Source organism: Pseudonaja textilis, chromosome 5, assembly GCF_049901715.1.
Source record: "Pseudonaja textilis isolate UNSWEBS1 chromosome 5, rPseTex1.2, whole genome shotgun sequence".
NCBI classification, from domain to species: domain Eukaryota; kingdom Metazoa; phylum Chordata; class Lepidosauria; order Squamata; family Elapidae; genus Pseudonaja; species Pseudonaja textilis.
In genome coordinates this window covers 46,757,352-46,829,440 of record NC_141994.1, presented here as the reverse complement: position 1 = coordinate 46,829,440, position 72,089 = coordinate 46,757,352, and the positions used below count along the sequence as shown (strand labels likewise).

The 72,089-nt window shown below is 39.2% G+C and overlaps 2 protein-coding genes across 5 annotated transcripts in view; both read left to right on the top strand.

The window, feature by feature from the left end:
- The window catches only part of GRAP2 (GRB2 related adaptor protein 2), a 67,363-nt gene extending 47,574 nt beyond the window's left edge, over positions 1 to 19,789 (top strand). For all 4 annotated transcript variants that reach the window (XM_026696651.2, XM_087934778.1, XM_026696624.2 and 1 more), the window contains exons 5-8: positions 2,448 to 2,634; positions 13,366 to 13,488; positions 16,752 to 16,868; positions 18,793 to 19,789. In XM_026696651.2, coding sequence (XP_026552436.1) covers positions 2,448 to 2,634; positions 13,366 to 13,488; positions 16,752 to 16,868; positions 18,793 to 18,969 — 604 coding nt within the window. In that variant the 3' untranslated portion in view covers positions 18,970 to 19,789. The remainder of the gene's footprint in view (positions 1 to 2,447; positions 2,635 to 13,365; positions 13,489 to 16,751; positions 16,869 to 18,792) is intronic.
- A 23,056-nt stretch (positions 19,790 to 42,845) lies between these two features.
- Positions 42,846 to 65,748, top strand: SACK1F (scaffolding CK1 anchoring protein F). The gene is made up of 5 exons (XM_026696611.2): positions 42,846 to 43,547; positions 49,218 to 49,385; positions 57,050 to 57,171; positions 59,784 to 60,472; positions 65,214 to 65,748. The coding sequence occupies exons 1-5, from the start codon at positions 43,092 to 43,094 to the stop codon at positions 65,276 to 65,278; spliced, it is 1,500 nt and encodes a 499-aa protein (XP_026552396.1). The 5' UTR covers positions 42,846 to 43,091; the 3' UTR covers positions 65,279 to 65,748.
- Positions 65,749 to 72,089: the final 6,341 nt, after the last annotated feature.

Below are 72,089 nucleotides of genomic sequence, written 5' to 3'. Positions count from 1 at the left end.
TTTCATGGCTGAGGCAGGTCTTAAACTCACTGTCTCCCACTTTCTGGCCTGGTGCCTTAACCACTAGACCGGCTGGCGCTCTGCTATGTTATGCATGTGTCAATCAAAAAAATGCATACAGAAACAACAAAAAGGAAGAAACTATCATCATGGGTTCATAAACATATGAGATGGAATTTCCTGGATTTCAGGAATAACATTTTTTAATGAACTAAGTTTTAAAGTCTTTCAAATGTTCCCAAACATGATCAATAATACTATGAAGCAATTCTTTTTCCTTTCATAAAGGGCTTTTCTTGTATAAAGATAAAATACACAGAAACAAGGGCATGCTTCCAAGTGTAAAAAGATAATGTGCATTCTACAATGTAATTTATTTCTACTTAATATGATGTTTGAACCTACCCATTCAACCTTAGACCTGTATGAAGCTCAAGCTACTATAACTTTTTAAAATCATAGTTAAAAAAACAAAAGCCTCTTAGCATTATTACAAAGTCAAATAATGTAATTAAATACTTATGTGGAAGCAGAGGGTTACTGTAACCCAGCTGCAAAAAGTCAAGTTTACCACAAAATGGCAACAGAGAAATTATCATTTTTTTTCATACTCTAATTCTTTTCTGCCATCTAGTGGACATCTAGATTTCTGTTGTTCAAATCTTACCCAAATAATTTGCTAAAGATTTGTACAAGATTTAATTAAGAAAATGGAATGAATGATCAAATTATATATTCACTGCAGTTATTTTAGGCATCATTTTTGGAAGTGATTTATCATGGCTGCTTCCTAGGGCTGAGAGTGTAACCTGAGGCCACTCAGCTGCCTTTGTACCTAAGGCACAGTCAAATTCAGATCGCCCCAGTCCTAGTGCAGACTCTTACTACAGCAAAATAAGGAATGATGATGGAAGGGACCTGGAAGATGGGAATCTGATTTGATCAGATGGAACAGATGAATATGGGAAGATGTAGTGCAACAGATAACAGTCCACAGCCATTTAGAGACGTAAAGATGATAACTGATGAATCATGCTTAGAAGCCAACCAGCAACCAGTGCAGCTCTTAAAATACTGGGATTACCCAACTACTTTGGGATATACCCATTACTGCCAAGACAGCTACATTTTGTACTAACTGTAGCTTATGAAGGCTTTTCAGAGGCAGCCCTATGTAAAGATCATTACAGTATCAGAAGTGGGAAGGTACTAAGGCATGAGTAAGAACCTAAATACTGGCCACAATTAAAATAGCTGTTCAAAAGTTATGTTAGCCACAACTGCTACCTGCTCATCAAACAGGACCTATAAATCCAGGAGAACATCTGAACTGTCAGTCTGAGGGAGGTGGGTGATTAAGAAGTGTGAAATACAAATAAATAAATAAAAATCACCTGAGTGGGGAACACAACTTCATTCAAAGTCAAAAAATAGTATTTCCTTGGAATTGTTAGGTCTATAAATCCAAAGTTACTCCTTCTTGGAAAGATTCAGTCAAAATCTGTTCCACTCTATCCCAACCGTGAGAGCAATTCAATGCACCTTGCATGTAGGCAAGATGTATAGCTGGGTATCGTCACTCTGATATCAGACCTCATGCTAATAGCAATAGCACTTAGACTTACATACCGCTTCACAGTGCTTTACAGCACTCTCTAGGTGGCTTAATCTGGCTCCTCATTTTGCCCATCTCGGAAGAATGGAAGACTGAGTCAACCATGACCTGGTGAGATTCGAACTGCCAAACTGCTGGTAGCTGGCAAACAGGAGAAGTAGCCTGCAGTACTGCATTCTGACCACTGCGTCACCATGGCTCTAATGGATGATTTCTCCAAGTGGTTTCATATAGATGGTAAAGAAGAATGGAGAGAGGCATGAGGTGCTGAACAAAATAGAGCCTTCTGAGCAGATCTTTCCTCCCTACTCCACACCAACCAAGAGGCTGACTACCCTCCTTAAGATCCCAAAGAGCTTAGGCCTCAGTTATGTCTTTTTCTGTAAATATTCTCATCGTACATTAATCCATCTCCAGGATCAGAACCGCCAGCTTCTCTAGTGACTTGAGATTGGATCTCCCAGTCATCATCCTTAAATTGTGGAAATTTCTGTGTGTAGATATCAGGCATCTGCAGACCTTTCCTTTCCACTAGACTTTCAATAATTTAATCATCTAAAATGTAAACTATTTAATATGTTTTAATGTGAATGGCATTTTTTAATATGTTTAGTGCATTTAAAACTTTAAAACATAAACCACCTGGAACCATTTATGAAGAATGATATAGAATAATAATTATAGGTATTATTATTTTCACAAATAATTCAAATAATGTTTTTCAGCTAAAGCATGCCAGTTTGTAAACGTTAATACAGAGTACAAATAGAATAATGCAACTTTAAAATTAGATTGGATTGCCAAATGTTTTGTATTCTCCCTTGGTATCCAGGCATGAAGAGGATGTCCAGCATTTTAAAGTGATGAAGGACACAAACAGCAATTATTTTCTATGGAGTGAAAAGTTTCAGTCACTAAACAAACTTGTGGAGTATTACAAGAATGTTTCCATCTCCAAAAACAAACAGATTTTTCTGAGAGAAGAAAACAAGAAAGGATCACAAGTAAACCTTAGAGAGGTCAGTTTTTATGATAGAGTAGAAGAAAAAAATGTAATCCAGTAAGGTTTGTAAAACTTGTAAGCCAATAAAGTGACTTTTGCCATGAAATTAGCCACCCCATCAACTTTTTCCTTAGTTGTTTCTAGTTGGCTCTTCCTCCTTTCATCAGTTTTTTTTATAGAAGCCTTAACACAGGGCTCCCCAGCAGCATTAAATTAAATGACACTTGGACTATGGCATTCAGTTTTGGACACAAAAAATATGTTGAGACTCTAGAACAGTGGTTCCCAACCTTTTTTTCGCCCCGCACCCCTAAAGAAATTTCACTCGAACCTCGCACCCCCTGAAATTTAGACTTTAGGAAACTACTGAACGCGTTAAATATATGTTAGGATTGAATCTTTTCAGCTATGTATGTGATGGCCACTAAATAACGATACTTAACTCTAAAATGAAAACAAAGTTAATCCATTGCATAATAAATAAACATAAAAATAAATAAAAATTACCTGGACTTTTCTCACACCCCCTGGAATATCATCTCGCACCCCCAGGGGTTGGGAACCCCTGATCTAGAAAGAATTCAGAGAAGAGCAACAAAGATGTTTACTGGAGTGAACTGGAGGCCAAAACATATATATATATAATGAGCAGTTCTGTCTACTCTAACAAAGAGAAAAATTAGGCCAGATATGATAGCAGTCTTCCAGTACTTGTGGAACTGTCACAGAGAACAGGGGATCAACCTATTCTCCAAAGCACCTTTGGGTAGGACAAGAAATAACAAATGGAAGCTTAAAAAGAGAAATCCAATCTAGAACTAAGGAGAAATTCAATTATTCAGTGGAACAGCTTGCTTCCAGAAGTTGTGGGTGTCCATCATTGGAGGTTTTTCAGAAGAGATTGCACAGTTATTTGTCCAGAACAGTATATATGGTCTCCTATTCAAGCAGGAGATTGGACTAGAAGATCTCCAAGATCCCTTCCAACTTCCCTTTCCTCCTTCTATATTCATATGTTATGGCTCGGAGGTTTGAACCTGCTTTGTCAGAGGTCAAGGACTTGGTAAATGAGGAAGGGGAGGATTTGGCTCTGAGGTTTGAGCCTCCTTTGTTAGAGGATTTGGAATTGCCTTCCTCCCCAGGACTTTCCTCCTCGGCAGGATCTTCCCCCCGATTGTGCCTCAGGTGTCGGCAGATAATCAGGAGAACGTATCAAAGCCTCTGACTGAGGATCAAGCCGAGGAATGCTGGCTTGATGCGGGGCAACGGCGCAGGCAAAGGTGTAAGTTGCAATGTAAAAGGAAAGGACGAATTAGAGACTGAGATGAGGGACTGACATGCCCCACAGAGAATAAAAGTGGGTGTGTTAGCTCTGGATTCTTGTTCGGGACAATGTGTTAATTTGTGAGAGCAGCTCTGACGGATTCTGTGTGTGTGGCGATAGCCGTGATTTATGTTCTTGCTTTATTATCAGACTTGGCAGACAACTTGCGTGAGACTGCCAAGGACTTGCCTGGCCAAAGGAATTTAACCCTGTCATTACTGGTCTTGTCTGCTTGTGTATATTCCTTTGGAAACTTGGACTTCTCACTTTGTTGGCACAGGTGAGACATAACATTCATAAGTGAAGCGATATGTTGTAGGAAGTTCTAAAAATGATGTATAGTAAAGTGAGAAATTGATACCAATTACAGGAACCATGTGGTTACAGCTATTTCAAAAAAAAAAAAAAGGCAAATGATACATCAGATTATTTTGTTAATCATATGAGTGAAACAAAGACAAAATCAGACTCCCTTTAGCAGTAGAATCCAGAAACATTCAGTGGCAATTAATATGCAAAAAAAAAAATCACAAAATCCAAAAGGGAAAATGCTGTTTCATAGACCTATGGGTTGTTATGACCTTTTTGGTCATCCAACATTGATTGGGACTTGTGATAAGCTAGAAAGAGAGATCTAAAGAAAACCCACACAGAGAGACCAATACCTGCTATGACTCCCACCAACCATATCAGGACACTACCTCACAGGGAAGAAAACATCCCCACTCCATAGAGGCCCAAAAGAAGGAAAACAGGCACCTAAAGACAGCTCTTAAGTCCTGTAGGTATCCAAATTGGCTCTTTATTAAATCAGTGTCTGGATTCAACATAAAGTGGCAGACAGAGCTGGTATTCAGAGTCAAAAGAATAACCTGGTCATTCTTTACAAAGCTGGTATATCAGCGATGCTAAAACAGATATTTGGAAAATATCACATACCTGTGTTTTTCAAGCCCACCAACACATTGAGACAGAGGCTTATCCACCTTAAAGAGTGGACACCAAAACATGATAGAATAGAATAGAATAGAATTCTCTATTGGCCGAGTGTGATTGGACACACAAGGAATTTGTCTTGGTGCAAAAGCTTTCAGTCTACATAAAAGAAAAGATACATTCGTCAAGAGCCAAGAATCATAAGGTACAACACTTAATGATAGTCAGGGTACAATAAGCAATCAAATCATACTAGGAAACAGTCAATATAAATCATAAGGATACAAGCGACATAGTTAGTCATATAGTCACAAGTGGGAGGAGATGGGTGATAAGGAGTGATGAAAAGATTAACAGTAATAGTAGTGCAGACTTTGTAAATAGTTGAACAGTGCTGAGGGAATTATTTGTTTAGCAGAGTGGTGGCTTTTGGGAAAAAACTGTTCTTGTATCTAGTTGTTCCGGTGTACAGTGCTCTATAGCATCATTTTGAGGGAAGGAGTTGAAACAGTTTATGTCCAGGATGTGAGGGGTCTGTAAATATTTTCACAGCCCCCTTTTTGACTCATGAAGTATACAGGTCCTCAATTGAAGGCAGGTGGGTAGTAATTGTTTTTTCTGCAGTCCTAATTATCCTATGAAGTCTGTGTCTGTCCTGTTGGGTTGCAGAACCAAACCAGACAGTTATAGAGGTGCAGGTGATAGACTCAATAATTCCTCTGTAGAACTGTATCAGCAGCTCCTTGGGAAGTTTGAGCTTTCTGAGTTGGCGCAGAAAGAACATTCTTTGTTGTGCTTTTTTGATGACGTTTTTGATGTTAGGTGTCCATTTTAGGTCATGTGATATAATAAGAAGAGTAATGATGTGTATGCAGTCCAGTGCAGCAAAGAATGTTCAGAGCTCTACACTGGAGAAACCAAGCAGCCTTTACACAAGAGGATAGCCCAGAACAGGAGAAGCAACATCACAGGATCACAGAACACCTTCATTTAGAAGAAAAAGGACACTCTTTTGAGGACAATAATGTTCACATTTTGGAGAGGGAAGATAGGTTTTTTGAGAGGACTAGAGAAATCTACTTATGCCAAAATGGAAAATCTTTCCCTCAACAGAGGTGGAAGCCTCAGACACAACTTGTCCCCCATTTTTTATGCTAATCTTTCATCAGTTCCAGGAAGATTAACACATCTTCATAGGCTCACTAGGTTTGCCACATTTAATGACCCACCTAGGGTAAAGGACTTAGGAATTGGAACATTTACATCCCAATGACTCTTTGCCTATTCACCTAATGAGCCTATCCATATTAGATGAAAAAAAAAATCTCCCTGGAGGACATATATAGGTCCCCCCAACCAACTTGCTCAGGCTGAAGAAGCTATAAATTGTTTTGAACCAATAAGAAAAAAAGTCCAGTTTTTATGACTCAACTTCCAGATTCTCTACCCGCTATTCTTTCTCTGTAAGAAAAGGGCCTTGACCATCCAAATTGCATTGCTGGCAATAAAGGAGAAAAATGAAACAATCCTGTAATGCAAACTCCTTGTCTTGTAGTGTAAAGGCATGTGCCTAGAGGTTTTAAGCCTTCCTTTCCCATTTTGGGAGACAGATCACTTGATAAGAGATTAACTAAACCCAAACTGCATTATTTATAAACAATAAGGATCCTTTTTAATTTTAAAAATAAAAAATGCAAACTTTCATTGTTTAACAAGTTGGATGAAGTTAGTGAAATCAACTGTCAGTGTAATGTGCAATGATGATCACAAGATATCATTCTTCTGCTTTTTTTTCTTTTTTAATGATGATGATTAATCTCAGAGTCAGACAGATGTTTGATTGGATTTGGCATTTTTTGTAGGACCTGGGTTAGGCATTTGATTGTGTTAAAGCTATTGTCACAAGATATACGCTGTTCCAAATAAGGCTGCCTTTTGCAATTGATTGATGATGATTTTGTCAATGCCAACAGTGTTCAAGTGATGTCTAGATGTTTTGGGATTTTACTATTGACATTAACTTTGCTTTATTTTGCCACAGTTGTTTTAAATCCATTTGCAAGTCTTTATATTTTGTGATTTTCTCCAGTTCTTTGTCTTCTATTCTGCTGTCTCCAAGTATTGCCATGTCCACTATGTAGACTTTTTGTCTTTCTTATCAACAATTGTTAAAACTGTGGTGTTATTGTCTGTTCAAAGTCTAAAGTCCCAGACCTCTTAGCTTCTTCATTTTATATTACTTTGTCTATTTTGTAGTCCCATTAGTTCTTGCTTTCAAGCAAATGTTATTTGACACAAGTTGGGAGGCAAATAAATTTAATAATAGCACTTAACACTAGCAATAGCACTTAGACTTACATATCAGCAGTGCTTTAAAGTCCTCTCTAAGTAACTTACAGAGTCAACATATTGCCCCCAACAATGTGGGTTCACATTTTACTGACCTCAGAAGGATGGAAGGCTCAGTCAACCTTGAGCCAGTGAGAACTGAATTGTCCAACTGCTGGCATCTGGCAGTCAGTAGAAGTATCCTGCAGTAATGTATTCTAACCACTGCACCACCATGACTCTATAATTAATAAATCATAAACAAATATTTCTTGAAAATATTCCAATACACAATTGTTGTTATTTCGTTATGCCATTGTTTGTAGTCACTCTGTGTGATCTTGCAGCAGTGGACTAGGCTTCTTCAGCTTCTTTGAAGATGCGGTATTTGCTGTCTTTTGCTATCTACTCAATTCTGGCTTTGTATGCATTTGGTCTTGTGCAGCCAAAATTAGCCCCACCCCTGGCTTTTCTTCAACTTTCCTGCTCTTAGCCATTGCCAGGACTTGTTGCTATCTGCTTTGCATGTGAGTTTGACTTGTGTATTCCCCCTGTAATATTTTGCCTTTATTATTTGTTCACAACAATGTGAAGTCACAGCTGCCAATTCTTTAGCTGGTTTTGGCCCTCCTCTGCATTGAGTCTTTTCCAAGAACTTAGAATGTCATAATAATGTATCACTGTTGTATATGTGCAGATCCAAGCAGTGTAACCTTCTGCAACTGACAGATGAAAATTTTGAAAATGCAGAGATATTATAAGTGTCACCCAAGATTTTTTGGTGTGCAAGTATGTCAGTAACTGCTAGAATTGTCACACCTAGTTTATACCATAATACTTCAGCTTCATTTTTCAGATCTTGAAAATATATTTTGTAATCTTCTCCAATTATTTATTTTCCATTCTACTGTCTCATGGAATTGCTACATCAATTATCCATATTTTCATCTTTCCACCAGTTAACTCCAGTGTTAAAGACATCCCAATATTTTAATCTACTCAATGTGAATTGCTTTTTCCACTCTGTGTTCCCATCAACAATTCATTACTGGGGCACATGATAATTTTTACAGATATTCCAGTGAAACATTCTGTCAACTGTGTTATGTAGCTGTTTATTATTGTACACAAGCTGAGTTTATGATCTGTTTCTTCTGCTTCTTTGCACACTCTGCACACTCTACACGTTGAATAATTTTCCATTCTGACCTTGTTTGCATTGGTACAATGAGCAGCCAAAATCAAGATTTCAAGTTCAGACCATCCATATAAAAGAAAAGTGAGATTTTATTGGCATTTTTTGGTAGCCAAGGTTTGTTTGTTTTTTTTCAAAATCAATATAAATGGGATCTTACCAATGACAAAAAAGGGTAATAATGAATCATACTGGAAGATGCCTCTCCTAGTGTTGATAACTCTAATTCTGTCTTCCGCTGCTTCATTATTTTTCCATAAACATTCTAATGTTTGTACAGATGCCAGTTTCCAAACATTTGATGATCCAACTGATGAATCAAATGTCAATTTATAGTCAATACAGAGCAAAAGCTAGTTAAAGAGGGGGGATGTGCCTTTTATAATAGTCCAATATCATTTTATTAATCAGAAGTTGATCATTTGTACCTCTGCTTTTTCTTTTATTCTTTTTATGTTCTGCCTGAAGTATATTATTTGTCCTAAATAATATTGGATGTTCTCTCTTATTATCCCTATGAGTAATTTAAACACTGTAGGCAAGCATGTTATTGACCTATCATCTCCTGTTATGTCCCTTTTGCTGGGTCTTTTTGAATCAGATAAATTTTGCCAGATTAGTTATGAACTACTTTTTCAGTGCCGTTGTAACCAGGGGTGGGATTCTATCAGTTCAAACCAGTTCAAGGGAACCAGCAGTTCTGGCGATCATTTGGCCCCACCCACCCATCCCTGCCCTAGTCTGTCTTTTATCTCTGTGTTTTGCAGCTCAGCTGATTCGTGCGGCACAGCGGATTGCCGCGCCTCAGCTGTTTTACTCACTGGGGCTGCAGTAGAAGGTAAGTATTAGAGCTGGAAATGGGCAGTTTTTAAACACTGCATGTGCATGCAAAGTGCACATTTGGCATGTGCTCAAAGCAAGCATGCGCAGACAAAGTGCACATTCACCAAAGTGGTTGTTACACTGGTTGAATCCCACCACTGGTTGTAACTTTGAATGGTCACTAAACAAACTGTTGTAAGTTAAGGACTACTTGTAAATGGAAAGTCTCAGGATGCATATTTATTCAGACTTAGATAATCTCTTGCATTTAGACTGGCAGGGCGGCTGCAATATTATAATGCAGGCTGGCTATTTAGGCCATGATTGGGGCAGAAAAAGTATGTTATCAGAGCTTGTAATCAAATAGCATCAAATTCAAGTCCATGAAATATTCTTTGAATTTATGTTCAACTACTGTTAGAAATGTTTGTCAGAAATATAAACCAACTACTTGTCAACAATTTGAAAGAGAGCCTGGGGCTGGTTGTAGGACAGATGCAGGGGTATAATGTAAGCTTTCAAGATTATTGGTATGTATTCTTTCCAGACAACAGAATGTCTTAAAATAGCTACAGAACTAAGATGTAAGATGCAAATTAACTGCTCTAGCAGGCCTGTCAAACTGACAGCCCATGGGCCATATATATCACGTGCAGACCACACCCACCCCAGCTCTGCAAAGGCAAAAAAATGTCATGATACATCACAATACATCACGATCTGGCCCATGACATGCTGATAATTACTGGTCCAATCCTTGGCACCTCTAGTTTAAAAAAACTCAAGTAGTTGATGATGGGAAACATGTATGTCTGAGTACTGGAAAACCATTGTCACAGTAAACAATAATAGGCAGATATACAGCTTGACTACGTATTAGAGAAGGCACCTTTCTCTGTTCCTGGGCAGTTGCTTTGGCACTCCATTCCACTAGTAAGTAGTTGAAGATCTCAAGTCATCCTCAAGAAAAAGTTTCAGGGACTATACAGAATGACAACACACAACTCTGGGTGGAACAAAACTGGATGTTTTTTTTTAAAAATCTAAGTTAGTGTTAGTTCCTTTAATTAGCCTGCTTCAAAGGAAAGGTGGGATAGAAATCAGATAAAATGAATAAATTTGCAATTATTTATTTGTGTTGAATATGAAAGACTAAAAAAAGATAAGTAAACCAACGTGATGTAGCAGGATTACACAACATGGGAACTTTCAGCAAAATAAAAGGGAAGGAAGTCACATATACTATATGACAGAAGAGAATAGAGGAACACAGTGATTCATAAATTAAAAGAATAGTGGAATGCTGCAATTGACCTCTAGAAAAAAGGGTTTCTGCTCTTTAACTTAACATACAAACTGTTTATTTTGGAGAGATTCCAGACTATTACTTCAGCTCATGCTAGAAAAACTGGTTCCAGTCATTCAATGAAGCAAATAGGTTTACCCAGGACAAAGCTGTATTTAAAAAAAAAATTCCTAGGAGAGAATTCAGTTTAATTAGAATGCATAATCTGAATTCTGCTTTAATGTTTTGTTGTCTTTCTTAGTACTTTTTATTACAAAGAAAATAAATTTTCAGAGTTTTAGACATAAAATCTCTGCGGTTTTGAATTATTTACCAGCATTATAAAAATCCCTTTTTTACTAATTAGCAATGAACTTATGTTTGTATAAATGGGTGCCAACAGGTTTAAGCACCAAAGTGAAATCATGCATAAAACATGACTGAAAGACTTATAAAACTGAATAAATCCAAATCAAAAGAAGTTGGGATCTTCAATTCCATTATTTGCAGAATGGCATAAAATGTAGGAATTTGTAGAGCCACTCTCTCAAAAAGTTCACTTTGTAAGATTGATAGAGATGTTTAAACATAAAGTGCATGAGTTTAGAAAAAAAAAACAGCTTATGGGATTTTGCTGGAAAAAGCATGATCTAAAACAAAATAATACAACCATTACTCAGTATGTTTTGAGACATGTTTCCCTTTCATATGGACATTGCAGCAAGTTGCTACATGAAATAATAAGTAGTTCCTTTTTAATTGAAAAAGCAGTTCATAAATATATGTGCTGTGAATACACTAAAAACAAATATTTGATTTTAAAGATAAAATAGTTATGCTAGTCTGTAAGGAGGTACTTTTTTGTAATATATGCAGTTCAGCTGGAACTGAAGATTTTTACTGCTACTTTGGTAAACCTCACTGCTTGCAGTCAATTTCAGTTGATAGTAATGTAGGGTTGCCATATTTGAGTAGCAAAACTCCAGATGCCCTCCAGATGCCCTCCAGATGGAAACAAAGATAAACCACCTTTCTGTTGCCAAAACTAATGGTCATTTCAATTCTCACAACCCCGATAAGGAAGTTTTAACAAATGGATTCACAGGATTTCACAATACAGCTGTCAAGCATGGGAAATCAGGAGTCCAGGCAGTTCAAATACATTTATTGCAAGCTTAACCTCTCTACAAGAATCTACTAACAGTCAAAGCAAATTGGGGGTAGATAAGAGTCAACAGAATTTAAGGTGGGCTGCACTTAGATCTCTTGTGGGCACGAAGGGATTCAAGACTGATGACACATTTGACCCCTCCTTCTTCCATGGGTTCAGCCTGGTCATTTCCTAAAACAGCTTTCCAAATTATTTGTATGGCAGGTTTCAAATGATTTGCGTATATTCTGTGATTGTTATATGTAGTGTGAATAACGATTCTAGCCAATTAATATTTAAGTAACTTTTCATCCTTATGTAAAGCAGGGGTTTAAAAAATGATTCATGTGTGCTTCTGTGCTCCATGCAAATGAAAATATTATATATAAATATTATATAAATATGTTTACTATGTTTATTAAAAAGGGCACAAGCTGATAATTTGAGCACAAAGAAGAATCCAGGAAGGTTTTGGTTTTTTAGCAAAGTATAAACAACAGTGTTCTTAAATGAAACAAGAAAGCTACCAATAGTTAAAGAACAACTCATCAAATAATAATGTAGGACAGGGAAATGGGATAGAATAATAACGTAAAGAAAGGAGGGGGAAAGATCAGCTGGTAAAGTAGTAGAAGGGATATTCTATGATTTGTCAAATGCTATCCTCCAAGACAGGGATAAATTCAATTGCAAGTACTGCCATCCAATATTTGCTATAAATATTGAATTTTCTTCAGAGAATCTTATTCATCTTCATCTTTCCTTCATACTCTGAAGCCAAATTTTCCCATGATTTCCAGATGCTATTTTATTTCCAGCCTTAGCATTCTATAGTTGCCAGGAATTAGTGTGATTATTTAAGTGCTTGTGGACAAGGTTCACATAACATCACAGAATTAATTTCTATTCCCTTAGCATGTGGAACACTGTTTATTCTGATTTTTTTGCCTTTGACTCAGACTGAGATCTTGCTATCATTTTTTTAATAACCTAAACAAATATCAATAATAATGACAGCTACTCCAGTCCCACTCTCATTTTTCTTCTTTGCAGTGGATATATTGTTCTTCTGATGAGAAGTGACCCATTCTAGTCCATTTCAATTGACTGATTCCCAGAAACTCAATGTTCAATCTTGACATTTTTACTTGGACATCATCACGTTGCCTTGATTCAGGGTTCTGACATTCCATATAAAAAATATGTAAGGGTGTATGTATTTTGGCAGCCCTGAATTTTTCCTTTGGGAAAGTAACATGCTGCAAAGGAGAATTCCGCTCTCAAATATAATCTTTTATTTCCAAGAATGTTTCTGGACCACAAAGTCCCATAGATGTCTTAGAAAATAAAAAGTATTGAAGAATGGAATCTCAGATTTTTTTTGGGAAGGGGAAACACAGAAAATCTCTTGAAATGCTAGAAATAGCGTGGCTGTCTCAATGGTTTGCTTACTGATAAATGGGACTAGTCACATTAATACAGCTTTCTTAAAAGTTTTTCTAGTCCACAAAAATTTACACTGTAGTAAACCAGTTTCTAAACATGACCTTACTCTTTGTTGCTTTTTGTGGAATCCTAGATTCATGTGTTAGTGACTCTGAGAAAACATACAAAAAATCTAATTTGAAAAACAAGGGACATAATTTATGGGAAGGACAACCTATGAATAAGTATGCAGTGTAACAGGGAAAACTTGTTTCTTTCCAGGAAGCATGTGATAAGAGCCAATATAAAAAGGAACAGGAAGCACTCCGTCCTTCAATAAAAGATGTAAGACCATCAGAGCACAATAAATATGAGGATCCTTTTGCATCTTGGCATCATAAGCAGGTAATACAATTATTAATGGTAGACAGAAAACAGATCAAGATCAATGTGATATATCAAGGATTTGTTCCTCAGAATTTTTAATGATGACAGTAAAAAATGATTACCTATCACGAACTTATCTAGATATGTTTCAGTTGGGATTCAGCACCGAGATAGCCTTGGTTACCTTTACTGATGACCTGTTGCAGAGCCAGGATAGAGGAGATACATCCATCCTGGTGTTCCTTGATCTCTCAGCAGTTTTTGACCCCTCTGACCACAGCATCCTTGTGAACCATCTGCAGGGACACCATTTTATGGTTATTTTCATCCTTCTTTCATGGTTAGCTCCAGTAGGTGTTATCAAGAAAAGGTTGTCTCCTAGACCCTATGATATGGGGTGATCTTAATATTGTCCCTTCTTGTTTAATGTCTGCATGAAGCCATTAGAAGAGGGGTCTGATGTTCAGTATCATCATCAGTATGTTGATGATATCCAGTTATATCTTTTGACTTTAGACTGACCAAATGAGGCTCTTGGGAACTATAAAGGCCTAGTTGGGGAAAACCTGAATTTGATTCAGTCCTACAAAGTCTGAGTAGCTGTGGATATTCGAGACTTCTGCATCCAAGACTTTCCATTCATACTCTTGGATGGAAAAGCACTTCCTTGCTCAAGAATGATGCACAATCTGAGGGTCTTTTTGGAATTACAGCTCAAAAAGAAGTGGCAACTATGGCCAAGAGAGACTTCCCTCACCTTTATCTTCTGGATCAGGAGGTCCTTCAGACAGTCAATCATGCCGTAGTCATCTGAAGGCTCAATTACTGCAAAGTATTTTCCATGAAAACCATTCAGAAGCTTCAAATGATCCAGAATATAAACATTTGAGTGGTGATAGGCATGCCTCAATATGACTATATGACACCTCTGTTCTACAAACTGTGCTCGTGGCTGGACTGTTTGGCTCTCAATTTGTTGCTGTCCCATAAAAGCCTTACAGATCTTTGTAGAGATTCTGTCATCCAGGTCATGGTTGTCCCAAAAGTGCTTTTTCAGGAGGCAACTGGACATTCTTGGGTTTTTTAAAAGACATTTTGCTTCTCACCCAAGAAGATTCTTCAGCTCTGAAGGATAGTCAGAGGATTCCATTCCCCATATCCTGCCAGAGTTGAGGAAGTTCCTTGGATGTGAAGCAAAACATCTTTAAAAACAAACAAACAAGAAAATCCAGTTGCCTTCTGAAAAAGTACCATTAGGACCTTGCAGATCTTGTTATTCTCCCAGGTCTTGCTGTGAAATAAATGAGGCTGCTTGGTGTGTTTGCTATTTTTGTTTTGTTTAAATTCTACCCAAATATTCTCTGGGATTTGTTACTGTTTGTAAACCACCCAGAGTTGACAGTGTCCAATTTGATTTAAAATTAAGTTTAATTAAGAAAGTTTATGATAGAAATTGATTTCGTTGTTTATAAACTATGAGCTCCATTCAACTCAGCTAGTTCCTTAGTTCAGAATTATTCTACATGTATTTCTTTGACATTTGGCTCCTGTTTTTAAGATTTTTAGTAGATGCCTACTGATCTGTGTTCCATAGGAGGATAGTGATGGTGATAATGAAGATTTGCATGACTTCACGATTATGGCTAGACATGATGAACAATGGCCCAAACTGATATATAAACACAATCAGGTTCTCAATCTTTAGGTATTTTATCATTTTTAGGCATAACATTGCCAACACAAAGCTTTGTTCAAAAATAAAACAAAGCATTTCCTTTCTGAATTTTTTTTCCAGCTTATTTTTGTGATGTGTATAGTAATGATGCATATAAATAAAATTCTGAGTGTCCTAGCTTGTTCTCCTGCTGCCATGCTCCTCCTCCGACTTCTGGATTTTCATTGAGGCATTTTCTTCCTTGCTGAAGCATAGAGAACTTTTGGTTTCATTTCCTTCATTTGCCATGGTCTTGAGTTTGGTGGTAGCTTCTCCTCTCTTAGGTGGAACATGCTTAGTCATGGCCTTGACTGAAGTACGATTAGTTAGCTGCTCAGTGACCCTTCTACCACAAACATCCCCCTGGGTGTTCTTTGAAGCTGAACTCTTCCTTGCTCACTTTCAGGAGTTCCTTCTTTTTCGGTGTTCCACCTGTTCACAGGCCTAAATTCTGGCTTTTCATTACTGCATTACATTTGACTTCTAATAAAACTATACTTTTTTCAACAAATGGAGCAAAGGATTGTTTCTGTTTAGGAATTTCAACTGTGGCAGGTCTGACATTAAGCCAGAACTGAGGATCATGTGTCAAAATTCCTAAGTTCAACTTTTCCCTTCTTTGACCACCTTCCATTATCCACCCCATGCAATCAATCAGGTTCCAGCAGGGTGTTTTCATAACAGACAGTCCAAGCACAAGTTGGTATACAGCTAATACAGTGGAATCTCTGGTCACAACTGTAATCTGTTCCAGGACTTCAGTTGCAACCCGATTTGGTCATGACGGGAAGCAAGACTGACCGAGCATGCACATAAAAAAATAGCATGGAAGGGAATTTGCCGCAGCAGTGAAAATCACGGCTGTTTGATCGCCACCTGAGGATGTGTTCACAACCAGAGTGAAACATTTAGCTGATTTTTTGGTCGGCACCCAATTTGGTCGTGGTCAGAAGTGTTTGTGACCCAAAGTTCTATTATATGCCGGGTGACCTTGAAGCAGCTTCTTGAAGAGATACAGCACTTACTTTCATTTTCCCCCTTGTCATCCTCCCTCCCCACAGTTCATGGCATTAACTGTAAGAGAAGATTTGCAGAGCCAGGGGAAGGAATCAAGAAAGAAATCAATTAAGGTCTCTATGTAGTTACAAGAGAACAAAGTCCAATCTCCTTTGAATGCTGTTGAACTTACCTAGTTTAACCCAGGTGCAAATGTTAGTTTGAGAAAAGTCATGTGCATATGCTTGAGCAATAATAAATCAGTAATTTTGAATTCTTTGCATGTGGACTAGGTTCTTTGAATCTGATATTAACCCATATGTCATTTTAAACAATTTGGTTTAAAAAAATAAAGTTGGCATAATTGAGGTTACGCTGTTCTCCTATCCTTCAAATACCTGTCACTCTATATTGTTATTAATAATTATAGAATAGAATGTAACTAACCCTGTCACTACAATATATAAAAACCACTATATGTTTACTGCAATAGCTATTAATAGGTGCCCATGAAAATTTGAATTCCATGTTGGATTATATTCGTAGTTGTTATATTTTTTTTACTTCATAGAATAGACATGGCAGAAGCTTAGATATTCAAGATCGGCCTAAGGGCCCAAAGGATTGTAGAGAACCAGGTGCATCATCTATGTTCCGGAGACACACTGATCCAGCGCAACAAGTACAGGTACTGTACACTCATCTTTTAGCTTGATCGGTAATACAGCTCAACCTTGATTTTTTTAAAAAAATAAATCAATTTAATTTTTCTATGTATGTCGCTCGAAGAGAAAAAAAATGACATTAAGCAAAATGGAAAACTTAGGGGAAGCTCTCAGGAACTTCCAAAATGACTAAGAAACAGCAATACTTAATGTGATGGGAGCTATTTAATAATTTCAGTATTGAAGTAATTTAAATAATTGATGGGTATGCATTTTAATTATATTATTTTAATTCATTTTAAATGTAAATATCAATCTTAGTTATTTTCTTGAACCCACACACTATCTTTTGGTGCAACCCAACACAGCTCTTAAATATCAATCATAGCTTTCAATCCAGAAATAGCTGGGCATGTGTATCATTGGGTTTATAACGTATTAATGGTACCTAGGAAAACCAGTAAGCCAAGAGACAACACTGTGGTTTCTGTCAATTAACTTTATTAATTAGAACAAGTTGCTCACATAGAGGTAGCCCTTGACTTACAACAGTTCATTTAGTGACCATTTGTAGTTACAACAGCGCTGAAAAAAGTGAGTGACCCTTTTTCACACTTATGGCTGGTCATTGGATCAAAATTTGGATGCTTGGCAACTGGTTCATATTTATGATGGTTGCAGTGATCATCTTTTGTGATCCTTTGTCAAGCAAAGCTAAAGGAGAAGCAAGATTCACTTAAAAACCATGTTACTAACTTAACTGTGGCAAGAAAGGTAGTAAAATGGGGCAAAACTCACTTAGCAAACATTTCACTTAGCAACAGAAATTTTGTGCTCGATTGTAGTCATATGTGGAGGACTACCGATTGTCGTAAGCAGCCTGATAACAAATCTATCAGTTACTCTCCTTCCCCGTCCAAAAATGATGGAAAACATCATTCTGGCAGCCATGACAGTGTGATTGAAGCTGTTTTTCATGTGTGCTGTGATTTCTTTTAACCACAATCTGTGGATCCCTCTGCTGGAATTCTTTTGTAAAATCTTCTTAGTTTTTATTTTTACAACAAATCTACATATCAGTAGACTTTGTATCCTTAAATGCCAATCCACCTTGCTGGGAGAAGCCTTCCAACTGACATACTATAAAGCAAAGTGCCAATGTGTTATAATTTTTTTAAGTATCAGAATGTGAGTATGGATAGGTATAAAGACAGACACATACAAAGCTAGGACATGAAATACAGTACTGTTCATTATTGTGACAGCCTAGTGTAAAATGTAATTACAATTATTGTAGTGACTAAATGTTTACGTTCATAGCATCTATACTTCTATTAAAGCTATACTAATAGATTTAAATTATTGAAACCTCTGCTCTTATATTGTCTTTTCTATTTTTTCTTTCTCTCCATACTTGTTTAACTACAGCATGGGCCCAAGAATTTTTTTCTTACCTAGCTTGACTGTTGCTATACCATAATCTATTTTTTCTCCTTAACCCACTCATTCCCAGTGTCAGAACTATTATACTGTTTCAATCCACCTCAATTTATCTGCTCTGGATTTTACTATACTCTTTCTTTCAAAATCTACATGCTAGTTTACAGGTAATTCTAAAGCATTTAGAAGACATTTTTCTTTTTCTGTAACTGCCTGTGTTCTCAAAATTACAAGGGCATCCTGGCATGGTCATCAGAAATTAGAGAAATTATAAATATGGAACATGAAATAGGCAGTTGGGTATGAACATAATCTGAGGTCCACTGTTTTTTTTTAAGGGAAAACATTGAGGGGATGGAGGAATGAACAATTTATGAGGTGGATTAAGGTACAACTTCTCTATATTACAAGAAAAGTTAGGTTTTTTTTATTTGGTGATGGCAAATTTCATTATAATCTTTAAGATTTGTATTTGTGGCTGATGCATTTCTTTCTCTTTATTGCTAGAGGTCAAAATGGGTCCGGGCCTTGTATGATTTTGAGGCGGCAGAGAGTGATGAGCTAGGATTCTGCAGTGGAGATGTCATAGAAGTCCTCGACAACTCTGATGAACATTGGTGGAAAGGCTGTTTACATGGAACACTTGGTCTCTTTCCTGCCAACTATGTGCAATCAATTAACTAGTAAATTGTCATTGTTTCTGATAGGGGTTTAATAAGAATGTCCTATCATATAAATAGAAGATACTCTTTAAATGACTGGTTAATGTTCGTAGCTCCACAATCTTAACTACTGTTCAAACACACCACCTCCTTTTCAGCTCACATGTTCAGGAAGCACTCAGCTATGGACAGCTTTGATTTGTTTGAAACATTATAGCAGAAAAGTTATTTTTGGAACACTGTTAAAACTCTTAAATTCATTCGGTACTTTTAAAATTTTTGGGAAGTAGGTTAAAATATGCAAGTAGTCCTCAACGTACAACCACAACTAAGCCCAAAATTTGTATTGCTAAGCAAGCCAGTTGTTAAGTGAGTTTTGCCCCATTTTATGACCTTTCTTGCCATAGTCATTAAATGAATCACTGCAGTTGTTAAGCTAGTAACATGGTTGTTAAGTGAGTCTGGTATCTCCATTAACTTTGCTTGCCAGAAACCACAAAAGGTGATCACATAACCCTGGCAATCATAAATATGAACCAGTTGCCACACACCTGAATTTTGATCACGTGACTTGAGGACTCTGCAACAGTCGTAAATGTGAAAAACAATCATAAGTCACTTTTTTTCAGTGCCATTGTAACTTCAAACAATCACTAAATGAACTGTTCTAAGTCAAGAATTACAAATGTACATGCAGAACTTTATTTTTTTTTAAGGCAAACAAAAAAAAAATCCAAGAAAATTATTCAGTTTGTTGATCTGTACACCTATTATTTGCTTTCAGTTTTCTGGAGAAATTTGATTCAGTCCACTTGAGAAAAATAAAGTGTAAGTGTACTTTCTATCTTGGATTGAGTTGTATTTCCGTACTCTGATTCCCTACTTTTTGTAAGATTATAAATTTCTAGTAAGAAAGCTTGCAAATTTGCTCTGATCATTCTTCCAAATATTGTAAAGTATACATGCTTATTTCACTGAACAAATGCCTAAGAATATTAACATTTTGTTCTGGAACTAGAGCAAATGTTTCATTTTAGAGTAACTTTCTACATCCTAATACATTGAAAGAACAAGCAACCAGTTGAAGATTTTGAATTGTGGCCACTATGTTAACAATGCCTCTCATTTGCCATCACATAGCACCATATGATTCACAGGGCAAATCCTCAAAGTAAACATGTCTCAACTTTATACCTGATAGTAATAACTTTCTTCAAAGAATATTGGAAATTCAATTATGATAAATATGCTATTGGTCATAAACTATTAATCCAAGGTTCGTCCTGTCTCCTCCCAAGTGAAATCAAGCACATATGACAAGAAAAATATTTATCAGTAATTATAGTTACATAAACTGTTCGTGTCATTTTTTTTACCATTGTACATTTATTAAATTGTTGTAGTACCTGAACAAGTTCTCCTAGGCTGCTAAGAGATGCTCCAGTGGAAGGTTATAAAGAACGGAGCATGTCAGGGCTACATATTCTAATTGTATCACCTATGTTTTCTTGGCCTACTTAGATTGAATAGGCTATAACCCATCCTACTTCCTGTCCTCCTCTCCTCATGTACGCACAAACATCATTTGAGTAGACCCTGGATTCTGTACTTCTAGTACAAATACCAATATGTTGTTGTTTTTTAAAAAACTTTGCATGCAAGGATATATTTACCACTGCTATAGCAAAGTCTGGGTAGAACATTTTCTAGTATTTATTTTATTTATTTATTTTATTTATTTGTCAATTGTTTACGAGATAAGTAAAAGTGTATACATAATTATGAATACATGAAATGAGTACATATAAGAAAAATAAAAGAAAAATAAAAGAAACAATAGGACAGGGACGGTAGGCACGTTGGTGCGCTTATGCATGCCCCCTACAGACCTCTTAGGAAAGGGGTGAGGTCAATAGTAGACAGTCTAAGGTTAAAGTTTTTGGGGTATTGTTGAACCCTTCCACTTCCCCCCCAAAACTTGGAGTAAACCTTGTAACTCATCTTTACAAAACCGTATACAAAAGCATATACAAAATATATGCTTATTTTACTGTAATTCTGATGACTGTTTTAACTGACTTTAAAAATAATTCTGTAGAAATAGATAACTAGTCATCTCTTGTGAATGATAACTGAACTTTCTGAATGACTTATGTCTGCCAAGTCGTCCTGATTACAAAAAAAATCATTTTAAAAAATACAAGTACAATATCATCATGGTAAACAATATTTATCAATGCTGACAAACCACTGCTTATTCGTTTCACTGCCAGAAGAGTCTTTAATGTAAGTAAAAGCTTTTTGAAGTGGCCTCATTTGCATGAAACATAAAATATTCCATTTATGTTAATAGAAGCAGTAACTGGAAAGAACTGTAAATGTAGATATCAGCTACAATAGGAAGCAGACAAATAAAGGACTCACAATGAATTTAAATGCAAAATATACAGTCAAAATATTGCATGCATTAAGAAGAAATAATGCCCCAAAATGTTACAACGGATAATGTATAAGTAACTGCAAAAGACAAAAGATAACTTTTCAGTCATTAAAATTTCATAAGTAGCCAATTAAAGAAATGTGGAATACCTTGCCTAAATATTACACTATATATTAAGGAACACTAGCGTTCAGCTTCCTTATTGTTTTTTTGACTGAACAAATATTTCTAATGCATTCTACCTATGGTATGTCCCGTCTTCCCCAAACTATTACTGAATATCAATAGTCTGTTCTGCAAGTGAATGGAAATCCTCATACAAAGATATAATATATCCTATTGCAGTTTACAAATACCTGTTATGTTAAGACTAAGACTTCAAGAATTCCCACCTAAAAAAGCTTTCTGTAACATTGCTTAGGAATTCTGTGACCTGTGTAAACCCAACATACCTGGTTAACAGTGTTTTATGGCTTTGTTAGCGAGGAAGGCAGGCACTGTCTCAGAAACTTGTCCTTCCCTACCCTTTTATAGAACTTCAGCCCCTAACACAATGTAAATCCTACATACAGTGCTTCTGAAGGAGGTGCTGCCTTCCAATTTAAGGATCATTTAGCACTAGACACCTACCATTATACACAAATCAAATTCATTCATTATGTTAACCCATAATTTGTTTAACCATGGCTTACTGAGTAAGCCACAAATTATCATCATGTTATCCAATTTGGAAATGAAATAACTGCAAGAAAACAATCAAGTTCAGAGAACACCAAGGACCCCACAGTTCAATCCCAAGCTACAGATATTCTCTTCTCTCAGTTTACAAACTGTAATGGCTAAATTAATAGATTGCACAAACTAAAATCAAACAAACCACATTATTGTTAAAAGTAATACATAGTTCAAGTTTTACTGTGCACATGAAGTAATCAGGATAAGTAAAAGTAGAATAAACTCCATTAGTCCTCTTTGCTACCATCTCACAAACTGCAGATTGGTGTTATCCCCAATGGAGGACTTCTTTCTTGATTTTGGTTCCAGACTATGAACGCATATGCAGCATTTGGTCATTTTTTGATAGGTCTTCTCTCCTTATACAGTATACATTAGACCACTAGCACACTGGCTGTAGAATTGTGGAACTTAACAGGATCAACTGGAGTTTTGCAGCCTAGTATGGTAGCCCTACCACCACAGTCCCCTCTCCAATAGCATAGCATCCCCATAGAATTATAATCCTATTTAAAACATAAAATCAAATCAGTAGAATTTCAAATGTATTTCTACAAATGTGTACTCCAAATTCCATATACCCAAAGTATTATAATTCTGATTCTTCTTTTGACATGCTAAACCAGTATTTCTGGTTGACAATACTGTTCTGGGTTGGGTGCATCTATTTCTCCAGATCAGTTTGTAAAATTCTTCCAGTGATTTTCACAAAGCATGAGCAAGATTATACCTAGAGATTATCATCTGAGATTTGAAATAGTTTCATCTTTCCAAAAACATTGCTACAGCCCTAATATTTTATTGTAACTTCTGATGTAGAACCACAAATCAAGGTAAAGTATCAGCTACAATTGCTACCTGTGTTTGGGTAAGCCACTTAATTAACTTGTTATGAGTTTTCAGTTGCAATAATAAACACAATTTACTTTAGATTAGGTCCTGCTGAACATATTCTGCCTTACTCTGAATAAACACAAATTGTAGAGCTGAGCATGTTTTGAAAATGATTAAAAGTTCTTTGGACTTCAGAAGGATGGCTCTTCACTATTCATTAAAGAAGCCGAACTTGCTTAGGTGTTTGTTTGAACCTGAAAAAAAATGCTGCCTTTCAAACACATTAACTTTGAGAAGATTCTTTAAAGCAACAGATTTGAAGGGTGTGCACACTTATGCCACCACAAATTTGTAAGTTTTTTTTATTCCCCCCCACCAAAAGGTTTGTTTTTCAATTTAATTGCACAGCTTATATGTTATAATAAAGGTGAAAAAATTCTGAAGTAGTTTATCTTGGTCTGGGGTTTTTTTTACATCTTTTTACAACTGGTATTTTAACAAGCGTGTATAAACCTTTTATATCCACTGTATTTAAATTCATTCTACTGGTCCTGTATCAAGCAGGTTCATGATTTCAAAGAAATTCCCAATGTTGTCCTTCTAAATGAGTTCTAAAGACTTTAATGTAGTCATGTCATGTATAACCTGAAAGATGCTCAGCCTCTTCTCAGTAGTACATTGAATGCCATCAGGCCTGAGGGACTCGTAATCTAGTACTATAGCAATTGTCAATTGTCAATTGCTTCATCTCACCGTTTTTCAAACTTGGCTTCCAACAACTGGGGAATTCTGGAACTTGAAATCCACGTGTTAAACTTACCAGATTTTAAAGACGCTGCTTTATCTTATCTATGGGTTAAATGGGTTAAATGGGTGGGTTAAATTGATTATTTTATTGTGGCTTTCTCCCATGCAATATCAAATGATGCATTTGCCATTGTTACTAAAATGATCATTTGCCTTGAACATCTTCATATCACTTGTGACTGAGGTAACACACAAATTAATTATATAAATAAATTGCCTCTTGGAAATTTGTCATACTTTTTCCTCTCAAAAAGAGCAATTAGTTCTTTAAAAGCAAATCATATGTAATCCATATACATAATCCACACACAGTTGTAGAGATAAAAGAAAAGATTGATATATAAAAGGCTGTGACAAAAATTCAGATATCTAGACTGGAGGCCTTAAAAATTGGCAGGAGGAGGAGGAGGAGGAAAAGGGAAGTACAGTGACAAAACTATTCAAGACTGGCCTTTTGAATAGCAATGAAGCATCTTGTATCCTGTGTCCTCTTTTCTGAATTAATGATTTCTGCATATTTTTACCACTGAGTGAAATTTTATTTTGATTTCATAGTATTCATTTAGTTGATAGCAGAAGTTTTAATGTACAACAAATGTACATTTTACCATTTCTCATATGTAAAAAGATATTTAATTGTCATATAGCAATGTTCTAAGAGTAAATTAATAATTTGAAGATAATGCTTATGATAAAGCTTAAATATACTATATATACAGTATTAAGATGTGGATATTGTCTTGCTGGGGTTTTTTGGTTAGAATAAAATAGAAGCTAATTCTATGGTGTGGACACATTATTTTGTGAAGGCCTGGACTGAGAAAATCTTACCTCTCATAATATCTAAATGATAGAGGTTTTATATATAATAGCATAAGGAACAATCTGCCTTATTTGATTGATAATCCTATATCATGCAATGTCCTGCAAATTAAATATATGCCTTGAGCATCTCTATCTATAACTGGTGACATTTTTATTTCCCATAAAATTATACCTTTCCCATCTTTCTACTGAAGGAGCTTAGCCTAGCCATCATAAGATATGCATTTCTTTCAGAAGACTTATAGAAACTATGGCCTAATTTCATTTTTTTTTTAATATGGAATGTTGAACTCAGAATGAGATCTTTCTCCTTCCCCTTTCAGATATTTCAATGCTGCCTGAGAGAGGACTTAAAACAGTTCTGCCTTCTCCTTTATTGGAGTGCATGGCCCATAAAACTGTTTAAGGGGGTAGCAACAAAGGAAGTGACCCAGAAAAATACCTTGTTTCCTTGGATGTGACTTAACATCTTTTAGTTCTAGAAGAAAAAGGTTAAAACAATTATATGTCTGTATAGAATTTGACATGCTTGATGCATAACCATTATGTTATATTAGTGCTGCATTATATTGTTTCATAATCAGCTGAGTCATTCAGCTACTGGCAATTCTCAGACAAGTTTGCTGCGTGTTCTAATTCACTGATTGTACAGATGTTTATGCCTAATTTGCTCTGGAAGCAATTATGCTTGATTCAAAGTCAGATCCAAGCTATGACTTATTTAACTCTCTCAAAAATGACAAACTTAAAATAAATAGAGAGAAAAGAGCAGGAGGAGGACACATTTTGACTTAGGCTGAACCTGTATCAGCATTTCTGGATTTGTTTTGGTGAGCAATGGCACATAAAAAAAACCCACTGTGACAACACTTAAAATGACAATATCATAGATATTTTTCCATTCAGAGATGTTTAGGCCCTTCATTGGCAAAGATTAATGTTAGGTTTAATAGACAGACCACAGAATTTGTGGATCTTTCTTATTCTTGGTAGTAGTCTAAACATGGAGATGGAACTGTGGAATCATTCCATCTTTGAAGGCAGTTCAGGCATGTCTTTCAACCCCAAAGCAGGTCTAAAAAAGTGCTTGTGGCATATTGTCATAATGGAAAATCTTTTTAGTTAATTAACTGTTTTGACAAATCTGAATCAAATCTCATAGTCGGTATGTCATGAAGTGGTATTTTTTTAAAATACACAAGAAAATGATTATATTCACGTAACAATTATTGATAATTTTGGTAAAAAAAGTCAAGGTTTGTGAGTAAGATTATTTTTGTTGATACTTTCATTGATGCACCATAGGGATGTTTTAATTTTTTTTAATACCCAAGTTAAAGGGCCACATATAAAAACAATTTAAGACTTTTCTTACTTTTGTTGTATTATATTTTTGGCGTGAATTGCTTTGCTTTTAAATTTTCATTTAGTATGTCAAAAGTAATTTTAACATTTTTTTTAAAATGTGACTTTTAACAAAAGTGCATCTGAAATTTGCCATGGAAGTATATAATAGAAATATGGAAAGTTAGAGAAATTGACAGTTCTGCTACCTAGTTAAGATCACCATGTTTCCATACCATTACCATATAGGATTACCACATTTTACAAACTACAAAGCTTATAAAGATTGCAATAACCTTGTGCAAGGGTAATACTAAGGTTATTAATTTTCATTTTCATAGGTTCATACAGAGGACGTTTCAGGGCTCTTGTTCTTATGCTGAGAAAGAAACATTTCCTGTATTACTGGAATCTGAAAACAGTGACTCTGTAGTAACCTGTTTAACAACAGAGGTGGGCTGCTGGGGGTTTGTGGCGGTTCAGGAAATCCTCTAGCTAAGATTCTACACAGTTCAGAGAATCCCCAAATCCCACTCCTGACTGCCCCTGCCCATTCCACTCCTCCCCTCCCAGGAGTCTCCACGTGGCCTGGTTTGGATGCAGGTAAGTGCAGGGCGTGCATGGAAGCTCAGCGAGGATGAAAAACAGGCCTCCCAAGAGTTTCCAGAGAGCTTCCAGAGAGCCTCTGGAGCCTGGGGAGGCTGTTTTTACCCTCCCAGAGGCTCGAGGAAAGCCTCCGCAGCCCGGGGAGGGCAACACACCCCCCCCGTGGTGCAGGAAGCCAACTAGGCCATGTCCGCCATGGCCATGTCCACCCAGCAACCGGGCAGAGAATCCGTTGGTAAAAAAATTTAAGCCCACCCCTGCACATTTTCTTCTATTCGTCATATTTGCAGGTTTTATCACATTGTTATTCCAATCATTTCCAAAAATTCACCTTAATTTATATTATCCAATATTTATCCCCTTTCATTATCACTTCAATCTTGCCACCTTCTTTACTATGTAACATATTTTCCCCATTTTATTCCCTTTAACCAATTATAAAAACTAATAATGATATAGCCATTTCCCCCTTTAACTTCTCTAATAACAATAATCCCCTATTTACTACATATTATATGCACATATTTTTTCTATCAGATTCCATGTTATCCTTTTTCCTATAACATATTGATTTCTTTATATGTTCCAAAAACATTTATATAACAAATTATATTTTTCATTTTATTTCCGTTTGACTAATTATAAAAACTAATAAGAATATAATCATTCTTATTTCTCATACGATATATTCACTTTCATCATCATGTTAATATATCTTAAATAACAATCTTATAGTAAGTTCTTATTTCCATGTCTGTATCAATTACATTTATCTATTTAAATAATTAAACCATTAAATTTATCTATTTTTAACAATAATTCTTAATGAAATATTAATTCCAAATTCCTTAACCTGTATCTCTATATTCTTAAATACCAAAATACATTTCCATGCATAATTCCTCCATCCTTCCCATCTTTAACCATCATCTCATACTCTCCTGACTATGTATTTTCATCTCATTTTAGCTCGCTTCCCATTTTCTATCATTTTTTGGTCCTTTCTCTTGATTTTCTCTTTTCCCCTGTTTCTTTCCACAGTTTCTTCCCCCAATTATTTGTTGTGACCTCCTTCATCTCCTGGTCTTTTCTCTGTAATTTTCTCTTCTGTGATTCCCTCTTCCTTTATTTAACCTTCAAAATATTTTCCCCTTTATTTATCATATCAATCCTTAAAGTCTTAAGTTTAATTCCCTTTTTATCCTTCCCTAATATTTGTTGTTCCCTTTGTTCTTTTAAGCTGATTCTGCATTTAACTCTTCCCCCTTGGGCTTTCGTTGTTCTTCTGTGATTTGCATTGCCATTTCTAGTTTTTCTGTTATAATGCTCCTTATTTCCAAGCTTTTATCATTTCCTTCATGCTTTGCAGCTCCAGTCTTATTTCCTTGCAAATTTCACTCATTTTATTTTACTTCTTCTTTATCTTCTTTAATAGTTATATCCAATCTGATTATCCTGTAGTTTGTTTAAACCAGCATCTTTTTATTTTTAATTTTTACAATCAATGTCCATAAGTCTTTATTTCCCAGTTTTAATCCATCTGTTCCTAATCAAACAATTTCAAATCACCAGTCAATCCTAAAGTAATATCTTCATGTATCCTTTTATTGTAGTATTTAATATTCCACTTTTGGGGGTTTTATTGTATTAAGTTCCTTTTATTTCATTTTAAATTCACACCTTAGTTAGATCACACACTTATTATAAAGTCTGTAACCAATTTCCTTTACCATTAGGTGGTACTTTTAAATCAGTTTCCACTTTCCACCTTTTAATTTTCCGCTTTTTAAGCTTTTTTAACTCCGCTAATTCCCAATTATTAGCTGTTATTTTCTTTTTGAAATAGTCAATTCCCGCATTTTAATCAATGCCTAATTAGTGCCAAATTCCATATAAGCACCAAATTCAGTCTCTTAATCAGTTATAGTTAAAAGTCTTTCTCCGATCCAGTTTCTTTGCATTTTTCAATCATTCTCTCTCTTTCAAATCACTGCTGATGCAATGCTTAACGAGAATTCTTTCCTACTATTTCCCAGGGTTACTTTTAATAGTCCAAAATATTTCACTGGTCCACACACCATTCACCACTTCACCGTTCCAGTACAACCTTGGTTTCCCGGACAGCTTCCTATCTTCAAGGTAGCCATTTTAGACTACTGCTACAGCCCATCTTCGGAGGGGGTGTTCCTAGCCAGGAGAGGAGATGCGGCTCCCCTCAACCTGACAGGCGGTACTCCTTTCTTCACCACCCCTACAAGGTGGTTTTGGTCCCATTCGGGACCATCCAACAGGTTGAATTCAGATCAAAGCCATGCACGATCACAGACTCTGAACCAACTTCAATGGAAGTGCCATCAGAAGTCAAAACTTTATATTTGTTGATTATATACAAATCAGATCATGGATACAGCAGGATATAGAATCTTATTTTCTTCAATTTTATAACTTATTCTGACCATGAATTCTCTACTCTTTTTAACTTTCACTGTTCATTGGCCTGCGCACAATGTCATTAGCCAACATAGAAACAGATTTTCTATGATTAGTGATAAAACTGGTATGAAACAGAAAACCATAAAGTTAAAACACAGTAAATGAAGATTTTGCATACACACCTAGGATCTGAAATTGCACCTTTTTATTGCTAAGTGACTAGGCCTTCAACATTGGAAAAATAGATGTATGATCCAATTATTCAGTGCTAATGCTGCTTGTTTGTTTATCCCTTGTTGAATTTGTTGTGTTATGCTAATTATATGACATCTTTTATTGTTGTTATTTTGCTTTTTTCTCTTCTATATGCAATTGTTTTATTCCCCCCCCCTTTACTCTGTCTTATTAAATGAACAAAGATTTATTTAAAATTAGGTATTTGCAAGACACACTGCAATTGCAAGGAGAAAAAACATTAGGAAATTTATCTAAAACTATAGCATGAGACCATCTATTTGGAGAGTGAAATTACGGGGCAGAAGTTGGCAAAGGATATGCATTAGAGGCAAACACAGTTACAATTAAACCTTAAATATAAGCTGTCACATGTTTTATATAGCATTTGACCTGCAAAGTCCTAAAAAGTGAAGTAATTAGGGCCTAGGAACTAACATGTATGTGGGAGACATATCATGAAAGTTCAAAGATAACAAATGGGTATAAAGGGAAAATTCCAAACTGAAGCATTTATTACTTCTAAGTCTACTGTAATAACTTCAAAATATACCTGAAAAAAACCAAAAACATAAAACAAGGTTTGCCTCAGAAAAATCTAGCATAATATAGGGGCATGAAAGAACCTTTTTAATTTCCTATTTTATTCAACACAGCTCTTGTCAAAGGCAATAGGATGAAAAGCAGAGACTGTATGAAAGAATTAAAACAAATAAAAATGAGGTAGGTGAATAATATCTCAATGACAAACTAAATTGGCTGGCACTTTTCATTAATTAGCATTTTCCCCATTTCTTTTCTATTTTTACGCTTGAGCCTTCAATACTCATATTTGAGTATTTCCTCCAATGTCACTCTGGATGTGGATTTGTCAATGTATGACTGAAAGCAAAAGAGATAAATGTATATAATTCTAGTTTCATTCCTGTCAGCGCAGGTTTATATTCAGAATATAAGCTGATTTGGGGGAAGGGAGACCATTTTAGCCTACTGCATTGTTGAAAAGCCTTTTAGTGTCAAACTTTTAGTTTGACAGCTTTTGTCCTTGTTTCTTCACTTTGTCTTTCTCATGTTGCAGAGGATAATTTAGATAGTTCTTGGTAGTTTTTCTTGGCCCATCACCCTCACCCCTTACCTGTATGTTGAAGTAAATGCATTTCTTATGCCTAATTTTTAGAGAATGCTTCTCTAACTTTTCTCCTTTTTATCAGAATGAGACTGCCATAAGGAGGTATGCAGCAGTACAGAGAGAACTTCTAATGTTAATAATATTGAGAGACTCTGAAAAGGATTAACAATGACAGTGAGATAAAGCTGCCATCTTTTGGTCCTCTAGCAGGGTTGCACCACAATGACTACAGTATGGGCATCTCAGCCTCCGTGGAACCAAACATGACTGCTTTTTGTAGGGAGGTTAAGAACCACGGATCATTTCATTATTTGGCTCTCTTCCCTATTTGTGATTTACATATTTACATTATTCACTTGAATATACATGTGTTTCTTTCCTCCTTTCCCTATTCCTGTTATTTAATTCTAGTTCCTGGATATAAATTCATAAAATGCATAAATCCCAAACAATTGCTCACTTTCAGGGAACTGAGGTCCTCTTGGGCTGGAGGATCTGCCTAGAAATTCCTCCTTGTACCATGAACTTCTATGTATCACAAAAGCCCCAAATTCACAGTTTCTACCTATACTGAGTTATCAGCTAGGAACTGTAATGTAGAAAGACCACAAAAGAAAATAGGGTAGTACAGATACTCCTTGACTTACAACAGTTACAATGAAAAAAGTGACATGACCATTTTTCAGACTTTTCTAGCATCCCCATGGTAATGTGATCAAAATTCAGACTCTTGGCATCTGATTCATATTTATGACGGTTGAGTGTTCCAGGATCATGTGATCAACTTTGGCAGCCTTCTGACAAGAAAAGTCAATAGGGAAGCCAGATTCACTTAACAACTGTGTTACTAATGCCTGTGGTGATTCACTTAACAACAGTGGCAAGAAAGGTTATAAAATGGGGCAAAACTCACTTAACAAATGTCTCACTTAACAACAGAAACTTTGGGCTTAATTGTAGTTGTAAGTCAAGGACCACCTGTACAATCTTTTAACAAAAGAGAGATAACTGCAAATCCCTTTCTCAACCTGCTCTTAGTAGAAATTCTCATGAAAGCAGAGGAGTCTTACATGTTAAGGGACTGAAGAGCCAAAATGAGGTTTCCCTGATCTAAACTTTAACAAAAATGTCCGTTATCAATGATTCAGTAGAAATCTGGAGTCCAGAGTTTTACATTACAGCGCACCATACAATGTGCATTAATATTTCAGTGAGCTATATTCCCAGTGATATAGGTTTCCTCTTCTGAATTATTAAAGTAGACATACTGAGTTTTTTCCAAAAGTACCTGCTATCACAAGAAGATGGCATCATGTAAAACTGACAAATAAAGTAACTTTACCACAACGGTTTAAAAAGGCATCTCAGTCACTTCTGACAGAAATGTCAAATGCTAATTCTAGATTCTAGAATTTGCATATCATTCATATCAAAATAACTAATTTGTATTTCACAGTAAGGAAAACTGAATGACATAGAAGAGGTACCTTTATAGAGATGCATTTTTGCTGCATTCCTAAGAGAACCATATCTAATCCTGTTATTTTCAAATGTATATTTATTGGATGAAAACAGCAGTGCTGGCTCAAGACCTTAACAGGAAACAATCGTATAACACTAGTTAAAATAAAAATGAAACAAGACAATATATTTGCAGCGTTTTAAACATTTCTTACTTATAAAGGCTGCCAGCTTTGCAAATTCACGACTTGCTCAGGTTTTTAGGCAGAGAACGTTCTTTCGTGCAGTAATGAAAAATTCAAAATAAGGAAACAGGAAGCAAATGCTGGTTTGTACTAAAATGGGCATTGGTCTTACCTGACACGCCATTTCTAGTCGAGCTGCGAGGATCATCCAGAGAGTGGGAGGTGCTCCAGTCTGCGTCTGTGTAGGCTGGGCTTAATCATTAGGGAACGCTCCGCCCTCTGTCACATGGTCCCTTGTAGCCTCCCAGTTTATGCGAAGTCGAGAGAGGAGGAAAGTCGTCTAACTCTCATCTAACTAGACCTAAAGTATCATTGGCTGAAACAAGGTTCCCCAGATGGAAAAAATTAAAAGGGGGGGGCTGGATGATCCTCGCAGCTCGACTAGAAATGGCGTGTCAGGTAAGACCAACGCCCATTCTCCCTCGAGCTGCTCGGATCATCCAGAGAGTGGGACATACCAAAGCTTGGCTGTCCTACGGGAGGGAATCCGTCTGGGGTGGAAGCTCCCCTGGGTCCTCGATGACCCGCTGGAGGACTCGTCCCAACGAGGCCTCAGCTGACGCAAAGATGTCAATCTTATAGTGCCTAATGAAAGGGGAGGGGGAAGCCCAAGTGGCGGCCCGACAGATGTCTGAGATTGGAGCCTGGGTGGCCCAGGCCGCAGAGGTGGCTGCACTCCTGGTGGAATGCGCCGTAACCCCACTGGGAACTGGCAAGGCCTGAGACGAATAAGCCTTGGCGATGGTGGCTCTGATCCATCGCCCGATGGTGGAAGGGGACACCTTGTGGCCTAAGGACTTGGGCTGGAAGGAGAGAAATAAAGACTCTGACCTTCTAAAGAGTTGTGTGCGGTTAATGTATATGCGGAGGGCCCGCCTGACATCTAGGGTGTGCCATTGTTTCTCCCTTTCCCGTGAAGGATTGGGACAAAAGTTCGGGAGTGTAAGCTCCTGAGCCCTGTGGAAGGCTGAATTGACCTTGGGCAAGAAGGTCGGGTCGGGGCGTAGAACCACCCGATCGGAATGGAAGATACAGAGGTCCTTTCTCACCGAAAGGGCAGCAATCTCCAAAATTCGGCGAGCCGAGGTAATTGCCACCAGGAATACTACTTTAAAGGTCAAAATTTGGAGAGAGGATTCTCTAATGGGTTCGAAAGGAGGTCTGGTGAGGGCCACCAGGACCTTGTTAAGGTCCCAAGTGGGGTACCGGTGCACAACAGGGGGACGGAGGTTAGTAGCCCCCCTTAGGAAGGCCCTGATACGGGGATGGTGAGAGAGGGGACCCAGATTGTCGCCGGAGACAACAGTTGAGAGGGCCGCTACCTGGCGTCTCAGGGTATTAGGTGAGAGACCTTTTTTGAGCCCAACCTGAAGAAAATTCAGAATCTGGGCCACCGAAGGCAAGAGCGGGTTGACCATGGATGAATGGCACCACCTGCAGAAGCTGACCCAGGTGGCATCGTATATCCGATTGGTTGAAGGCCGTCTGGCGGCCAGGATCGTGTTAATGACCTGGTCAGATAAATTCTCCTTCCTCAACTTTTCCCGCTCAACCTCCACACGGTTAGTTGGAGCCATTGGGGCTCCGGATGTTGAATGGGCCCCTGAGATAGGGAGATCCTGTCCGGAGGGATTCTCCACGGGGAGACACCGGCGGTTGCGGAGGTCTGCAAACCATGGTCGCCTGGGCCAGTAAGGGCCACCAAAATCAGATCTGCCTTCTCCTGGATCAGTTTCTGAATGACCCTGGGAAGCAAAGCTAACGGGGGAAGGCATACAGGAGTCCAGGGGCCACGGACAGCGAAGTGCGTCATGATTCTCGGCCCGGGGAAGGGAATCTGGAGAAGAACCGAGGGAGCTGGGTGTTGCAGGGGATGCAAAGAGGTCCACTAACGGGAGACCGAAGATCATGGTCGCCTCCCTGAAAAGGGATGGATGAATGCGCCACTCGGACTGGTCCACGGTGGCCCTGCTTAACCAGTCCGCTCGGGTGTTTGAGGCCCCTGAAATGTGTTCTGCTTTGATCGAGAGGAGGTGACGCTCTGCCCAACGGCAGAGTCTCTCGGCCTCTCTCATCAACCGAATAGACTGGGTTCCGCCTTGCCTGTTGACATGGGCCTTGGCGGTAACGTTGTCCGTGAGAATAAGGACGTGCCGCCCACATACCTGAGGCAGGAAGTGGCGGAGGGCCAGGTGGATGGCGTGGAGCTCCAGCCAGTTTATGCTGCAGGCCCGCTCTGCATGGGACCATTTGCCCTGTGTTGTAAGGGACTGGAAGTGAGCGCCCCAGCCGCTCAGGCTGGCGTCTGTGGTGATGACGAGACGCTGGGGATCTTTGAAGAGATGACCCCTGTTGATGGCAGGGTTGGTCCACCAGAGGAGAGACGAGAGGACCTTTGGAGGTACCTTGAAGGAGGATTTTGAGTTGCTTCTGCCGGACCTTTGAAACGGAAGCAGGAGCCACTGCAGGGACCTGGTATGAAGACGGGCCCGAGGAATAATAGAGATGCATGAAACCAGTTTTCCCAGTAATTTAGATAAATCTAACAGAGAAGCCCTCCTTGATCGGCGAATAACCTGAACTGAATTTCGAATACTCTGGAGCCTTTCCGGGGAAAGGAACACTTTTTCCTGCACCGTGTCAATGATAGCCCCCAAGTGGGCAATTCGGGTAGAAGGGACCAGTTGGCTCTTTTTTTGGTTGACCAGGAAACCATGGGCATGGAGGGCGGAGAGAGTAGTCTTGGTGTCCAGCTCTGCTTGGGATTGTGAATGGGACAGGATGAGGATATCATCCAGATAGCAGTGGAGACGGACTGGGCAGTCCCTTAGCGAGCTGCCAGGGCCGCGAGGATCTTAGTGAAAACTCTGGGAGCTGAGGCTAACCCAAAGGGAAGGGCCACATACTGAAAATGGTGGTGATTGTAACAGAATCTAAGGAATTTAGAGTGTGAAGGCCGAATTGGGATGTGGAGGTATGCCTCAGAGAGGTCTATAGAAGATAGCCAATCTCCTTGCCTGGTACCCTGCAAAATGGATTGGAGGGTGTGCATTTTGAATTTGCGGGGTTTAGGAAGCGGTTGAGCCGTTTGAGGTCCAGGATAGCCCTCCATCCCCCGAGGACTTGGGAACCATGAAGAGGTGGGAATAGAAACCCTGCCCTCACTGAGAGGGGGAACTGGCTGGATGGCCTGGATGGAGAGTAAGTGATGGATGGCGCATCCATTAATTTGCGTTTGGAGGGGTCCCTAGAGGGGAGATGACATGAAGAACTCGGGAGGTTGAGAATTGAACTCCAGAGCGAGTCCAAACCTGATGGAGTCCCTGACCCATTTGTCGGAAGTGGTAGAATCCCACAGGTCGGCGAAATGCCTCAGCCGACCACCAATGGGGGAAAAAGACAGGATTCATTTGGAGCGCCGGAAGGGTCTCCCCCAGAACCCCTGAAGGGACGCTAAATCCTCCGCCCCTCCTATTTCGATCGCTCGGGTCGGAACGATCCTGGGAATATGATGCTCTATACGAGGAGGTCTCGGGTACCTGGGGGAAGGGGGACTGGTAGAAGGACCGGGAGGATCCTCTTTGAAAGGGCTGAGGGGCTCGGGAGTCAGGCCTCCGAAAAAGAGGAGGAAGGAATTTCTTCTTTCCCTAGTTTCGGCCAAGAGAGGGTCCAGGGCCGGCCCAAAGAGCTTCTCCCCTTTAATGGGGGCGGATGCCAGCTTGACCTTGTTCTTCACGTCCGCCTGCCATGGTTTGAGCCAGAGCAGGCGGCGGGCAGTGACCTGGGATGCTAACGCCCGGGAGGTGAATTTAACCGAATGGTACGTGGCGTCCGCTGAGAACTCTGCCGCCGCTGTGATTTTGGCAATGTCCTGCAGCGCCCGTGTATTGGATGGAGGGATGTGGGCCTTCAGTTGACGGAGCCACCGGATAGAGGACCTGGTAAAGAAGGAGGCTGTGGTGGCGATCTAATTGCCCAGGCGTCGGCTAGATGAGCCCGCCGCAAGGCCAATTCAGACCTCCTATCCTCGGGTTTGAGGCCTCCAGTGGGTCACTCGGGGAGGAGGAAGGGCGAGACCAACAATGGGCTCGTCCACCTCCGGGGTATTGAGGAGGGAGCAGAAATCCGGTTCGAGGTTAAAGAACCTCTTATCCTGTGTGGATGGGGCCGGAGGAGCCCCGTAAAACCCAGTTGGTTGGAAACCAGATCGTGGAAAATGGGAGGAGCGGGAATCACATCCTCGGCCACCACGGGCTGTTTGAACATTGCGTCCTCCGGTTCCTCCCCAGAGGAGTGGGGGACAGGGGAAGTTGAGTGGCCAGGCCCGAGGTGTTCTTGGCCTTAAACAAGATGGATTTAAACATGTGGGGCTTGAATAACCCCACAAAGGAAGGCTGGACGGGGTAAGCCCCTCGTCCTCCGACAACTCTGCTTCCATCGGGTCTAAATCTGAAAAGGGTTCCCCATGGAAGGTGGATCCCCATTCAAGGTGCTCCTCCTCCTCCCTGTATTGGTCTAAAATTTCCATTCCCTCCTCCGGTTCCCTTTCTGGAAGAGGGCTGGCCCCGGGAGGGTATCTGACCAGGAGCAGGGTCCAGGGCGGGCATGGACCTAGTTGGCACCGGTTCTTGCACGGAACCGTCTGAGGAAGGCTTGATCCGGCCATCTGCTGCATGCCTTGAGCTATCCCCTGTCGAATAGCCTGCTCCATCCAAGTTCTCATGTACTCAGGCATCTCGATCATGGGTGGGTCCTCCTGTCTCAGGCCAGCGGCCGTGGGAGTGAAGGTTGCTTCAGGCATCCGGCTGGTAGCTGGTCCAGGGTCGTGAGACTCCTGGGATGAGCTGTGCCTGGAGAGAGGGAACAAACTGGAGGGGGGTGCCTGGAAGCAGAAGGGGCGGCTGGGGGTGATGGTTGAGTCACCCTAGAGCGCCTATCGAACTCCCTCTCTAGTGCCTTATGACGCCTTAAAGCGTCCCTTTGAGAGGCCTTAGAAGTCTCCTGAGAGGTTTCCTTAGCCTGTCTGCGCACATGATGGGACTTAGATTTCGCCTTCAAAGAATGGCGGGAGTTAGGGTTATCATCTGCCATGGTAAAACAACAGAAATATCAAAATGAATATATAGAAATATATATATATGTGTGTGTGTGTGTGTACAGGCGGTTGGCACGCCTAGGATACGACCTGGGTAAGGCCGGGTATCCAGAAACTGGCCCGCGCCCCCTTTTGGAATTTGCAATGAATAATCTGAAAATATGACCAAAAAAGTTTTTTTTTTTTTTAAACTGCCACTGATATAGACTTTTAATGTACAATTATATCCCACCAGGATAAGGATCCAGGAAAAACACACTGCAGCGACAGTGATGGAAGCTAGGTCTCTCTAAGCAAATCTGAGAGAGAAAAAATGCCAATTGAATGAGATTGGATTACCAATGTAAGGAAATATGAAGATATTCTGTATTAGACTGAATAACAACCTGGCAGTTGGTAAAAGGAAGAGAAGCCAATCAGCCAAATCAACGCCAGCAATACAAGGCCTCAGGCAGCTTGCCCCCCCTCAGGGAGGGAGTGGCTGCTTTTCTAATTCCCCACCCTGAGATCTGCTGCGGAAGCCAACACTTACACCAACCATTAACAGAGTAAAGAGTAAAAAACAGCTTTCTTTTTCCCTCTGGGAGAGGGAGATAGAGAGATCAGCCCTACTAGGCCTGGGAGCCTAAGCCTAGGGCCAGCAGAACGTCGCAGCAATAGGAGGCCTGCAAAATGTCGCCCGGCCACGAGGCAGCACCCAAAATGGCGGCCGCCTTGAAATCGAAAGTGAAAGGCAAGCGGGCGGCTCAGGGTGGGTGCATCCTGCAAGCCACGAGGCGAGGACGCTGAAATTGGCGTTAGTGGGGGAAAACCAGAATAAAAAAGGCTCCAGACCTTAGAAAGGCACCAGGACAGCAAGGCAGGAAAAAAAATAAATAAATAAACGGCAGAGAGGGGGGTTGGGGGGGGGTGTTAGCACTAAGTGCTGCTAAGCTGCCCGCCCAGCCCCCTGGGGGCGAAAAACGCACACCCCTAAGTCTCAAGACACCCCCAGATGCGCAGAGGCTAAGGGAATAATAAGCTTAAATCAAACCTGAACTGAAATATTATCCTGCTTGAATCAGCCAAAGAGTGGGAAGCACAATCAAAACACACAGCCTAACTCTGCAAAGGCTGGGCATAAACTGGGAGGCTACAAGGGACCATGTGACAGAGGGCGGAGCGTTCCCTAATGATTAAGCCCAGCCTACACAGACGCAGACTGGAGCACCTCCCACTCTCTGGATGATCCGAGCAGCTCGAGGGAGAATTGCATCTTTCCTCAATTGGGTGGTCTTTAGTGTGGAGCTCTCAGAATGCCAACATACACAATTTGGGAATGGCAGATACAGAGATGAGTTGATTATATGTTAAAGAGAACTGGACAGGAGCTGAAAGAAGGGGACACTTAGATAATTATTTTTTTTTTCATTTATTTCAGACATGAACTCCAAAACGTTTAACAATGTCCTTATATTTCTGCAAGCTCAGGGGAACAAGGCAGTTGAAACAAGGTAGGCCACAGAACCCTATATCCTTAGGTCATGGCTAAGCTACCCACTGGTTCTCTTTATATTGTAGCTTTCCTACAAAAAGAGGTAATTATCTCCCAGTATTCTTTCTTATTTCTCTGGCAACCAGAGTAACTTTCAACCTAAGGAAGACAAAGGAGAAAATGTTGAAGAAAGGTAGTTGAACAGTTTAGAAGAGCATTAAGAGTTGTTAACCTAATCTTACGTAGCTTTTTCTCTGGTAATATTACACTAATAACTAGAGCATACAAAACATTTGCTAGACCAATACTCGAATACAGCTCATCAGTCTGGAACCCACATTATGTATCTGATATTAACACAGTTGAGAAAGTCCAGAAATATTTCACAAGAAGAGTTCTCCACTCTTCTACTCGTTGCAGACGAGACTTGAAATGCCACCAGACTTGAAATTCTAGACCTAGAAAACCTAGAACTAAGCCGCCTTCGGTCCAATCTAAGTATAGTATATAAAATCATACATTGCAATGTCCTACCTGTCAATGAATATTTCAGCTTCAACCATAACAATACAAGAACAAACAATAGATACAAACTCAAGGTTAATTGCACCAAACTTGATTGCAGGAAATACAACTTCAGCAAAAGAGTGGTCAAAGTCTGGAATACTCTACCTGACTCTGTGGTTTCTTCCCCAAACCCCAAAAACTTTAACCTTAGACTTTCTACTATTGATCTCACCCCTTTCCTAAGAGGTCTGTAGAGGGTGTGCATAAGCGCACCAACATGCCTACCGTCCCTGTACTATTGTTTCTTTTATTTTTCTTATATGTATCCATGTATTTATAACTATGTTTTTACTTATACCTATTATAAGCAATTGACAAACCAAATCAATCAATCAATCAATCAATCAATATTTCTCAAACTTGGTAACTTTAAGATGTGTGGGTTTCAACCCCCCAAATTCCACAGCCAACCATGCTTACGTTGACATTGACATTTAGATATACAAGCATCCAAATACCTGTTAATCCATGTAAATACTTTTGCAAAAAGTGTAAATTGATGCATTTTTAATTATATTCAATTAATTTATTGGAATAGCTACTGAACTAATTAGGTGTGAACATATGAAGCAAATCTTTTAGGGAGGCATGTCAAATGCGGCCCATGGGCCAGATACCGTCTTCATAGGCCACACCCACCCCGACCCCACAAGGGCAAAAACAATCTCGATACATCCCAACATGGCCTGTGATGTGATCAGATTTGACACCCCTGTTTTAGTGGGGGAATAAAGCCAAAATTGATGTGATTTTCAAATAATAGTTAATATTATTTACTATAAAGATACAATTTTAATTCATCTCCCATTTGTTCTTTTTTGTTATTAGAGGCTATTCATATAATTCATTCAAACTTTGTTCTAACAGCTATGCCCAATGCACGTTTGAAAGCAAGAAACACATAACCTTCAAAAGGAGAAAGAGGGTTCTTTCTCATTCAAGAAAAGGAAGGAAGATTATCAATACAGAAAATACTGCTGATTTATCAACTGTTTTGTGCAATGGTACAACATCAGAATGGTATTTAAAATTTAACATATAATAATATAGAATAGTTTTATAGCACTATAGCACTTTGAATTCTATACTTTGCAGTTGGATTTAATGAAAACAAATTCTTTGACAAGGCAAAGGTGCTCATGTTGTATATATCAGCAATGCCTTAAAATATATGTGCCTTTTCCTAGGATCTCATGGCTAGCCTCCAGAGATAGATGTTTAAAGTACCCCTATCTATTCTTGAATAGGAGGAAGAATTAAAAATACAAAAGATACAACTGGTCCATAAACCCTGAAATTCATCCAAAAGGTAACTGTTGTTGGAAGCCATCAAGAGTTCAAGAAGCACTAAGAGAGTTGTACCACCCCATCCCAGTTTTATCAGAGATTTTTGAATAAAAATAGTATTATTGGGATTTAAAATAGTTTAATGCAGTAGATTGCCTATGCCTAAGATCTGCATCCTAAAACCAGCAGTTTGGGTGAGGGGGGGAGGGAGGGGGAGGGAGAGAGGGAGGGGGAGGGGGAGTTGGAGGAGATGCAAAAATACCCAAAAATCAAATGTGCTGCTCAGAGTAGAACTAATAACTCTTCCACATCCTTCAATCAATCAATCTTTCAATCACAGTATCATGGGGTGGAAGGGACCTTTGAGGTCTTCTAGCCCAGGGGTCACCAACCTTTTGGACCTCAGGGACCACCAAACTCATAATTTTAAATCCTGCAGACCACTAAGATGAATTTTGACTGACAGTAGCTTGTTGATGTTGGTGGGAAAGTTGGTCCCATGTTCCAGAGCTGCAGTAGTCACAGGACTGCCCCTTTGGTCATCCCGAAGCAGCTGCTTCTCCACCCAGTGCACCGGCCTGCCATGGACTGGAGGAGCTGCTGTGGGATGACCAAAGGGCCAGTCCTGTGACTACTGCAGCTCTGGAATATGGGACCGACTTTCCCACTAATGTCAGCAAGTCACCCTGGGGCGCATTTCCTTCTCCCGCCATTGGTCTCACCTTCCAGTTCTAGCTCGCATGGCTCTACTCAAGGTAAGGTTTGCACTCAGCCAAAGGGTGGAGGGCAGCAGGTGGGCGGGCTATGTGGGTGGCACAGCCTTGTATTCCCGCGCAGCCTGGATTAATTGCTTTGGGGGGAGTGGTTTAGGGGGACCACCAAAATTTTCTCATGGACCACCAGTGGTCTCCGGCCCACCGGTTGGCGACCACTGTTCTAGCCCAACCTCCTGCTCAAGGCAGGAGTCTCATACCATCCCAGTCAAATGGTTGTCCAATCTATTTTTGAAAATCTCTAGTTATGAAGCACTCACAACCACAGAAAGCAATCTTCACACAACTAAATAAATGTTCTCTGCCAATTTTACCTTATTGCTTCCCCTTTCTCAGTTTTAGATCTGATTCCTCAAACTTAGCCCTACAACAACTTTTACTTTACTCACTCAGAAAAAAAGCAACTTCTAACTTCTTTTCTCCTGGAACCCCCAGCAAATGGCTGTGCTTTTATAAACTACTCAGAAGAGTTCCTTTATTGAATTTCACCATATCACAAAACCTAACTTACTGCAGCAACCCCAATTTATACAAACATGTCAAATAGATGACAGTCACAAATTGGATTGTTTATTTAAACAATGGTAAAGAACGGGTTTATAACAAAGCCTTCTAGAAAATATTAAAATAATTGTAAAAACAAAACTAAAATTTTGTTAAATACTTGTGAGCAATTAAGACTCAGGTACTGTCTTTAGTAAATTAGCTGAAATTCATGATTTCCCTCATTTATAGCCCTAATTCAACATGGTAAATATTAGCAATTGCACTTGAATTACTATAGACCCATTAATCTCATACGATACTATCCCACTATAATATTTTATACTGTTGTTAGAAATGTTTTAACTATAGAAGGCAATTTGTCCAACCTTTAATGAAATATTCTGCCATTACAATTATAAATTCCTTGGGTGTGTATGCAGGGATATCAAGTGAATATTATGTTAACCACAACACTGTTTTATCAGGCTGATGTGGTCTTAGTGTCACATATGACAGTAAACTAGGCTGTTTGGCATAGGTTACTTAACAAGGCAATTATCTGAATTCACACAGTAGTTTATAAACCAACATCAGTAGCTTCATTATAACCTTAGAAATCAAGTGGCACACATTCTAGTTTATAATGACATTATAGAGCCAGACTACAAAAATCAGTCTTGAATGTTTAAAACCTTAAAAGACCAGACAATTTAAATCTATGTATTAGTATTTAGTGGTCTTAGGTGGTGATGAAAATATTTATTTTTATTTATTTGATTTGTCAATCGCTTACAAGATAATAGGTATAAGTATATACATAGTTATGAATACACGAAATGGGCACATGTAAGAAAAATAAAAGAAACAATACGACCGGGACGGTAGGCACGTTGGTGCGCTTATGCACGCCCCCCCCTTTAGATTCAGCTAATGCTCCTCCACATCCCTCCCCCAAGTCTAGCTTTTTCAAATTGAAACAATATAAGTCTTTTAATTTAAAAAAAGACTCATTTTTAAATAAATGATGTATTCCCTTTCTTGTCAGTTTCCGTACTTTTATTAAATAAGCTGCAACGTTTTTCAAAAAACTTTTGTGACTGGGGGATTCTGGGAGTTGAAGTTCACAGTTTAAAGTTGATGAAGTTGAGCAATACTGACTTAAGAGTAATCTGCCTGCTCAAGTTTTAAGTTTGTTCTTGGAACAAATACCTTCGCATGAGTGAGGAGGACAGCTGACTTGGCAGATTCGAGAACAAGTTACGTTGGCCGAGTCAGCTTCACCTTTCAAGGTATGGGGAGGCGGTTTACCAAAGCTCCTCCCGCCCTGCCCGGATCCAGGTCCAGTGAGTGAATCGCGCCGACGTGGAGCATGGCGGAGTCGCAGATTCTTTGCCTGGAGGATGCTCACGTGAATGAACGGGTCAGTGAACATAATCCGCGGTACTACTACAGCGAGGAGCAACGGCGGGCACTGGAGGTCCTCGTGGCCAGCGGGGAGAAAGCATATAAGTCGCAGCTGAAGACAGGGCAGCTGCCTGACTTCCTTTCCAGCAAAGAGTTGGAGGTCTTGCGGGACGGCTGGCGTACTTACGATGCCCACCTGGAGGCTGGCAAAACGGTCACCGGACCTTCGGGGAAACCCCTGTCGCTGTCTTACTGGCCCGAACGCTCCGACACGGAGATCCCTCCGCTGGACATGGGGTGGACTCATAACTATTTCTACCGAGGAGCCACGCGTCTGGCTCTGTACACGCACCCGCGCAAGGAAGACAAGGCGCCTCACGTCAAGCAAGTGGTGCGCGAAACGATTCAGCAAGCGAAGAAGGTGGGTAGTTCGCCTTTGCGCCTTTCCGATCTGAGGGCAGCCAGCCAGCCAAGCAAGGGCCAGCGAAGTCTTCTGCCGTTATGACCTACCTCGACGTAAGAGCTAACTTGCCCCATAATTCCTCCAACTTGAGTGAGGGATCTCTTCCTTTCTTTCACCGACGCTGACGTTACCTCTCAAAAAGGTAGCGTTTGCACCTCGCCAGGAATCGAAATCTTGTTTAATCAATTTCAGCAGGAAACCTGCCGCTCTAATTTATCCAGTAAATTATATACAGTAGCTGCATAAACTGGTGTGCGCGGGTCTGTGCAACAAGCATTGTGGGACATCGATAGAAAGTTTAATTTAGATTGAAAAAAATCAGTTGAATGAATGTTGTTCCAGGCCCTAAACATTTCATGTCCACTAAAGTCCCTTCTCTAATAAACCAGCACTTTATCTTTTTTCTGCTTAAAGCTGACAAAAGTTCTGTTTATTTTAAAGAAAGATTGCTTAATTTGCCTCTGGAAGGAGCTTATAGTATCAACAAACTCTATAGAACAAGTCCTAACATGTTCTTTGAAGTGATCTGTGTTTTTTTAATTTTCAAAAGCAAATTTTTCATTATTCCATGGAAATTTATCTGACTCAGTATACACAGATCCTAAATTTACTTTTTAAAAAATCAGGTGAACTATTTTAATTATTATAAAGTGCAACCATTTTCCTTATGCATTCAACCAGATTGAAATAAATGGTAGTGACATTAAGAATTCATAGATTGTGTCAATATTTTTTAAATTATTAAACCACACTTTCATCTCTTTCTTCTGATAGCTCATTTTTATATATTGCCCATAATGATTTTACAAGATATAAAAGATACCCTCTAAGAACATTTGAAAGCAGTTATCCTACCAAGAGAGAGTATCTGGTTGATCATGTTTGGGCTAAGGAAATAATTAGGATCAGACATTACTAAATACTTAACAGAGTTCTCTGGAAGAAGATAAAAGTTCTCCTTGAATCTAGTACTCCAGTACTTTACCATTATTACTTTTAGAATTTGAGGGCAAGATCTTGGCAATGTGTCACAAAATATTAAAATTGGTTTTAAGTTCATTCGGCTGTTTATTACAGTAACAAAGCAATGTTTATGTAGAAACTATAAAGTCTTTAAGAAATAGGGTTTCTAAAGGGATTATGGGTTAGGTGATACCAGTTGTTATAGAAGTAGCAAGGACTGTGTTTGCATATAGCTGTGATGGCGAACCTAAAGCCATTTGTACCAGCACGCGAGCTGCAAGCAAACTTACCTCACTGCACATGCGCGTGCCTCACAGCTGATTTTTCAGCTGGTTTGAGGCCTTTTTCGGCCTCCCAAAGGCTTGGAAAAAGCCTCTGCAAGGCTTTTCAGGCTACGTAATAGGCCTGTGATGGGCCTATTACTCGGCCTGGCAGAGGCTTTCAAGCCTCTGGGAGGCCAAAAAAGGCCTCAAACCAGCCGAAAAATCAGCTGTGAGACGCAATGCAGGTAAGGGGGTGGGGATTGTGCGTGCATGCACAAGGGGCGTGGGGGGGCATGCATTGCATTCTGGGTGCTGGCACGTGAGTGTGCACATGCTGGCGTGTACACAATTTTTGGCACAGGAGTTCAAAAAGGTTAGCCACCGCTGGCATATAGCATCCACGAACTAATGTATTTTGAAAACCTGGCAGTTAATATACACTCAGTAGTTGGATTGCTTGTTATCAGTAGTCAGGAAAAGCTACTGGAGTTTATGTTGAATGGAGCAACACTTCAAAATTTACATACTCATATCTTATATTAACATGTTATAAGGGACATTAGAAGTACTACTGGTATGCCTGAGATTAGTAGTGATAAATGGCTGTGGGGTTTGGGTCTTCTGGCTTTTACACTGGAAGTTTTCCATCTTTGATTCTGAGAAGATTGTGCTCCCCATTCAAAGCCAGTGTGCAATTTGTACATTCACCTTTTCTGCTTGAAGAGCAGATCGCAGCGGTAGTCAGAAGGGCCTATACACAGCTTCATCTTATGCACCAGTTGTGCCTGTCCCTGAATCAGAAGGCTCTGCTTGCTGTCACATTTACTATCACTTTCCAATTGCATACTGTAATGTACTTTATATGGGACTGCCCTAGAGGACAGAAGCCATAATTTCTCCAGAATGCATTGCCATATGTAGTTATGTTCATACCTGGTGTTGTGGCTCCGATTCCTGAGCCTGTGCTGTTAGAGGAAGAGGACTTGGAAGATGAGGAGGAGGAACTGGGAATGCCTTCCTCCTCAGGACCTTCCTCTCTGGCAATGCCTTCCTCCCTGATAATGCCTCAGGTTTCATCAGACAACCGAGAGGAACAGCCTGAGATTAATCAGGAGGAAGGCATATCAGAGCAGCCCCTGACAGGGAGTCAAGAGGAAGAATGTTGGCTTGATCCTAAGCAGCGTCGTAGGGAGAAACGTGAGCAGCAACGTAGGAGGCATGGGAGGGTCAGAGAATGAGCTGAGTCATTGAGCCACACCCCACAGGGGATAAAAGTGGGTGTGTTGTCAGCTGGAACTTTGTATGGGACAAAGTTCAATCTTACTTCAGGTTTTCTTTGTGAATGATTTTTGTGGTCTGCCTTGTAATTTTCTATAAGTAGCTTTTTACTTGTTATCAGTTCGGACTTGGCAGGCAGAGTGTGTTGGAATGCTAAGGACGTTATCAGTTCCAAAGAATTAACTCTGTGAAGTCCGAGCCAGCCTGTCTGCCTGTGTTAGTGTGAGTTTGTACTCTTTCATCTTTTTGGAAAGAAGAAAGGTGAGACAGAACACCCTGGCACAATAGCAACACTGTTTTGGGAGCTATACATTACTACAATATTGGTTGTAAGGTAAAGGTTCCCCTCGCACATATGTGCTAGTCATTTCCTGCTCCAGGGGGCAGTGCTCATCTCCATTACAAAGCCGAAGAGCCAGCGCTGTCCAAAGAAGTCTCCATGGTCATGTGGCCGGCATGACTAAACGGCAAAGGCATACGGAATGCTGTTATTGTAGCAATTGTATTGTAGTATAACAGAGTGAGTTCCCGTTACTTGTCCCAGCTTCTGTCAACCTAGCAGTACAAAACAGTGTTCTGTGCACCTTCAGCGTTTAGTCATGCTGGCCACATGACCACGGAGATGTCTTCAGACAGCACTGGCTCTTCGGCTTTGTAACTGAGATGAGCACTGCCCCCTAGGGCAGCAGTTGCCAACTGGTGGGCCGTGAGAAACTTTTGGTGGGCCGCAGAGAAATCTCACCCCCAGAGCACCTCCCCAAAGCATTTAATCCAGGCTGTGCAGAAACACAAAGCTGCACCACCCATATGGCCCACAGGAACCCTCCCCGCCCACTCCTTACCCAGCAAACTTGCCTGCTAAATTGCTATTTTTCCTTTTTCTGACCATCATCTGTTCTGTTGTGCCGGGAGATTTAGATTAGCTAGGAAGCAGAAAATGGTTGGATTTCTTGCTTTCTAGCTAGTCTTTAGATCTTTGGCTCTGCTTTTAAGCACAGCCGAACCTCCCTTAGGACTGAAGATTTTATTATTCAGTGCAGACTCACTGTAAGCAAATTTTATGTGGCAGACTGAGCTAGCTGATGGCAGATAGATAGATCACTAAATGATTCTGTGAGCAACTCAATCTGCCTGCCTGCTTTGCCTGATTTTGGGTAAAAGTTGCTCCTTTTTTTATAAAAAAAATCAATATTTACATACATGGTATGTTGTGAATTAATTTTGTGAGTTTGCTTGCAAGCAAATTTTATGTGACAGACTGAACTAGCCGATGGCAGATAGATAGATCTCTGAATGAATCTATGATTCTGTGAGCAACTCCATCTGGCTGCCTGCTTTGTCTGATTTTGGATAAAAGTCACTCTTTTTTAATAAAAAAAAAAATCAATATTTATATAAATATTTATAATATTTACATACAAGCAATGCCTAGCCAGTCACATGACCACCAAGCTATATCCACAAATTAGGCCACGCCCACAGAACCAGTTAGTGGTCCCTGGAATTTAAAATTATGAGTTTTGTGGTCCCTGAGGTCCAAAAGGTTGGCGACTCCTGCCCTAGAGCCAGAAATGACTAGCACATATGTACGAGGGGAACCTTTACCTTTACCTTACAACCAATATTGTAGTAATGTATTAAATCATTATTCATCTGGGGGGGTGTAATCTGTGTATATGTGTGGGGAGTCTGTCTTTTTAATGCATTTTTTCAATATATATGGATATTTGAAATTTATTTCATATATTTGAATGTATATTTCACTGCAATATAATATCATCCATATTTGATTTTGAATCTGCCTTACTTCTGTTTAGATTATTTGTCCCAGTACAGTTCCTTTTGATTGATAGTTGTTCGAAAGTCAAAGATCTTTTGCATTATTTGCTACTGATTGTGATAGTACTGTGTTTTCCCAAACCTACCCCACAGACCCCATATTGATTTACCTCAGGGCCCCCGCAGCCAGGCCATCCATGCCCTGACAACTGCCTTGTGGTGGCAGCACCAGCAACCATGTGCAGCAGGAGCCCACATGGCCACCGGCCTACTTCTGCTTGCTCACAACCACAATGGAGCAGGAGGCCAAATGGTGTGTTGGTGCTGCAGCCGTGAGGCGAGGCAGGTGTCTGGGCGTGGATAGCCTCGCTGTCAGGACACTGAGGTAAACCAGTGTTGAGCATGTGGGGCAGCTCCACTCATCTCTCACTGCGGCAACGGCATGTTACTCAGCCTCCTGCTCTGTTGCGGCCGGACTAAGCAGAAGAAGTGGGCTAGAGGCCATGCAGGATCCTGCTAGACGAGGCTGCTGGAGCCGCCACTGCAAGGCAAGGCAGGAATCATGACGGTGGCCTGACTGTGGGGGCTCTGAGGTAAGCCGGCATGGGGTGTGTGGGGTAGCTCCACTCACCTGCCTCTCAAGCAAGCAGAAGTGGTTAAGACCCTCCCCAAAAATAAGCCCTACTGCTTATTTTGGGGCCCAAAAGAAAATAAGATTGGGTCTTATTGTCAAAAAACATGGTAGGCCAGTGCTGGGGGCAGGATTTGGGAGTTGAAGTCCAATATCTTATAATTGCTAAGATTGAGGTGCACAATACTAAAGAACCTGCCATTTTCTGCATGCAAAACATGTGCCCTACCATTATTAACTAACCTGTACTTTTTATCTGAGACCAAATAAGAGTCTAAATGACTATTTTTAAATATGTGAAGTATATTTTTAAAAATTATAATCATTGTTAGATGCAGAAGTACCCTGTTGATACATTGGTGAATGGAAAAGGGATCTTCTCAAATATAAATTATTGAATTATTCTAAGGAATGGGATGAGGTGGGGTTGGTTTGCACTGTATTGCAAAGAGATTGAAACATATTATTTTGGTGTTCTTTAGATAGTATTTAACACAGAACAATCCATGCAAATCCCAGGATGACTCTTAACAAGAATAAACTGGTTTCTACAGGAAGGAAGACTTATGCTATGAAGTGATGAGTTCTTGAATAAGTTAAAGCATTTGTTTCTCATTGCACGGAGTGTGGATATGTATGATATGACATCACCTACATCACCTTTTTTCAACATTTTTTAAAGTAAATGTGTGTTCTCTTCTTGTGCATGTTCAGATAATTGCAGTAGTCATGGATCAGTTCACTGACAGGGACATCTTCCGAGATATAGTAGATGCAGCATACAAACGTCGGATCCCAGTCTATATGATCTTAGATGAAGAGGGCTCCATATTCTTCCTGGAGATGTGCAAATGCATGGACCTAAATGATTTCCATATCAGGGTAAGGGTATATTTACTGTGCAATAATTAATACAATTCATGCCTGATTAATACTGCAACATACTGTTCATGTTTATCTAGGACAGATTCAAGAACTATTGCCTGGACAGCGGGTTTGAATCTTCCATAAAATTTTATAGATGTTGTGATTACCAAATATGATAGTTTAATACAAATAAATACAACAGACTACAGCTTATTTTTAAAATCAAATTCAACCAGATCTATTATGTAGTTCCTTTAAAAAAAAAAATTCTCACTTTGACTTTCAAATTTCCTCCTTTTGCCATCTCTATTTTCCCTTCGTTTTTCTCTCTCATCCTTTTCCTTTATTAAAGGAAAATTGTGATAGCGACAATGATGAGATCTATAATATTTCAATGTGTAATGTATTTATAGGCCAACCACAAGGTGAAGACAAATGTAGAGGGAAAATATTAATTATTTTGAAATCATAAAGTTATTTCAAATTTCATGACAAAGTAAATAGACTGTTTTATTGATTTGTGGGAATTCACAGCTGATTATAGTTAATAAAAATTAGTTGCAATTTTAATTGCAAAAATCATTATCAGTTTTTCTTTCCTCTGTTAAGTTAAATAAAAAGAAAATTAAATACATTTTTAAAATGTCACAGTGGGATTTGTAAGCATCCACATTGTTCTTTCACATCAACATTTGATATGATAACTTTCAAGTATCAGTTGTATCAACTTCCATGTTAACAGCATTTCATATACGCTACAAATCAAGAAAGTTTCTACAGTTAAGTAACATTTAAACAGTTTGCTTTTTTGTCATGTTTCATCAGAGATAGAAAATATTGCCCATGCAAAAGTCTAAAATAACCTTGATGATGATCAGAAAGTCTTAAGGCATCTTATCTAAGGAGAGTTTGAAAGAAATTGCAAAACCCTTCTGAAATAATCTGATCATAAATCACTCATTCTAAATTTCTGCTTCATCTTGCCCAGTCTCTTATAATTCATATAATTTTATGCTGAAAAATCCTACCATTTGTTAAGAGAGGACACAGGTTTAATTTATGATATGTCAAGTTAAAGATTTTATTCAGAAGGAAAATTTTGGGTAGAAGTGTTGGATAGTTGGTCCCTGTGGGAACAAACCTACTTGAATTTAGGAGGGGAGTGGAAGTTGTAAAACCATCTTGTAGGTAGTTTTGTAATAAAGGACAATGATTAAATTGAATTTTAATCCTGATGTAACATAAAATTGTTAGAATTCATAGGAATTTGAGGCTCTCACAATCCTGGGGTAGGATTGTAGCTTGTTTGCACAAAGCAACAAAATAACATGATGTAGATTTTTAGGCTGGGACAAGATGACAATATATTTTGCTAATTCCCGGCACTTTTCCTACAACTACAGCAGAACATAGTGCCATCTTGGTTACAGATAATTATGTACCTGTAATATATTTCATCTATTTTTATCAAATCATCTTGAGACTTGGAGAGAAAGAAGAACCTTAATAGCTCTTTTCTTACCTCCATGGCCTTTCTTAGGCAGAGAACCTTAGGTCAAAACACTTAAGGCTTCCTATGGCCTAAAAAAAGGAACAAAATCTCTTCTTCCAGGAAGATGGGAGGAACAAAGCTAGGCTTTAAACCCTAGAGCACAAATACATATATTTGACTTCAGCATGCAATGTTTATAATATATGTCTTTTATAATAGTCTGCAATAAAGTAGCTAATTCTGCTGAGTCATGTCTACAAACCTTCTGTTGGGAAACCAGTTCCTGAGTAAGTGGTCAGGGTTTAGAGCAGTGTTTCTCAATCTTGGCAACTCTAAGAAGTGATTGGGGAATTCTAGGAACTGAAGTGCACAGACTTTTAGAATTTCCACAGCTGAGAAACACTACTCTAGAAAGCCAAGTTTTCTAGCCCTGCCTAGATCTGGTTGTTGCTGACATTACAGGAGGAGAACATGTTCTAGTAGACTAAGGATAGCTTCTCTTGCAACCCCTGACATCTCTCCAAATTCTCAAGTTGCCAGTAACCAAACCAATATTGATCCAGATGGATTCGTCAGTACAGACAGTGAACTAGTTAGCCAAACAGCAAGACACAATCTAGCACATGGGTGTCAAATTCGCCATATCACATTCACGGAGCTGGGGTGGACATGGCCTGCACGTGACACATTTGCCCCTTGGGCACCAGTTTGACACCCCTGATCTAGCACAATTGACAGTTCTAGGACCAACCATGACCTAACAATGGAAACCATTACTGGAGCAGCGGCAGCCACTGCTGCTCTTCAATATTGAGAACCTGCCCCCTATGTGATAAATACGATAGATTTAAAGCAAATTTAATGATTTTCTTGTTCAAAATAAACAACATACTGTAAGGTTCAGCTATAACTTAAGATCACGATGTGCCAAAAATGAACTTAAGCAGAGGCTTTAAAGAACAAAATCTAACTTTTATTGATCAATAAAAGGGTAAGACCTCTCCTCTCATACACACAAATGTGTGAGGAAAGTTACAAAGCATATAGACAAAAGTAACTCTTCTTATACCTTAAGATTCTTTTAGAAGTAGAGTAATTGCATTGTAAAACACTCTTAAGTTAGATTTACATCTTTCCTGCAAAAAGACAAATGTCCTCCTGGCACTTGTTTATCTTTCAGTATCCTTTCTCCTATTATCTGTTAATTGATCACAACTGACCATTTAAGAGGGCTATTAACAGCATACTTCAAAAGGTATATATTGCTCCAGCTGTAGGGAGTTATGTTCCCAGGGAGTTCCCAGTATGTTCCATTCGGATTGATTTAGATGGGATAATCATGTGTCTTCATATAAGAGAGATGTAACTAATTGCAGGGTAGTTTTACAACACAAAGGTTAGAGAAATATTTTCCACAACAGCAAGATAAGAAATGCCTATAGAGATAAACACTTCTATATACATAGGAAAACAACTGCCTAACATCAAGATAAGACATGCTTATAGAGTAACTCTCTCTCTCTATAATATTTTTTATTTCTTTCCTTTATTTATTACCCTAACAATACCTCTCAATTATAACAAATGACACTGGAAATAAATGTAATAAGTTCAAGGACATAAAGGTGTCTGATAAGTAGATTTGTTGTAGAAAATCTAATGAAGTCAGTAAAGAATTCCAATACTTCAAGTGTCCACAAAATAAGCCCTATTTATAGAGAAAGCCAGCCCTATTTATAGAGAAAGCCAGGGTTACGTTCTGTGCCTCTTTTCTTTCACCTGCAGTGTATCTGGTTTGAAGCCACTTTATTGAAAAAAAGCAAGACAACACCTGTCTTTTGTTCTAGTAAAAAAATAAGCTGTTTCCTTATGAGAATCCCACACATCTTAGACCTGGGGGTTTTCCACTGAGAAAGCCAATGGAAATCCTAGATAGAGCTTATAATTAACCTAATGATGCAGAAGATTCCCGAGAATACTGTAGGCAGTAAAGAAAACAAGTGGATCAATGAACAAATCATCATAAAGTTATCACTAGAGCCACAAATGACCAGGCTCAAATTATTTACTGTTTTAGATCCTTTAATAAAAAAAATATTCCAATTATACAATGCTGTTATTCTCCAGAGAAGCCTCTAATGCTGGGAAAGGTGAAAGGAAAAAGAACCAGCAGCAAGGTGGATGGAGTTACAGTAGAAATGAGTGCACTGAAAAACCAGGTAAAGGAAGATCATGGTGAAGAATGTCTATTTGATTGCTAGGAATTGGCAAGAACTTGATGGCACTTAATCAATCAATAAGGGAAGAAGTTATAAAATGAGCAACCCCACTCCAAACCTGAATCACTGGATCTACCTTGGCAAATCCAAAGACTATCTTTGATGACCCCGTCAAGAAAATGATCGCCACCCATAAAATCCACTGCTTCTGACAGAAATAGCAATACAAGATTATGCTGCTGATTGCCAACTTTTAGTTCAGGATTTGGGCTGACTGAAAGAAGTGTCAATTTCAAAACGGATCAGGCCTGCCGCAGCCATCTTTCTGTTTCTCAGCTTTCCTCCCATACTGTGTGGCAAGCTGAGAAATTGAATGATGGCTGCAACAGGCCTGATCTGTTTTGAAATTGACAGTAGTCGGATCCACCTAGAAAGTGAGCAGCACATGGAAAACAACAAACACACAGACACACACACACATTAATGAAAGCCAGGATCCCCTCTATCCCTAGGGCGGTCTTTCGGATTTCTGGGGGTATTTCTTGTGAAACTTCCCGATTAATCGATCTTTAATATCCTGTGCCTTTACCCATCTAGCTTTTGGCATTGGATATCCCTTCCACTGGACTAGGTATTGAAGTCTTCCCTTGTACAGCCTGGAATCAAAGATCCTCTTTACCTTGTAGTGCGTCTTCCCTTCCACTATGATTGGACCTGGAGCTATCCTTGCTACTGGCCTCAGCTCTGACCCCATTATTGGCTTAAGTAAACTGCAGTGGAACACAGAGTTGCACTTTTCCCATGTGCCACACAGTATGGGAGGGGGGAAGAGGTCTGGAATGTCAGGCTAGTGCCTCGTGGTGCATCTCCCCCCACTTCATCGACAGGGACAAATATGAGATGAATTAAACAGAACATAGTTTGAATTAATTCTGATAAACTGGATATACGATAATTCCAAGAAAAAAACAAGTAGGAAAGATACCACAATTTTATTCTATTTGAGAAAAGTTGTGCACAAGTTCTGCACAATTGAGACACTGGGCATTTTCAATATGAATGCTTGGCTAAGACTTCATGCATCCTCCTTTTTCTCAAAGCAGCTTCAAAGTTCATTTTGGGGAGGAAAGGGGATATTTTGCAAACAGATTCCCTAAACGTTCTAAATTTGGCTTCTTTAGAAGCAAGGCAGTCTTGATCCTGAGAGGCTCAGAGGCTGGAGCAAACAGCTGCTCATCAATGCCCGGTCATTCTTATTACTCTACAGACTCAAACTAGTCTGAAATGTAATCACAGGTCTTAATAGAGACTAGTATGAGCAATTAAATAAAAACCTCCATCACATGTAGCTATGGTTTGCTACAGAATGATGCATTCTCTCAAAGACACTGGACAGTTTTGGGGCCCCAACAATGGCCCTGTAACACCACTGCTCTGCGAGCTGCATTGGTTTCCAGTCTGCTTCAAGATGCAATTCAAGATATTGGTGATTACCTTCATGGCATAGGTCCAGGTTGCTTGAGGGATTGTCTCACCCCACTGGAACTGGCCTGTTCCATTTGTACTGGTTCTGTGGGCATGGCTTGGTGGGCGTGGCAAAGGAAGGATACTGTAAAATTTCCACTCCCTCCCCACTCCTGGGGGAAGATTACTGCAAAATCTCATTCCCTCCCCACCGCCACTAACCTGCTTCCCAGCTCCATTCTTCTGTGCAGGGCAACAAAATCAGCTGGGACTCAGGAGGCAGAGAATAGATGGGGGCGGGGCCAGTCAGAGGTGGCATTTGCCGGTTCTCCAAACTACTCAAAATTTCTTCTACCAGTTCTCCAGAACTGGTCAGAACCTGCTGAATACCATCTCTGCCATCAGCCCAATTATTTCAGCTGACAGGGTCCAGGAGGAGGACCTTCTCTGCTGTTGCTCCTGTCCTTGGGAACATCTTGCCCTTGTGAGGTTGGCTCAACCCTCCTATCTTTTCATAAGGTTCTAAAGACAGTAAGCTTGGGGTACTAGTCGGGGAACAGGACAATGGAGGTGGTTGATCAAATAATAATAAATCCCACCTTCTCCCACTCAGCCCCCACCCTCCGCATGTGTTCTTGGTTTTGATGTCTGATTTTAATTTTTTATGTTTTAACTGTATATGTACCTGTAAGCCGCCCAGGGTTACCCTGTGGTAAGATGGACAGCCAATAAATACATACATAAATTTAACATGGACAGTCTGAAGATAGCAGCAACTATTTTTGATTTTGTCCAGAAATGAACTGATAGCCACTGTAATGCTTTAAGCACAGGCATAATATGATCTAGTTGATTTTTTTCAAAGCCAACTTGGCTGCTGAGTTTTCTTTCAACTGAACAATTCAGCCCCATGTAGAATACATTACCACAGTTAAACCTGGAGAGTAGTAGCATGCACCACAGGTTTAAGATCATTATCTTCCAGAAAAGGATGTCCTTGGCATATAAATGACTACTGTTGAAAAATACTTTGGACCTTTGCCTCAATCTAGGAAACCAAACAGAGGAATTTAGATCTAGAAATACCTGAAATTATAACCCTACTCCTTATGAGAGGGTGACATTTGTTCAGAACAAGAAAAATTATTACTTTTCCGCCTAATTGCTCTTCACAATCCTTATTTCATCTGGATTCAGTTTCAGATTATTCTCCCTCATCTAGCCCTCTACTGAGTGCTGCAGATGTTCAGGGAAGCATTACTGTTTCCTGAAGGTATCACAGAGAAAAAAAGACATAGAATCAGCAGCATACTGATAGCCCTTGGCTTTGAATCTCCTGATCATCTGGCTCTATGTAGATATTGAAAGACACTGCAAGCAGAATGGAACCCTCAGGGACGCCATATAATAGCTCCTATTTCAAGGAAGAATAGCTTTTGATACTATCTGAAATGTACCTGAGAGAGAGGAAGGGAAACACTTAAAAACTGCTATTCCAGTTGTCAAACCTATCCAGTGGAATATTATAGCTGAAAGATAAATCAAAGCTAAGAGTTGCATTCCCTTGGTCATTTCCCAGCCCCCATCTATTAGACTGGCATGGGCATTCCTCCCCCCGGGCCCATCCATAAGTCAGTTTCAAATGGGTAAAATAACTTTCTCCAGTACTCCATGCAATTTAGAAGCCACTATTCTCAATCATCTTACCAGATCATGGTTGGTTAGATACTGGTCATAATTGCTTATCTCTGAGGCTGTCCAAAGAAGGTTTCTTAAGAAAAAGTATAATGATTGCCTCCTTTAAATACAGGTAGTCCTCGACTTACAACAGTTAGTTTAGTGATGTCTAAAATTATAACAGCACTGAAGGAAGTGACTTATGATCGTTTTTCACTTACAGCCATTGCAGCATTCCAGTGTTCATGTGATCAAAATTCAGACGTCTAACAACTGACTGATATTCATGACAGTTGCAGTGTCTCAGGGGCATGTGATCACTTTTTACAACCTTCTGACAAGCAAAGTCAATGGGAAAACCAGATTGACTTAACAACTGCAATGATTCTTTTAACAACTGTGGCAAGAAAGCAGGATCATAAAATGGGACAAAACTCATTTAGCAACTGAAATTTTGTGTTCAGTTGTGGTCGTAAGTCAAGGACTAACTGTAAAGAGGAACCCGTCTTCTCTTAGACATTTTATGATCCTGCTCAAAAAGTTCAAACAGGTGTGATTACTTTTTACCTCCACACATCTGTCTTGATGCTCACTCGGGATCTTAATCTACCTAAGTCGGTATGATGTAATGATCAAGTGATAAGATTGGGAAAACTAATTCTGATAGATGGGTGCTTGGTTACCACAGCAGTCATTTTGTGAGCATACGTACCATATTTTCCCAAAACTCCAAATGTGCTCTTAACCCAAGATATTTGCCTATCTTCAACATAAGAGATCATAACCTCCCTTTATACATTATTTAATGTATCTTTTCTTTCCATCAGAATATTCGTGTGCGTTCTGTGACTGGAGTTGGGTTCTACATGCCATCAGGGAAGATCCAAGGCAATTTGGCCTCTCGTTTCTTAATGGTAGATGGTGAAAAAGTCCTAACTGGATCTTATAGGTATATATGACTTGCCTTTGGGAAACCAGAGCTGAAAACCAGATTTATATTTAAATGTTAGAAACTTGGCATCTTCCATTTTTCCCGAAACATTTCGCATTTAAAATCGGACAATTATCCATTTACTAATAGGGTGGGAAACGACTGACAAAATATTGTTTGAGGCATTTACTATGGCTCAAACAATCTTTTGTCAGTCCTTTACCACCCTTTTCTCTCTTTCTGGATTTTCCAGATAGCTTTGGGCTGCAACTCCTATTTTTATCATTGGCATTCTGACTGATGCTGGTCAGAGTTCCAATCCAATAACATTGATAGGATTCCGGATTGTGTATCCTGTATCTGCATCTTTCCTAGTCCTTCTATCTGAGATCTCTTAAATAATTTGAAATGAACTTACAATCTTTTTGCCTGCTGGTTTCTTCTATGATAGAGCTATTGAAGGCTAAACAGTAAGTTATGATAATTATATATGGTTTCCGTTTTCCAAAGTAGAATTCTTTCAAGAACAGTTTGTAGGGTGCAAATACATATGGGTGTTGCTGTTCTTAAGTCCTGACTGTGGACCTCTCATAGGCAATTAGTACTTGGAAGGATGTTATGCTTGCAATATACATTTTGCTATTCTACTGTAGTATTTTGGGTGACATTGCTTCTAAAAAACTGAACCCAGTTCAAATAAAAAAATCACTATGTAACAATGCAGGACAACATTTTTTTAAAAACCACGAAATGTTAGTGTACCATTTTTTCCTAAATTTGTAGATTTCATCATAAACAATAATAAGCTTTCTTATGACGAGAAAAGTAAACAGATATGTTAGATTTCTCTGTATATGTTAAACTGAGCACAAACCTTTCTGGAAAAATTCTATTATGTACATCTGATACACAGCAGCCACAACACATAAAAATCAACTAAAATAATATATACACATTCACATAAATGGAAAAGCAAATAGAGAGCATCTAAAAGAGCAGCAATCAATATTAAACATGCCCCAGTTTAGAAAACATAATTGAAAATTTGCAGCCGAATGTTTATTACAGAAGGCTGAAAAGCATTGATTATCTCAGATTTTGGATGTCAATGTTATTTGAACCCGAAACCAAACTTTAGAGCAGAAAATGTTTCTGAATTCAACATCCCTAGATACCTCCCTCACTCTAAAACTAATTGGTGCCCCCCCTCCCCCAATCTAGAGACAATGTATGGAGATAGGCAGTTTTAAAATTTGAAAATTCAATAACAATGTAAAAAACTAAATAATAATGTTAAAGAATAAGTGGTAAAATTTCAGAAGATTTTAGTGTTCTCGGTACATTGAAATCTCACAAAATTTAGCCATGATTTTAAATTTCTAGATAGCCAAGATCAGCAGGGATGCTGTCTGCCTGAAAAGATTGTCAATCCATGCTGTAGAGCAGTTTCTCAACCTTGGCAATTTTAAGGCACGTGGACTTCAATTCCTAGAATTCCACAGCCAGAATGGGGTTGAAGTCCACATATCTTAAAAGTTCCCAAGGTTAAGAAACACTGCTGTAGAGATAAAAACCTATTATCACACCTAGCATTATACTAAGGCTAATACTGCAAAAGATTAGGGCAGGGGTCCCCAAGCCCCAGGCCGCAGGCTGCGGGAGAGATGGGCAAGTATGCACATGTGAAGCTCCACTTGCACAAGCGGAGAGCGGGCAGAGTTTTGTGCATGTGCACAAGCGCCCTGTGCTCAAGTGCCCTCTGCACGAGTGGAGCTTCATGCACGAGAGCAAGTGCTTGCTGGTAGTGCGAGTGGAGTTTCATGCTTGAGGACAAGCACCTTCCGCTCATGTGTGAAGCTCCATTTGTGCAAATGGAGGATGTCCGTGCCATTCACACAAACAGAGCTGTGTGCGTGCGTGTGTGCATGCACCTGACACACACACATACTCTCCCCCCACACACACACCAGGCCAGGCTGCCAAGCTGGAAAAGTTGGGGACCACTGTGTTGGGCATCATATATACCTTTATTAACCTTACAGTTAAAAGCACAGAAGATGACATACAGTAAAAATTGCAAAAATCTAAAATCAGTGTTAAATAGCTGTTTAAAAATAACAGAAACTAAAATTCAAGCAGGCATCACAGGAAGATACACAAATGCAACAAAAATAACTACTGAAAAAAACAGGATAACAGAAATGTAAAAACACCATACTTATCTTCCTGCTATCATATTCTTTATTAGCACTCTTCACTACAGTCACTTGGAAGGAACGAGGACTTAATAAGTGTGAAAGTAAAAGGGAAGAAGGAAGCAAAGTACAACATAAAGGCATTCTTTTTTTGCATTTCCTCCTTATATCGGGATTTGAGGGCGGGGGCTTTTTAGTTCAAAGACAGATACACTCATTTGATTGCCATACATCTAGTCTTATGAAATATTTCATGTGATTCTTTTGATAACAAATTAAAAAATCGTTTTTTTCCTAAGTACTTGATTGGGTCACATCAATTAAAATATTATGTTTTTCTGAATAGCAAGAGGTTAAAAGTTTAATAGTGATTTCTGATTGCAGTTTTTTTTCCCCTGACAGCAAAAGACTGACAGATTTTCCCCTGTTTTACAGTTTCACGTGGACCTCATCCCACATAAACAGAAATATTCTTTTGTGCCTGAGTGGGCAGCATGTTGAAATGTTTGACACTGAATTCCGTGAGCTCTATGCCATTTCAGAGGAGGTCAATCTTTACAAGGAATTGAAGATTCCCTCTCCTTTTCGTCATGGTATTGAGAACTCTGGTTTTTCTTCCTCTACTGTGGCCCGGAAAGTTATCAACCCAAAATATGGACTGGTGGTAGGTATTCCTCCAGGTGAAATGATGCGCCGTCAGAGGGACAAATCACAAGAGAAACCTGAAGGACGAGAAGAACAAAGCGAATCAAATAAACGACTAGATAGTTTTCTTAATGACCTTGTAACAGTCAAGCAGGTACTGCCGGATATAGAACCTCCACTTCAGAACATGAACATAGCAGAACCTCAAAAGTTTTTTTCCCGATTCCACTTAGACCTGAAACATAAATCCAAATCCAAAGAGTCTGTCTGTGACCATAGGAAGGATGAATTTTCTGATAGGGCAATCAATTCCAAAGAAGAAAAGAAGTTTGGCAGTGGATTTTTCAGAAGGGCCAAGCGACCTCCACCTTTGAATGCTGATGCCAATTCTGCTACTAGTGAGATTGCTGAAGACTTGATGGGCATTAAGGTACCAAAGGAATGCCACACTAGTTTTCATAGTATTGGAGACAATTCAGGTAAATTTTCCTGGAAAATATTATGACTTGTTTTGTTTCTGTCAATGAATGCATGTTACACAATCAGGCTTTCATTTCCTTCCTTTCTCCCTCCCTTTTACCCTTTTTTCTAAATTTATCTTACTGAACAGCAGGAATTCAGAGAGAAGAGGGTGGCTGTATTAAAGTATATTCTATAAGCCTGGCACTATTGACCTCATTCAATCACTTTGTTTTTAAGTGAGCAGAACAGAAGCTAAATACAATAACTATCCTTTTGGTTTTAAGAAGGAAGTATGGTAGATTGTCATCTAGAGTTCTGTGAATAGGAATCATATACAGTATATGTCCTTAAAGTGCTGTGTAAAGGACTTCAGTTAGAATTGCTGATGCAGATTTTGGTGTTATTGGCATTCAGGAAATGTTTTGAGACACTGCAGCTGAATTTTAAGTAGATTTATTTTCTCTTATTTAAATCTTCTGCTTTCTTACACCCAAACGTGTGAATAAAATTATTTTGGCTTCTTTATCCATTATTAATGGTAAAAGGTTACATGGGATTAGAAACAAGATAAATCAGGCAGGTTCACACCTGTGGAGACTGTAACTCTCATCCATTTTATCCTATGATGAATAGATTCCACAGAAAACAAATCCTCTTTTTGTTGTTCTATTTTGTATAACAGCTTGGAGAAGATAATAATACTAGAAAAGTTCCCTTTTGTCTTTTTAGTTTCCCACAATCTAATACAAATGAGATAATTTCCTTCCTAATTGCCAAGGAATTTGTGCAAGGGACTTGGGAGAAAACCAAAAACAATGAAGCCACAAATGAATTACCTGTAGTAGCTAGCTAGTAATACATTAGCTTGTGCAAAAATCTTAAAAGTGACCTATGGAACCCCTCACAACATTTAAATTCTAGGGCTACAAAAGAAGCAGTTTAGCTAATCTCATTTCTCAACTCAGTTTAGATATGGTACTGAAGATAAATTCATATGAATGTACTTGGTGACATTCTACTTTTTCATTCTGAAGAGAGATTTTTGCCTCTACAGCTTTGTAATAAATGATAAATTAGATCTGATCAGTCTAAAATAAACATATCTATATAGCCTACTTTGCAAAATATAATTGATGGAAATATGAAGAATCATTTTTGGTAATAAAAATTACAATCTATGTATGGGAGGCAGCAGATTCAAATCATAAAAAAGCGGCCAAGGGATTAAAGTTCCCTTTACATTGTTGTATGGAAAAAAAATTTAAAACTTCAGTGAGTTGCAGAGTTTGTTTCAGTTGACTGCTCTTAAGGCCTCTTTTGGAAATTGACAGTCTATCTTGTTTGACTAGAAATCTTTATAGCACAAACTGCAACTAAGTTTTTTAAGTAAATGTGTTTTATTTAATTGACCAGAGGGCATGTAGCAACCCCTAGTGACAGAATTACAAGATAACAGGGGCTATGTCTCTGTCTGCCTAGCTTTCCTAATAAATGTGTATTTGATATCTATCAGATAAGCTATACTGCTTTCTACTCCATAACATATTCATATGAGAGAGAGAGAGAGAGAGTCCAATCTTGTCTAATTGGTGCTTGATAAGACACTTCCATGAAATACTAGGGCTAAACTAGACTAGGAAGAAGAAAAACATCCTGGAAAAAGTCAGTGCCAAATTATTTCCATATTGTTGCCAGATAAAGTACATGAATATTTCCACAAAGTAACCAGTGGTCAGCTTGAAGGAGAAATCCATAAACTGGCATTATAATTTTTTTCAATGCTGCTGTCTAGTGGCTAAGTTTGTATAACAGCACTGGTGATTAATAAAATATGTTTATATAAAAGTTAAAAGATCAACGGTAGTTGCCCAGAATAGCTGAAAATATTGTAGGAGTCTAATAACCGAATACTAACACAGCAAAATATTTTTATTCATGTTTGATTAATACTCAAAGACAATGATTTTCTTTTTAGAGGTTGTTTGACCATTAATTAAATTGGATTCTTAGATGAAAATATCTTATGTACAGTATGGACTTAATTCATCCTTGCCAATCTACTGTAATGTCCCACAGATGTGTTAATTTCAGCTTCATTAATTCCTTGACCTTTCCAAGGTCAAAGCAGTAAGCAAAAGACTAGTTGGAATAAGGTCCAAGACAAAGCCTAGAAAATATTGTAGGACTTTAACAATTGAATACTAACACAGCAAGATATTTTTATTTATTTTTATTCACCAAGGGCCATGGTGGCACAGTGGTTAGAATGCAGTACTGCAGGCTACTTCTGCAGACTGCCGGCTGCCAACAGTTTGGCAGTTCAATTCTCACTGGCTCAAGGTTGACTCAGCCTTCCATCCTTCCGAGGTTGGTAAAATGAGGACCCAGATAGTTGGGGGCAATATGCTGCTCTGTGAATTGCTTAGAGAGGGCTGTAAAGCATTGTGAAACAGTGTTAAGTCTAAGTGCTATTGCTAGGTGATGTAGCAGGTGATCCAAGATCCAAAGTCAGAGTTAAAAGATTCAAGAATCGGTATTTAATGACACACAGTTTGGGTTAGCAACAGTTGGTTCCAATGGAGAGGCTTGGGGTTACTGCTCTACTTAAGTAGAACCAATGTGGGTATTGCTCATTATGGGAGGATGCAGCTCCATTCTTGCAAGGAAATTTGTAGAATACTTGCTCTTCTTTGCTTGGTGAACTCTTGCGCTGGGTGGAGACATCAGCTCAGACTCCTCAACTTCAGAGAACAATGATGGGTTGTTGTTGATTACTGGACAGTCTCACCTCAAATGCCTGTAGATCCTAAAGGCAGTGGCTAACCTATTAAGTCTAGAGCAGGCTGCTAGCCTGAGCTCACTATGATAGTCCATATGGCCATCACTTGGAAAAAGTTGATCTATCTAGCTGCTGTTATTTACTGGAAGTCCTATACAAGTACTACAGTCTTTTGTCTACACAGGTAGTCCTTGACTTACAATCATTCATTTAGTGACTGTTTGAAGTTACAACAGTTCTGAAAAGGTAACTTGTGACTGTTTTTCACACTTACAACTATGGTAACATCCCTATGGTCACATGACCAAAATTCAGATGCTTGGGCAATCGGCATGTATTTATGACAGTTGCAGTGTCCTAGGGTCATATGATCACCTTCTGCAACCCTCTGACAAGCAATGTCAATGGGGAAACCAGATTCACTCACCAACCATGTTACTAAGTTAACAACTGCAGAGATTCACTTTAAAAACTGTGGTATAAAATGGGGTAAAACTCACTTAACAACTGTCTTGCTTAGCAATGGAAATTTAGGTCTAAATTGTGGTTGTAAATCGAGGACTGTACTGTTGGTTCAAGATTATGAAGGAAGATGAAATTGAAAACATGTGAATAAAATCAGATTGGCAGTGTTCTGTTGTAATGACAGATGCTGTGCTAAGCTCTTCAGCTAAGATACTCTCCATTAGCAAATCCTGTTAACTGGACATCCAAGTAAAGTGATTCAGCCACTCCGCTTGTTTAAACATTCATCTATGATCCTTCCCCATCACCGGAGTTCCAATAAGCCAGAAAACTAATTACTGTGAAACCTCAGGTCACGACCATAATTCATTCCGTAACTTCAGTTGCAACTGATTTGGTCGTGACCAGAAGTGAGACTGACTGCGCATGCACCTACCAAAAACAAATGGTGCTGAAGGGGAAATCAGCGCAGAAAGGGAATCGGCCGCAGCCGTGTTTGATTGCCACCTGATTTTTGAATCATGACCTGATTCAAAAATATTGTGGATTTTTTGGTCAAAACCAGATTTGGTCATGGTCAGAAGCGTTTTGTGACGAGAGGTTCCACTGTAGCTGAATACGAGGCTCTGTCTACCCAGATCATATTATGACAATTTTATGGTGCATGTTTGTTCTTCATGTGGTGTTCATATGGTTTTAGTTTTAGTTGCAGAAATGATGGTTTTACTTATACAGTTCCCAGAGTCGTTGCTGAGTTAAGCAGCCTTACAAATCCATATTGTAAAGAAATAAACAAATCTGTCTGTAGGCTTTACAAGGAAGTGCTGCAATGCAGCAGTTGTGGCATTAGTGTCACATGAACAGCTTGCTGAATGTGTGGCTCAGGCTTCAACGCCTCTCTTCCTGCTTGCTCAGTTGGGGGCCTTTCCCAGCACCAATGCCTGTGGCTTACTTGTAGGGAATAATTAGGCAAAATTGTTGGCAGCAATAAGCAAGCATCACAGTTGCTGAGGCAACAGCTCTAGATGAAAGGAACAGCCTGGGGGTGATCTTAGGTGGAACTAATGTGGGTGGGCTGCTGCTGTCTTTCCTAGGTTTGTTCAGCTAGCATACCAGGGTTTCCAGCAAGAATGAAAGGTGTTGAGGGGACATCAGGTTGAAAAAGTTTGGTCTAATGTTTTAAAATAACACTTCAGAACCAGAGAATTGCATACTCTTATCTATAAAAATTTTATTCATTAAAGAGTATCAAAGATACTTAGAGTTCTCATGATATTTTGAAAGTTTGTAAATGTTTATTAATGTACAAATTAGGAATAGCTGCAAGAAAGATGCTCAGTGGTGAATGTGTGTTGAGTTTGTTTCTCTTACAACTGGGTCAGGAATACCTGAGCAGAAACAAAAAGAGTGAGACTCTTGCCCATATGATTTAGGATAGCAAAATATCAGTGTTTTATTTTTAAAATTATATATGACTATTTTTAGAAACTTTACTTATATATTTTCTATTGCAGGTAATACGAGTCCAAGTTCTCTCCCAGGGGGGAAAAACAAACAGTCAATCTGTGTGGTCTCATGACTGAAGAAAAACTACTGGAAAATTAGAATTCAAAAGGCATCAACTGGAATATACAATAAGTACATTCTTTCAAACTTTCAGTCCGACATTCTGACAATGCTGCATATAACCACTGCAGTTTCCAAGACAGAGCTGGTATTGCCAGTTAAAGCACACCTACTGAGTAAAAGTATGTCTGGAAGATCCTTGCATAATGGTAGCAATATTATTTTTTTAAAAAAAGCATGACAACTGCATTTTCTATTTAACTCTACTGCAATTTAACTCTAATAGCTTTTGAAGAGTTGGGTGGCCTTATAAATGTCTAAAGAAATAATATGTCAAAGTGCTTCTCTTTTAGTGATGTTTTAGTTTGTCAGGCTTCAGACTTAAAAGAATGTTGCATCATTGATAACTGCACTGTATTTTATTAACTTTCTGGGATAGAAAATGAAAAATAAAACTAGTTTGAATAAAATATTTTTTAAAATGTATAACATCTCTATATTTTCTTAAAAGCTTATTAAAACCTCTGTCCTGTTTTTCAACCTTTTCAGTAATATTAATGTGTGGATAGCCTTCTCAAGAGTACCATACTCAGAGTAGCAGATAGACTTACATTCATAGATTTGAGGGCTATTAATGAGGGAGAAATTCAACAATGATATTACTGTACAAATTCCTTTCATTCTATGGAGAACTTGATTCTTAAGTCAACATAGGAGGTAAGAATATAGTATGTAAGAATGGGTATTTAAATGAAGATCAGTACAAGAGATGCCTGTTGAGATGTACAGCATAAATAAAATTCGACATAGCCTCCATAAATAGAATTGACTGTAACAAGCTGCAAGTAATAAATGATATAAATATTGGCTATTATAAATAATACTGAATCCTTCTCATCCTTCCTTGTTCTTTTTAAAATGTATTTATTACATGGCTAAAATTTCCATTTAAATATTCACAAAGATTCCTGCTATTTTATGCCCAATAGATGCAGCTTTATATGGACATTGCAGCTTTGTACTTTCATACTTATGAATAATATGATATATTCCAGACAAATAGGCCAGGACTTGTACAACTATATTCAGGCATAATGCATGTATAACTCGTTATATAAATGGCCATTGGGAACCAATAGTAATAAACATTACATTGCATTTTCTGCCATATCTAGATGGTGAATTTTCCTTGAGTTCATCTTCTAACAGCTATGCTAATCAAACCACAAGATGAATGGGTGGATTCGATAAATAAGGAGGGAGGGCGGGCAGGGGAGAGGGAGTGAGAGTGTGTCATTTATTGTTTTCTGCAGTAGTTTGATTTCAGATATCATCTTTCCTAGCCAAATGAGGACTTTCTACAACGTATTGTAGATATGGGGAAGCATCATAGCTGTTACAGAAGCTACTGTAAATGTAAAACATTCCAGTTCCTAAAAGCGCTTTTCAAATCATGACCTGGATGATTGAAAATCTCCACAGACAACTTCCCAATATAACTGGCTAAAAACATCCCAGGTTATTTTTTTAAGAAGCTTTTAATTAGGGAACTGTTAATGAGAGTTGTGGGCTGAGCAGACAAATACTCTGAACAGATATATTCCCACATATATGAATTTATTCTCTACTGTCTCCCTGAGGTGTCTCAAGGCATTTAATATACTTTAACAGCAGCAGAAATTGTTATAGCAATATACCTTTATCCCCTTTGTATGGAATCTTTTATATAGAAATTAATATAGAAACCCACCCATCTTTGATATATGCTTTCTTGCAGTGTAACATGGGGATCAGAGAAATGGCACCTTATTCCAGTTCTTTCAGATTAGGGGGCCATACTTTATTGAAGCAATTTTTACTTGTATTTTGATTCATTGCTACTAGGCAAACTTTTGTACTTACAGAAAATTCCCTCTTTTTTCCACGTATACCTTACACACTTTATGGTATGTGACTGCCATAATACATTCTTTATTATTTTGTTGCAGGGAGCCTTTTCATGTTCTCTCAATTGTCCTTGAAACCTAATTTTTTTTTGAAACTTTGTTTTGGTTTCCCATGCCTTACCATGTTACTACATATTGTATCTAATCTTACCAGTAGTTTCATGCCTACTATCCCAATCAAGCTTCTTTCAGGATTGAATAACAGCTGAGACATTGAACAATGTCGGTTGCTTTTTCTGAACATTAGGCATTAGTAGTAATAGCAATAGCACTTAAACGTATATATAGCACTTTACAGTGCTCTGTGCAGTTTACAAATGCCATCATATTGCCCCCAGCAATCTGCATCCTCATTTTACAGATCTCTGAAGGATGGAAGGCTGAGCTAACCTTGAGCTGGTCAGGGTCAAACTCCTGACTGTGGGTAGAGTCAGATTCAATACTGCATTCTAACCATTGTGTCACCATGGCTCCTAGTAGTAGGTAATTCTTGTTATTTGATAAGGACATCCAAAAAAGGATTTTGTTCTTTTCCCATTGCACATTTTAATGCTAGCTTTTGTTGATTTCAGTGTTGCAGGACTCTTCTAGATTTTCTAAATTATGAGCAATGTAACTTGGAGGACTGAAATGTTCAGGTGAATATTTTAAATGTAAAGTCTGAATCCATTTATTATGTTACTAGACAACACATGCCTAGTTGGGTCATTGTTGCACAGGTATTTCCTTAATTCAATAGTGAAACAGAATGGCTACTGGTGGGCAAAAAATCAGTGCAAGCAGTAGCAACTTCTAACTTCCAACAGGCTTCCCCATTGATTTCCTTGGCAGGGAGCACCCTTACTCTTTCCTTGTGATTCTGGAAACATGCAGCCCTTTTATCCTGCTTCTTCATTCTCCTTCCTTGTCACATCCTGGCATTTGGTGCTGACCATGACATCTCCCCTTTCTTTCCACATGGCATTATTATACTGATATTTTATTTTTAAAATATAATTTATAATTTAAATTTATTTTTAAAATTTAAAATACACAAAATAAAATGATACATTGCCATTCTCATTTCAGAAAAGTTTATTCCTGGCTGGCTTTTCCAATGAATTCTAGGAAGTCTTCAGAGACGATCACATGACTGCATGAGGGCTAAGGCAGGACAGTCTATCTGATCTTCCATGGCTGAAGGAGGGGCCAGTCTGCATTCAGTTTCAGAGTAGGAAACGGTTGAAAAATGAAACAAGATGGCTAAGGATTAAGATATAGTGGCTAATGTATTTGACTGACACCAGTGAGATCCAGTTTCTATTCTATCTGCAACCATAGAGTAACGGTGGCCAACCTATCTCACATGGTTGCTGTGAAGAAATACAGGCCAATGGAGCACTATGTATGTACCTTGAGGGCCTAACAAAGATGAGCTATAGATACAGGTGCATGTTTATATGTCAGAGAAATATAAAGCAATAAAAATATCCCGAGCTTTCTTTGTGTATCTTAAAGCTGATTCTTTAAAAGTCACATGTTGAGTCAGTACCTTGATTCTAGGTGGGGGAAGGAGCAAAGGATTGCGAAAGTGGCAGGGAAACTGTCACAGAATATTCAAATGACCATCATGTGACCATAACAGCAGTCCAACCACAACAGCAGCTTGAAGTAGTATAACTTACCCAAATTTCATTTCCTTGGGAGTCATGAGTCCCAGATTTTGGATGCATTCTGTATTCAAAATACAGAATTCAAAAAATGATTCAAAAATTGAATCTTAATGATAATGAAGACAACTTTAGTAGCATATAGAAGGTGTAACAGCTGGCCAATTTGTTATTCAGGCATTGTGAGCGCTATTATGCTTTTACCTCAGAACATCAGATGACTAGGACTAGGATTGAATAGCATTCAAATCTTCACTCAGATGCCTAGCTCACTTGGTGGCTTTGAGCCAGCCTCTATCTTTCATTTGGATCTACGACTCAGAGTTGTTATGGCGACAGAAACGCACAAGGGAAATTCACATATTGCCTTAAGCTCCCTGGAAGGAAAGATTTAAATATGACAAATAAACTATATAGTGTTGTAAGCTATATGAAAACTATCTGACTAACTGAGATTAACAAAACAGTTTTCTTAGAGAGGAAGGTTTATTTCCTCCTTTCACAGTATTATAAAACTTGGACTTCCAGTCTCCTTTGCTGGTGATGTTTGTATAATCTGTTGCTCTCATCTATTTCAAGATAGGCTAAACCACAAATTATTTGAAAATGTAGCAGTTACTATCCTATAGAACAATAGTGACACACAGTGGTTAAAGAAAAACCAACATTTTTTCTTTCCCTAAGGAAAAGCAATACAACAAATGAATCAAACTTATCATATTTCAGTGAGATCAATCTTCAAGCTACTGGCAGTATAAAATTTGTAAATCACAAAAAACTATTCTCCTGGCATAGGCATATTACAATAGTAATACAAAATAAAAACTACTATCCCAGGTGGTTTCATTTAATCTGGAAATCAACTTTAACTAAACCGATTTCTTCCTATTATAGGAATCATGACTTCTAGAATTTTCAGTCGGCACTGTCAGTATGTTAATTGGAAATTATGGAAAAATGGATTAAACCACTTTTTACATAGTAGCCCTAATGAGAATCACACCTGTTCTGCATATCCATATTTTTTTTAAAAAAACCTAGGTGGTGTTCAATGCATACAATTAATATAAAATGCACTAGGATCTTAGGTAATATCTCCTGTTCTACACAAAATCTTGGATAGTTCAATAAATTATTCTAACTGTATTAAGAAAAATGGGTTCTATGTTCTGTCAAGGCTCTGGTTTATCTTCCTTCACTATATTATGTTTATTATTTATCTACCGTGTTTCTCAGAAAATAGGGTGGGCATTATTTTCTTTTGACCCCCGAAAAAATGGCTAGGCCGTCTTTTTGGGGGTGACTTAATTTCCCCCCACGCACCCTTGCCTAGAGCCCCTGCAGGCAGCCATGCCTCAACACCAGCCACTCCTAATGGCCCATCATGGCGGAGAGCTCCCTACCCCCACCAAGCACCTTTGCTGCAGACCTGGGTATGGTGCTGGCTGCAGGCCAGATCAGCGGGCGGGCAGCAGCATGGATGTCGGCCTCAGCAGCAGCGGGGCCCTTTGCACCACTTCCTCCGCCACTGTCGCTTTTTCTTCTGCCCTCACTGCGGCTTATGCCACATTCGGAGTGCTGCCATTGGGCAACACGTAGAGGCCGGAGTCCCTGCTGGACATCACAGCGTGGTGGTAGCAGAGAAGTGGCCCTTCCAGCGGGTGGAGGAAAAGGTCCATGGGGGCGTTCCGGGTGGCTGGAGCAAGAGGAGAGCGCCTGACCATACAGGGGATGAGACCATGACCCAAAGCTCTGGGACGGGAAGCAAAACGAGGTATGTGGGGGGGGAGGGAGAGAAACGATGGCATCACCCTCCTGCTGCCGCTTCCACCCACCAAAGCCCAAATGACTCACCGACTTGCAGGACATTGTCGACGCAGCCGCCGTCAAGCAAAGTGAGGCCCCTGCAGGAGGGCAGGCAGTTCTCGTCAGCAGCAGGGTCTGTCTCGTCACTGCTGCCGCTGCTGTTGGAGACAGCACTGGTGAGAGAGATGCCACCACCGGCGGGAACCGTGGAAGCTACAAAGGTGGCTCCCCCGCCTGAGAAGCGGCTGAAATGCTGCTGGTGGAGGAATGCACTTGAACCATTCCTCCACCTGCTGGAAGGGCCATTTCTCCACTACCGCCACGCTGCAATGTCCAGCAGGGACTCCGGCCTCTACATGTTGCCCAATGGCAGCACTCTGAACGTGGCATAAGCCATGGCGACGGCAGAAGGGAAAGTGACGGTGGCAGAGGAAGCGGCGCAAAGTGCCCTGCCGCCATTGAGGCTCCACGCTGCTGCCACTGCCTGCCCGCTGACTCAACCTGCAGCCAGCATCATACCAGGGTCTGCAGTAAAGGCGCTTGGTGGGGGTAGGGAGCTCTCCACACTCCACCATGATGGGGCGTTAGGAGCGGCTGGTGGCGAGGCATGGCTGCCCACAGGGTGCTCCTAATGGCAAGTTCCTTCCCCGCCCTTCCCATTTCACATTTTTAAAAATAGGCCTAAATTTTGGGGAAGGGGCTTAATTTCACCTCATGCCTAGAAAACATGATGGGCCTTCCTATTGGGGGGGCATACTGTTGGTGAAACACGGTATTTGCTAACTTGTACTCTGTCTCATTCAATGTGCTCCTGGTTGCTTTCATTAGGATCACAAGAATGCAACTTCTAAAATAATTTTTAAAATCAAATTGAATTAAAACAATTAAAATTAACATTAATTTTATTACAGTAAAATGTTGTATTTATTTATAATATACAATATATACATTACTATGATAAATATTAAAAAAATTACTAAAAGGGACCAGCAAAGACATGTTGATAAAATACTGTTTTTACCAGGGATTGCTGGACAAGCTATTTTACAGAATTGGGGAAGCAGCAGAGAACCCTGGATTTGGTCTTTCTCATCTATCAAAGAGCAGGGATCCAAAGCATCCTATCTGAACTGCACAAGAAGACCGTCCAATAGGTAACCTGAATTCAAGCCGTAAAATACTTTATAGGTCATAACCAGCACTTTAAATTGCACTTGGAAGCATTCATGCAGCCAATGTAGAACCTACAATACAGATGCAATGTGATGGTTCTCACCCATAATCAGCTTGCTGCATTCTATACCAACTGAAATTTCAAATCTCTGAGTCACTTTAAAGAAATGTGGTGGTGTTAGCAAACCTGGAATAATGACTACTGTTGCCAAACTTGCCTCTATTGCTGAACCGTGTGATTTAACGCTGA

What these genes read in the sequence shown, in the direction of transcription:
- SACK1F (XM_026696611.2), top strand. Translation starts at nt 43,092, where the DNA reads ATGGCGGAGTCGCAGATTCTTTGCCTGGAGGATGCTCACGTGAATGAA. An exon ending in TAAATGATTTCCATATCAGG is followed by an intron (nt 49,386 to 57,049) that starts GTAAGGGTATAT and finishes TCTTTCCATCAG; the next exon opens with AATATTCGTGTGCGTTCTGT. An exon ending in GTCCTAACTGGATCTTATAG is followed by an intron (nt 57,172 to 59,783) that starts GTATATATGACT and finishes CCTGTTTTACAG; the next exon opens with TTTCACGTGGACCTCATCCC.